The sequence below is a fragment of the Adiantum capillus-veneris genome, chromosome 30 (genome assembly GCF_014529385.1).
Source record: "Adiantum capillus-veneris isolate H3 chromosome 30, ASM1452938v2, whole genome shotgun sequence".
Lineage (NCBI taxonomy): Eukaryota > Viridiplantae > Streptophyta > Polypodiopsida > Polypodiales > Pteridaceae > Adiantum > Adiantum capillus-veneris.
The window spans coordinates 61,303,472-61,364,419 of NC_140960.1; the positions used below are offsets into that span (position 1 = coordinate 61,303,472).

The 60,948-nt window shown below is 41.7% G+C and overlaps 1 protein-coding gene across 1 annotated transcript; it reads left to right on the plus strand.

Moving 5' to 3' along the window:
- Positions 1-37,982: 37,982 nt before the first annotated feature.
- Positions 37,983-39,512, plus strand: LOC147418058 (uncharacterized). Its single transcript, XM_086507317.1, has one exon. The coding sequence runs from the start codon at positions 38,253-38,255 to the stop codon at positions 38,904-38,906; it is 654 nt and encodes a 217-aa protein (XP_086363443.1). The 5' UTR covers positions 37,983-38,252; the 3' UTR covers positions 38,907-39,512.
- Positions 39,513-60,948: the final 21,436 nt, after the last annotated feature.

Genomic DNA, 60,948 nt, shown 5'->3' on the forward strand with positions numbered 1-60,948 from the left:
ACTCATTCGAAGTCATTTGGACTTCATAGTTCAATTTTGACACTTTGTAGCCTTTGAGTTGTTTCCTGTTGTTTGAGAGCTTTCCTTGACTATTTTCTAGAAACCATCTAGGTACATTGCGTATAGACCTCGTCTATACGCCGCCCATGGAGTTAGCATCCAATTATGGCATGTGGTAAAAACCTAGATTATTTATTTGGGAACCCCTCCCAACTAGTCATCTGATGATATGTAAGTGTTCTATTATCTAGGACCATGCTACAGTTCAAGTCTCGTCCAATTCGGTTGAGATGACAGGCCTCTATGGTTATTTTTGTGTCATAAGAGTTTGTGCACAGCTAGGATTCTAGGGTTTTTTCCTTAGCCTAGACTTGCTACCCGATCGTATAGAAACGTTCTTTGATAAGTTTAGAACTTACCCCTCATATCTCATGTGAGATGGCACTGAAAATGGGCAATTGTGGACTCTGAAAATCGCGTGTGAAGAAGGTAGATAGGTCTCTCCTCCAAGAGTGACTAGTGGAAATGAGGTGATTTTGGGCTACCTTGGATATTTATACTCGGACTCCGTTAGCTAGGTCATGAAATCTTGTCGTGAAATCTATGTTAGACTCAAAAATTTATAATCGGATTCCGTTAGCTCATTCAGCAAGAATTTGCAAAAGCAAGCCTTGGCAGCCTAATTTAGGCTTCCCGCTTCCATTTGTTGTTTTGATTGAAATTTTTTGTCCTTGTTCGCCTTTTCTTTTGATCATCAACATATCTCCAGTTTCTCCATCAAAGCTTATTTTTTATTTATTATTAACTTTTGACATGTTTATTGAAAAAATCAAAGAAAATAATAAAATATACTAAAAAAGAAAATTAAAAAATCAATAATTAAGAAAATCCATTGAAGAACGGTACTTTATTACTTTTTGGTGGATTTCTCCACTTTTAAGCTCCAATATCAAGAAAAAGTGATAAAAATAAGCAAAAATGACTATTTTTTGGTGTATTTTTTTATAGTATTTACACTTTTTACACTCATTAGGGAGATGTTATCAGTTAAAGTTTCCCTGGAGATGATTTTTTAAGGGTATTATTAGATAATTTTGTAAAAAATCACATGTTAACATCCAACTTTTTCCTCTCTCTTCAAGCATTGCCCTTAATTACTAAAGTTCCCTTCCACCCCTCCTAGATGGCGTACACGGAGAGGACTTTGTGCATGGGTTGAACAATTGTATCTATGCATAGCCATGGTTGTCTCTTCCATGCTTTGAAGATCAGTGCAATTCAAACCAGTATGATGTGAAAGAGTTGGGTCTTGAGTATTTAACTCAAGGGTTTCTGTGGTCGAGGTTTCCTATTGATATTTTCCAAAGAGAAAATCTTGTAGTTTGTGTGCTCTTTGCCTGAATGTACCGTTAGGATGCTTTGGCACATTGATTTCCTGAGCTGTCGATATCAATGATGCAGTTGCTGGTCTTTCACTTGCCACTAGTATCTTTGTTTTTCATTGATGAACTATTGTGGTTGAGTGTTTTGATACTTAACTTTCCACTGCTTCATCGGCTTTACAGTTTGTGCAGAAGATAAATGCTCCTTTTTCCTCCAAACCCATCTTGTGTTAGGTTCCCTTCTTGAAGATGTTTTTCTTTGAGTTGTTAGTTTTGGACCTTTCTTTGGTATGGTAGATGAGTTCTTAGGCACCCAAATTTGAGATGGCTTGTCCTTGAGTTGTGATCTTGATACCTAAATTTTCCTCACTCCTTGCATACTACTTGTAGCATTTTCTTGTCTAGATGTCCATTAGATTGATGAATCCCTTGTTTGTTCTATGGGTGACCTCTTTTCCATTCCTATTTTCTCGGTGAAATTGGAACGATGAGTTGTCCTCCTTTAGGTGATAGCTTGAGTTGATTGGTTTCCCAATCTGGTACTTTGTGGAACTTGTGAAAGGATCTTTGTGTTATAACAACGAATATCAAAAGTAGACCAGATGTAGCCAACAAACGCATGGAAGTGTGGAAGAAGCTCAACAATTTTTTGAAATTTTTGAGACAACAAGTTAGCTCTGCTACTTATGCAGATGACTTTAAAAAGACAATAAAGCTTTTAATAACTGCTATTACAGATGCTTGGGGAGCAAAAGACATCACATATTACTTGGTGAGTATTCAATTACTTTCTAAACTCTGGATAGTATTTTACTTTGCATCCTATTGAGTTCAACTAACTTTTTTTTTATTTTTAGCATATTCTGTACCTGCAAGGACCATATTTTGCAAAACAAGGACCCCTTGCAACATGGAATACTCAGGGAATGGAAAAATCTCACTATCAAGCGAGGACATCTTTTTTCAAATGTACGAGAAAGGGAGGTGGACAAAGAAGGAGCAATGCACTAAAGGAATTATTCAATTGGTTCTATAGGAGGCAGTTACAACGGATGAGATCAAACAACCATGCTGCTCAGCCACAGATGGAGATTAATGCTTCACTTTGAAACTTTGTATTGAATCTTTCTAAAGAGATCCAAATTCAAAAAAGATATTTTGGTGCAAAAAATTGTCAAATATACATCAGTTTTTGATTTTTTTTATATCTCTAGGCATGTCACCCTTATATCTAAAAAAAATTCTTCTTTTATAGCCCCCAAGAAGGTTGAAATTTGTCTCCTCAGCTGCTGCTGCATAGCTAGAGTAGCAAAGAAAGTATCCTGCTCTTGAAGCATTCAATCCTGCATCATATCCAAACATTCGAAGTGCTACTTCTCTCTCAAGTAGCATGATCTTGTTTGCATTGATTTTAAGGGGAGTGTACCCTAAAAACCGTGACAATATCTTTAGTGCAAACATTGGCAACTCAGGATCTTCAGAATACTGTATGTGGAAAGCACAGAAGGTGGAACTATCCAATGCAGGCATGTAGTGCATGAGAGAGGAGGCATCCCTTCTTGAAGAGCCCTCTATTGCTTTCCCTCTCGAGCCTTTAGCTCTCCCAAGAAAATTGTCTTTGTTAAAGAGTTCAATCTGCAAAACAAGACAATGTGTAATTAAAACAAACTTGAAAAAAAGAAAGATTTCAGTAGGGAGATCACCTTTTGAAACTCATCTTCAGCAATGACTTTTTCTTGAAGGAGATTGCATGATCCGTTCATCTCTCTTATGTCAACTTCCTTTCCAATTTTTTCCAGCTTAAAGTCTCTGCCAAAAGATTGGATGCCAAGCTCAACAAGCCTCTTCTCAAAATCCTCATCTTTGAGGGAAGGTTTTTCCTCTTCCACTCTTCTCATGCATAGAGCAAGTGCATCAGGAGCAGGCAAAAAAAATTTATTGGATGTATGAAGATCAAGTGCCAAAAACTCCTCTTTTGACTCTTCTTCTGTGTCAATAAAATCTTTGGCCACCTTAGAAGATTCAGAAATGGTTGCAATACAGTAGTCCTCCCTCATATTAAGCAGACACAAGATATGATGGAGAGGGATATACTCTTTCCCATTGATAAAGAAGTAGGGAAGGTTTGGAATAGTAAGGTAAGCTTCAGATACCTCTACCTCATTTGTTGGCTCATCAATGATAGTACTAGCTCTAAATTGAGCCACATCAAAATTTGCACTCTCCTGCTCCTCAGCTGCAACATCAACTTCCTCCTCTTCTAGAATTTCACTTTTCTCAAGCTGCAAAACTGTGGAAACATTTTTATTTGTTGCCTCATCTGTATCTTTCACTTCATCAGCTTTGCCTTGCATGTCAACTTTAAGGAACAAAAAGAAAAGAAAAGCAACTTCTTTTGGAACGAGGTTACAAGGTTTAAATGTGATTGACAAGAAATGGTAGGTGGACAAACAAAGGAAGTCTTCTTGGAAAATCTTCCAAACCTCCTTGTTACTTTGCTCTTCTCAATTATTCGGTTAGATGAAAATAAGTCTTGCCATCTAAAACCAAACACTTGCCTTCAACTTCCTCTTCACACTCTTTGAATTCTTCTACCAAGAAGTCCTTCAAATGGTCTAACAAAGTTGCAAGATCAAACACAGGGTTGAATATTTCATATGCTTTGGTGTACACCTCCATGTCCCCACCATCCATCACAGCCACCAATAGTTTCTCACTTGGACTCTCCTCCAAAATCTCCTCCCGGCCTTCATTCATGGTAGAGGAAAAGTTGACAGGTGAAGCTAGGTACAAGGTCGGGAAATACACCCAAAGAGATATAGAGCGAGGAGGGAAAGGGCTAAACTGAGAACAGAGCGCCCGACATTGGGTCTCAGAACCTCACTAGCACGAAGCGATAGGGGTGGGTTCCAAGACTAGCAACTTGCTCGTATCACGTCGTGTCGGTGCCAATGAGAGGCTGACCCCAACGTTTGCAAATGAATACCAGTGCCAATGACAAACCCGAACCACGCGATATGCGCTGGACCCCGGTTGTGCAACTACCTTCCTACGCGTCGTGTGGGACGAAGACACACCAAAGAGAACAAGAACCCCAAACGACACGATAGAGGACGGACCACCGATGTGCAGATGCAAACAGGCGCATCGTGCGGGACGAGAGGATTAGTACACAAAAACTAGTTATAACTCACGTCGTATGGGATAAGTAAACATGCAACATTAATACCATTCGAGACCAAGATTTATATAGGATCCGAAATATGACCGTTATTGACACGTGTCAGCCATGCATACGTGCCACATGGCCTGCGTACAACGGTCGTCGTACGGACGGTCGTATGTATATAAAGCCTTGTCACGTGCTCATTCTTTGATTTCTCCCATACTCCACATTTGCGTCGTGTCATCCTCAACTACTCGCACTTCGACTCATCCGCACTTTTGACTCTTCCGCGTAGTGCGTAAACGTCCACTAAGCCAATCCAAGCTTCTTCTCAAACGACGCGACCCGGATGTGTCCAAGCATATGGGTGCACCTTCTATTGCTTTGTCAAGGTCTTATTTCTTGAAAAAGTCTAAGCATCCCATACGATGCGATACGGGCTTGTTGCAAAGTCTAGGTGAGCCTCTTATCGCGTCGTGCAGGTGTTTTTGCTCGGCTTACTAAAAATTTCGAGAGCTCGCATATGACGCGATACGGTGATATTTTAGGGTGTGGGTGTGCCCTCTATCACGTCGTACAGGACGTTTTCTAAGTTTTCTTTGGAGGTTCCGGTGCTCACATACGATGCGATAAAGACATATTCCAGAGCATGGGTCACCCTTCTATCGCGTCGTGTTGGTGTCACCCTTCTATCTCTCCCCAATGCCATTCTCTTCACTTACGGCGCGATAGGTACATCTTGCAGGTTGTGGGTGACACGTCTATTGCGTGGTGCTGTGTTTTTTTACCCGAATGGCGAGGACTAAGCAGATTGCAAGGAAGGTCTACCAAGCCCCAACTAATCCAAAAATAGATGTTGAGAAAGATGCAGAGAAAGCACCCCCTCCACTACCTCGTCAAAGGCCCAATGCTCGGAAAAGATTGAATTATCAGGTGAAATTCCTAAGAGAAATAACAAAAGCACAAAAGTCTACTTGTCTATACTGATTCCAAAGCTCTCTTTCATGAGATTTTTCAAAGAGATATCAGATAGACTTGTAAGCATGATGAATATCAAAACTTTTGTCTCAATAAGGTGGCAATCTCAAGCTGTGGTGTGCCTTCAGGAAGCTGCTGAGGATTTTCTCATAGACTTTATGAATGATAGCTACATTGCAGCTGCATTTTCTCACAGGGTCACACTTATGAGCAAAGATTTTGTGCTTGTGTCAAGGCTAAGGTACAAGTTTGATAAGGCTCTTGAGCTCATTCCTAGTGAGGATCTTAGAGCCTTCCAAATTTTAAACATCCCTCCTTCCAGGCAGCAGAAAGATTCTGGGGTTGTCATTGAGGATGTTACACATGAGTACGAGACAAGAAAGGCCCAGGATATCAAAGCAGGAAAGGAAGTTGAGAGGGAGCAAGACATGATATCAGAGGATGCTATCCATAAAGAGCAAGCTGAAATTTTAAGAGCATCCAACTCTCTTCTTTATGAGAAAGTCACAGGCCAAATGGTGGTGGATGTCTCCTTGTTTGGAGATACTGAGGCGTATTTGGACATATTCCCTCAAGACACAAGTATGCTTGTAAATCCCAACATTGAGATTGGTGACACTGTGCTCTATATCTGTCTCAGGTATGTGTTGCTCCTTTGCTAATTATTAGTGCATGTGCAAGGCAGACAGGCACAAGGGACTCATTCGGGGTTGTGTTTTCTTTTTTAGGTGTCTTATGAGGGATCTTCCAGAGGCTCTAGCTATGCAAATTTCCATACTTGACCCTCTAGTGACATAGTGCCTTTTTAACAAGCAAGGAACCCTTTCAAGTTTTTTTGATGATTTTAACATGCTGACCTACAATTACATATTATACCCCTATGTTGAAGGGTAATTCTTAACTCCTTACATGTTATTTTTAACATTTTGTGGTATTCTTAGCTGATTGTTTTTTATTTTGTAGAGGACATTGGAGTCTTATTATCTTCAATCTTTTGGAGAAAGATATTATATTTATGAATTCATTGTCAAGTATCCATGGGAAAAGTAAACTGTAAGTATGAAGCATAATCTATGCTTGATGATGGCCCATTGTTTTCTATTAGTAGCTTTTTGATTCAATGTCTTCTTGCAGTGTTTCCAAACTTATTGTTGGTCACCTGAGTACCACAAATAAGGATTACAATATAGACGCTTTCAAGTACTACAATCAAAAAGTGCCTTTATAGACAGACTCCACATCTTGTGGATGGAGGGTGCTTGCAAATGCATGGAGATATCTTGAGTCAAGGTGCCGGATGACTACACTCACTGTAAGTGTGGCTCATGTATTTATTTTGATGTTTTATGTATGTATGTACTCATGTCCTTTACTTCCTTTTTCTATTTTTTTTCAGCTGCATGACTATCCAGAGTCTTGGGTCACGTGGGTGAGAGAGAAGGATGTTTCTATGGTTTTGGAAAGATCAATAAATCCAAATGATCAAAAATCTCCTTTGCCACCAAATAAAGGTAGAGCCACTAAAGGTTTGGATGCAAAGAAAATGGATCGAAAGAAGAAAAGTCATGCAAAGAAGATCCATACAAAGAAAAAGGATCACAAGAAGAGTCCTGCCAAGGGGAAGAGTACCACGAAGAAGAAGATCCCTACTGTAACATTTAATGGCCTAAAATCTTATGTGTAGCGGAAATTAGCATGAACATAGTGAGCATTTCATTAGAGTTGATTCCTAATGAGAATTACAAGAGTGCTTGGGTGGAGAGAGCAACAAAAAGCATAACACCTAGTTAGATAGCATCGACAATACTTTCAAAAGAGAGAGCAATTAAACTATTGACAACAGTTGAGGACCGGATTTGCATGGAGCCGGTCCCCCCTCCAAAAGGCTTTGTATTATGGTTTCTCCCATCAAGAGAGACATTGTACAATACAATTCTTTGTGTTCCTTCAAGACTAGCTAGTGCAATGAAGATGGAAGCTTCATACACCAAGCAAAACACTTAATCAAACACAACTTGAATTATCCCCGTTCTCAGACCCAAGACCTCACACACCTTCGAAGATGGTGAGAGCTAGCAGGGTATGAGAGTAGATTGAGAGGAAAAAGAAGCATCTTACGAGAAAGAAGTACATCTCCTCACATAATCACTCATATTAGCATAGCTTAGCTTAGTAATTAGCTTGGTAGAGAAGATGAGCATGCATTGAAGCTTGGCTCTTGGTTGGATTTGCATCCACATGCCAAGAGAGTGTTGATGTAGGCTTCTATCTCACAAGCTTGGAGTAGGTGATGAGCTCTCCATTAAAGCTTGGGAGGAGATAGAGTATTTTCCCTTCACACATGGTCCAGTGTGAGAATGTGAGAGTGAATGCCAAGCAAAAATCAGCCCCCCCTCTCTCTTGGGCGAGCCCTAGCTGCTAAGTTAGGCTGGCTTTTTCCTCATTGGACCTCCCCAGGTCAAGCCAATAGGAATTAAGCAGCATAAGTGATAGCCTTCTGACATGTGTCCCCCTTTCCCCTTTTGTGAGAGCTTTAGATAATTAAATAATTAAACTAAACTCTCATTGGACCCCTTTGCCTCCTGGCCAATAGGAATCAGGCAAGCCATGGGGCTCCTGAATGCTCATTGGACCCCTTGGGAGACTGCCCAATAGTCTTCTAGGACACTTAATTCTTATTGGTTTCTTTTATTAAATGTTTTTAAATTAATTAAACTAGATTTACTCTAGCCTAATTCTCATTGGTCCACTTCAAGGGTCTTCCAATAGGAATTGGGCATACCTTGTGGGCATCTGGCCTAGGGAGCTGACATGTGTCCCTCATTCCCTTTGTGTAAAGGGAGCTTGTGTGTGTGTGTGTGGTTTTCTCTCTCATCCCCTAGCTTTGGGGCTCGCCCCCTCCCTTGTAGGGATGCAGAAAGACTTTTTGGGCACACACACTAAGCATCCAATTTTCCCTAAGGTTGACCTTTGGACACAACCTTTGAATTTTGGAACCTTAGCATTTTGGAAGTCTTAATGGGCTGAACCTTAGGGTCTTTTTAGCCCGTTGTTTACCATGGCTCTTTTGCAGATGGCCCCCCCTTTGGATCCCTATTTTCCCTCCTTTGGATCCCTACTGTGGCCGGTCTGCTAACTTAACCAATATTCTAGCTTTTTCTCCCTTGGCACTTCCCCACATTAAATGATCAGTTTAATATGAGAAAATCATTTAGGAGAATTAGATATTGATTATTATGACATTACCTCTCTCTTGAAATCATAGTCGTCCTCGACTATGGTGTAGAGAAGATAAAGCATATACATGAGTCCTTTTCTTAGCGGGTAGAGGATCCCTATGTTACCCTACGACATCATTCCATAATGGATGACTAGTCCATTTGGCGCTTGAGAGCCTGAGGCTGCCGCAAGCATGTCTGCACATTAGTCCTATCAGTCTTCCATAGTAGAGTGACAAGCTCTACTTGGTGTTTGGGAGACGTCGTCTCCACAAACTTGATCTAAGCATGCATACTACTTTATTTTTGTGCACAAATAAAGAAAAAGAGAGTCTTATAAGACAAAAAAAAAATTTTGTTCATTTTTTAACATTTTGTACATTTGCTTACTCTTGGGAAACATTGTAAGCATTGACAAGGTTTAGGTTATCCTTTAATTGTATGCCTTGCATCCATCTAGCATCTTCAAAAGGATAATTCTTAAACTTAATAAGATATCGTCGGATAGTCTTACCACCTCTTAATACCTTGTCTTCATGTCGGAGAATGGACTCGGGCTGCAGCACCTCCTCGTGGTCCTCGATCTCCGGCGGGTCTTCAATAGTTGGTTCTTGAGGTGGCTCTCCTTTGTAAGGCTTTAAGAGGCTCACATGAAAAGCATTGTGTATGAGCCAATGATTGGGCAACTTAAGTTGATAGGCCATCTCATTGATTGGCCTAAGAATCTGGAAGGGACCATAGTACCTTTTTGCTAGTTTAGCATAGTACTTTTGGTGGCCCGTAGGATTCTTGCCCGTCGTGTGCCTTAAGCGAGCCTTGGGAAACTTTAACAAGACCCAATCGTTTTCTTTAAAGGCTTGGGCTCTTCTGTGCTTGTCAGCAGCAGCCTTTTGCCTTTGTTGTGAGATAGAGATAGCATCCTTAATCTTTTGGAAAGATTCTTGTAGGTCTCGGCTATACTCATCTGCAGCGAAGATCTTCCCATGTACCTTAAGTAGCAAGGGACTTTTTGATCTTCCCTCAATTACCTCGAAAGGTGCTTTTCCTGTAGAAGTATGTACAGTGTTATTGTAAGCATACTCTACTAGGGGTAAGTACTTCTCCCATTGGGATCTTTGATCTACTTCCGTTACATAGGCTTTTAGTAGATCGAGAATAGTTAGGTTAGCTATTTCACTTTGGCCATCAGTTTGTGGATGATAGGCCGAAGAGAAGTTTAGCCTTGTTCCTAAATTCTCAAAGAGACCCTTCCAGAAATTACTGGTCATTCTAGGATCTCTATCCGACACTATGGACATTGGCAAGCCATGGTACTTGAAAATTTGCGAAATGAAGAGGGTTGCCATTTGATGGGCTTTGATAGTCTTTTTGACAGGTATAAAATGAGCTTGTTTACTGAACCTGTCTACTATCGTCCATATTCCCGTATTCCCATGGATAGACTTAGGCAATCCAAAGATAAAATCCATGGATATGCTCTCCCATGGTGAATTAGGGATTGGCAAGGGTTGAAGCAATCCAAGTTGCTTCCCTCTATCAAATTTTGTCTTTTGACATACCACACATTTGGAAACATACTCATGTATGTTCACTTTCATGGTAGGCCAATAGAAATATGTTTCAATTCCCTTTAGGGTAGACTGAATCCCTCTATGCCCCGCATATGGGGGAGCATGAGATTCATACATTACTTTCTCACGTAGTGAGTTAGTAACGCATAGTCTATTGCCATAGAGAAGATAACTATCTTGTAAAGTAAATGGTTCTTCTTTCTTCCCTAATGCAAGGGCTGAAATCACATCTCTAAAATCGGGATCAATAGCATACTCATCTATCATTAAAGATAGATCATTGTGAGTTGCTATGGAAACCGCATTCACTCTCGGTCGTCTTGAGAGTGCATCGGCTACTTGATTATGCTTGCCAGCAATGTGAGCAATATGAAAATGAAATTGCGAAAGGAAATTTGCCCACCTCATTTGTTTGTCAGAGAGCTTGGTCTGCGTCATGAAGTACTTAAGACTTTGGTGATCCGTTCGCAGAATAAAAGGAGTCCCCAATAAATAGTGCTTCCATGAGTCTAAGGCATGTAGAACTGCAAGGAGTTCTTTTTCGTATATGCCTAGAGCTTGCTCAACAGGGTCGAGTCTTCGACTCTCATAGCCTATGGCGTGCCCTTCTTGGAGCAAAACAGCCCCAAGGCAATCACCACAAGCATCACATTGGACCTCAAATGGTTTTGAGAGATCCGGTAGTGTAAGCACAGGTTGAGAGATAAGCTTTTCTTTAAGCTTTTCGAAAGCATTGTTCTCCTTAGCAGACCACGTATACCTAACATTTTTCTTTGTTAGGTCATGTAATGGTCCCGCAATTTGTGAGAACTTTTCTATGAAGCGTCTATAGTATGCACACATACCTATAAAGCTTCTTAGTTCATGAAGATTCCTTGGTTTAGGCCATCCTTTTATTACCTCTAACTTGGATGGATCCATTTGGATTCCATCTTGAGAGATAATGTGACCTAAATATTGAATCTCTTGCAAGAAAAATTCACTTTTCTTTCGATTAACATAAAGTTTATTCTCTCTTAAAACTTGAAATATTACCTGGAGGTGTTGCTTATGTTCCTCTAATGAATTAGAGTAGATGATAATATCATCAAAGAACACTCCAGTGAAGGTTCGATGAGGTCTGAACAGCTTCTCCATCAAGCGGTTAAATGTGGCTGGTGCATTAGTCAAGCCAAAAGGCATGACAATGTATTCGTAAAGACCAAATGTAGTACGAAATGCGGTCTTTACAATGTCTTGATCAACTATCCTTATTTGATGATAGCCACTTTTTAGGTCAATCCTACTGAAGTAGGTCGATCCTTGTAGCTTATCAAATAGGTCTTCTACCCGTGGAACGGGAAACCTATTCTTGATAGTGATCCTATTTAGTGCTCTATAGTCGACACACATACGATATGTGCCGTCTTTCTTTTGCACTAATAGCACAGGTGAGCAAAATGGAGATGAGCTAGGCCTAACCATGCCCTTCTCAATTAACTCATGCACTTGCCGCATAATCTCCTCTTGTTGAGCTTGAGAAACTCTATAAGGAGGTTTGTTAGGCGGTGAACTTCCTGGAAGAAGTTCAATTGCATGGTCGTCATTACCTCGTTTAGGAGGTAGCTCACAAGGGATGTCGTCAATAAAGACATCTTGAAACCCCTTGAGAAAATTGGATAACTCTAATTCCTTTTGGTTGCTTTTATTTTCTTTTGCTAAAGCATTAGGTTCATTTTGAGAATCTTTAACAAAAATCATGTACACGGAAATAGAGCTCTTTATTGACTTGTTGAAAGCTGGTGTATGTACAATGGGGATGGTGTTACCCATCTCCCTAGCATCTATATACATGTCCTTTTCCCTAAACTTAAAGGAGATTCTCCTTTCAGGAAATTTAACATGGGCAGCCAAACGGTCAAACCATGGTGCCCCTAGGATTACATCCTCATGCTTGAGAGGAGAGATAAAGAAATCCTCTTTGTCCACATAGCCTTGGACATGAAGCCTCAATTTCCCGATTAAGGGAGTGACTGAAGCTTCTTGCCCCTTCAAGGCACTGTCTGCGGGTAGGATATCTCCCATCTCGTAGGATTGTATGCCTAGCTTGGTGGCTAACTCCATAGATATGAAATTGTGAGTAGAACCAGGGTCAAAGAGAATAAAAGCATCATGTTCTCTTACCTTTCCCCAAGCATGGCATAGAGGAGATCCTTTGTGGTGAGTTTGGTGAATCTCCTCCTCTTGGATTTCAACCAAAGAAGCTCTAGGAGGATCTTGGCGGTTGTTCTTTTGGGGACAAGCGCGGTACGCATGCCCTTGTTCGCCGCACTTGAAACACCGGTTATCTTTACGATAACGCTCAAGCTCTTCAGGAGAGAGTTTATTCTTTCCTTTGTAAACTCCCTTCTCTTTAGCTTTGTTGGAATTGCCCTTAGGAGACTTTTGGACATTGTCCTTCCCCTTAGGCTCATTGGTACCTTTGTTTTCCGGGGGCTTATTATTTCTTTTACCCCCCGTTTGGAAATTGATTCGCGAGGCCACCATAGTATGGTGTATTACCGCTGATATGGTACGTGGCCTTTGGGAGTTGACATACTCCGCCATTTCTTCGGTTAAGCCCGCACAAAATTGTTGCTTTTGCTCTCCAAAATCCAACTTTTTGAAGACAGTGGCTTTGAGTTGTAGGTCCCAAAACTTGTCTACATATTTGTGGATGGATTCATTGGGAGAGAGCTTTAAGCTTCGCCATTCGGTGAGTACTTTGTCTTTGGCATCGGTGGCCAAAAACTGCTTCATAATGGAAGCTCTTAAAGCCTTCCATGTTCGTGGAGCTTCACCGTTGGCTCGTAGGCTAGACCACCATTGTCTGGCGGACTTTTGAAAGTGCATAGCTACATGGCGTAGCTTAGAGGACTCCGTGAAGCCCTCATCTCCAAACGCCGCATCGAATTGCTGGATAAAGGCCAAAACTTTGTCTGTAGCACCGAAGGTGCCATCATAGGTAAGGAAAGAGATGCTCTTCCCTCCCTCTTTGAATTTCTTCAGCTTGGACGACCTCTTCCATGCGGCATAGGATTTCCTATGGCCTCTTCTTTTTGATGGTTCAAAAGTTGCACCATCACTTTCTTCAGAAGATGAAGAATTTGAAGAAGGTGGAGAAGAGGGTGACCTCTTTCTCGCCTTTTTCTTGTCTTGATCTTTGTCGTCTTCACCATAGCTTTCATAAGAGGAAGAGGATAAAGAAGATGGAGAAGAGGGTGTCCTCTTTCTCGCCTTTTTCTTCTCTTGCTTTTTTTCATCCCTCTTTGAATTATGGCGTGGAGAAGAGTGTGATGGTCTTCTCCGCTTTGGTGGTGATGGAGAGCGTTTAGCCCGCCGTCTTCGTGGAGCCATCTCCGCCGAGGTGGCGGGAGACTCGCTTCTTTCTCGTTCCTTCGGTGGAGGCTCTTGAGTTCTCCTTTGGGAAGGAGATGCATCATCAAGAAGTAAGTTCTTGAGCCCTTCATATGGATTCTCTTCTTCTTCCCGAATCGGAGAGAGACCTCTTTTGGTAGTCTCACAAGGAGGCTTCCTAGGTGTTCTCTCGTCATGGTGATGAGCTTGGAGAATCCCGTGAGCACGGAGCTGCCGTTGCACTTCACTTTGGAGAGATGGATTGCCCATGGCTTGTTGAAGCCTAGAAACAAGATAATTAACAAGCATTGAAGCATCATTAGTAGCTTGCTCATGAGCAAAATCAAAGTTATCAACATTAATTTCACTCTCTTTAATATTGTCAGCCATTCTAACAATTTTTAGGTGTAAACTTTTTAGGTGTACTTTGGCACTTCAAGCCCTAGTTGCTACTCCTCTTTACCCCTTTAGAAAAAGCACTCAAGCTACTGTACCCGCGGCTCGAATACCATTAATTGCAAGGAATAGAAGAGAGGGTCTTTCGACACCAAAACAGCACCGGCTCCTGTCAAGCTTCTAATAGCTCAATAGTGGTTAAGCCGTAGGCAAGCCCCGTAGGACTCCACTATTAAGACCATAGCTCTCGACGGTGATGCCCCGTTAACTGCACAAAGGCAGGCGCACTGCAAGGCTGAAAAATCCCTATTCTACTTACTCACAGGCAATTAATAATACCAACCATTTGTAGCTAGCTTGAGGACCTCCCTTCTTGAGCAAGAAAAGAGAAACCTTGAGCTCTGATACCAATGTAACATGTAATGGCCTAAAATCTTATGTGTAGCGGAAATTAGCATGAACATAGTGAGCATTTCATTAGAGTTGATTCCTAATTAGAATTACAAGAGTGCTTGGGTGGAGAGAGCAACAAAAAGAATAACACCTAGTTAGATAGCATCGACAATACTTTCAAAAGAGAGAGCAATTAAACTATTGACAACAGTTGAGGACCGGATTTGCATGGAGCCGGTCCCCCCTCCAAAAGGCTTTGTATTATGGTTTCTCCCATCAAGAGAGACATTGTACAATACAATTCTTTGTGTTCCTTCAAGACTAGCTAGTGCAATGAAGATGGAAGCTTCATACACCAAGCAAAACACTTAATCAAACACAACTTGAATTATCCCCGTTCTCAGACCCAAGACCTCACACACCTTCGAAGATGGTGAGAGCTAGCAGGGTATGAAAGTAGATTGAGAGGAAAAAGAAGTATCTTACGAGAAAGAAGTACATCTCCTCACATAATCACTCATATTAGCATAGCTTAGCTTAGTAATTAGCTTGGTAGAGAAGATGAGCATGCATTGAAGCTTGGCTCTTGGTTGGATTTGCATCCACATGCCAAGAGAGTGTTGATGTAGGCTTCTATCTCACAAGCTTGGAGTAGGTGATGAGCTCTCCATTAAAGCTTGGGAGGAGATAGAGTATTTTCCCTTCACACATGGTCCAGTGTGAGAATGTGAGAGTGAATGCCAAGCAAAAATCAGCCCCCCCTCTCTCTTGGGCGAGCCCTAGCTGCTAAGTTAGGCTGGCTTTTTCCTCATTGGACCTCCCCAGGTCAAGCCAATAGGAATTAAGCAGCATAAGTGATAGCCTTCTGACATGTGTCCCCCTTTCCCCTTTTGTGAGAGCTTTAGATAATTAAATAATTAAACTAAACTCTCATTGGACCCCTTTGCCTCCTGGCCAATAGGAATCAGGCAAGCCATGGGGCTCCTGAATGCTCATTGGACCCCTTGGGAGACTGCCCAATAGTCTTCTAGGACACTTAATTCTTATTGGTTTCTTTTATTAAATGTTTTTAAATTAATTAAACTAGATTTACTCTAGCCTAATTCTCATTGGTCCACTTCAAGGGTCTTCCAATAGGAATTGGGCATACCTTGTGGGCATCTGGCCTAGGGAGCTGACATGTGTCCCTCATTCCCTTTGTGTAAAGGGAGCTTGTGTGTGTGTGTGTGGTTTTCTCTCTCATCCCCTAGCTTTGGGGCTCGCCCCCTCCCTTGTAGGGATGCAGAAAGACTTTTTGGGCACACACACTAAGCATCCAATTTTCCCTAAGGTTGACCTTTGGACACAACCTTTGAATTTTGGAACCTTAGCATTTTGGAAGTCTTAATGGGCTGAACCTTAGGGTCTTTTTAGCCCGTTGTTTACCATGGCTCTTTTGCAGATGGCCCCCCCTTTGGATCCCTATTTTCCCTCCTTTGGATCCCTACTGTGGCCGGTCTGCTAACTTAACCAATATTCTAGCTTTTTCTCCCTTGGCACTTCCCCACATTAAATGATCAGTTTAATATGAGAAAATCATTTAGGAGAATTAGATATTGATTATTATGACACCTACCAAGGGGAAGAGTCCTACCAAAAAGAAGATCCTTGCCAAGGGGAAGAGTCCCACCAACAAGACTGCCAAGGGGAAGAGTCCCACTAAGAGCCTTGCAAAAAAAAGAGCAGATACAAAGGGCCATCCATTCCACTCACCATTGAAATTCAAGGTTCAAAAGTGTCGTACACTTAATAACAGTAAGGGGGAGGCACCTAGCTCACCTTTCAAGCTACCATTCATGTTGCCAAAGAAGGTTGCCAAATCACCCAAGCCAGCCAGTCCTCAGGAGTCCAAAGCACCAACCCTTGCCAAGTCACCCATGCCAAGCCCTAAGGGGCCCAAAGCACCAACCCTTGCCAAGTCACCACCACCACCCACTCCTGAACTTTCACCCCGTTCTGAACACAAAAGGAAAAGGGTCTCTGAGGATGCAAAATCCTCTCAGGAAAAAAGAAAAGTGGAACTTCATGATTGATTAGTCCACAAAAGCTATGTACACTTTTGTTCATTTTGTCCATATGAACATATATATATACCCTTTGGTGATTCATAATTTTTTACTTCAAATACTTAATACCAATTGTTGATTCTTAAATGTGTATCATGATGTCTTGTAAGTTTAAAACAACATAAGTAATGTTCATAATAAGGTAGAGAAAAGATAAATATATTTGCAAAATGATTACAATATTGAACTTGTTTTTTCAAGTCCTTGCAAGTGGCTCAAATACAACTCTTTTTGGGGGAAGGCATGTGATGCAAGAGGTTGAATTATCCATCCTTGTGCTCACCACAATTTCATCCACTTTGAATCTATACTCGAGTGATGTTTCATCAAGAAACTCAAGAGATTCTCTAACATCATTTAGTCTCCAATTTGTTGTTACTATTAGGCTTCTATACTCGGTGTGTGGATGGACTGTGACCTTTAGTTCAAACTCTGGACAATTTTCTCGGAGTCGAGAGGAACCCAACTACCTAATTTGCTTCTCCATCTCCTATATTCGTAGCCTAGAACTAATGATTGATGACATAGTTGATATGAGATAGACATAGAATTTGGGTTTACTCTACAACTAATATTGTCACCAATATGGAAAGTTTCTTTGGTTCTCTATCCGTCTCCAATAACATTATCCAGTTCAGTCATAGAAAGTCTTCTATTAAGCCACATCGTCTTTGTCCTCTGCAAATCCATTGTTTTGAAACATGCCACAAAGACATGCATAGGCAAGAACCATTGAACTTAAATCGTTCTTGATATCCTGCCCGGAGACATAGCTTTAAGGATGTCTTCTTTGATCGTGGATTTGAAGCTTGATATAGTACATGCATCAGGAGCTTCCCAGTCAAGTGAACTTATGGTGGGAACGGGTAACTGATGTAGTTCTCCATATGCACCTTCTCGTGATGGAACTTTGTATTCTGCAAAATAGACAAACAAATCCATTGTTTTGTAAAAGGAAGGTGGCTTGTCAGCATACATAGCATCTGCAATCCCTTTATGCATTGCTTTGAACATCCCACTTAGACTCTCCACAGGTTGCCATTCCACAGCTGTTGAAGGAAATATATCTAGAATGGAATCAAAAAATGAGAAAAACAATGGGATAATGAAAAAAATTCACTGTATCAAATAGTTCTTTTTGTAATTACAGTAAGAATGCAGTGTGGGATGTTCTTCCCAGTCTAACACCATATCCTTGGCCATGTACACATGTTGAACCTTAGCTAGCCAGCCATTGTCGGTCACTTTGAAAGCAAGAACAGGATCTTTCCAATGGTTTTTTACTTTATCGCGTTTAGTTCTCTTCACTCTGTGTACACCTTTGCATGAAGGAAGCATTCTTACCCAGTCATTCACACGAAAAGAGATGGGCTTCCAAAGACCATCCTCTCTAACATTATGAAAGTCACAAGAAGTTATGTTATGTGAAGGGCGACGTGCAAAAGACGCCATGGAAACTCAAAGATTAGAGAAGAAGAAAGAAAGTATAGACGGAAAGACTTAAAACCTCTCACAAACTAGAGAGCGAGAAATGTATACGTTTGAAAAAAGTAGGTGATTTGTCATTAATGCCCTTGTTTTGAGAGCCTTCTGACATAGATTTCGTATCTTTTGACAATGCTTTTGTGAAATGTGAAATAGAATAAAAGACGAGACTTCATTACTTTGAGCCGCAAATTTAATGAGCTCTCTCGCCGAAAGCACCCAAATATAGAAGTTTCAGCCTTATGATCAAGACATTTAGCGATTCTCCATCAGAATATGACCACCAAAACCCACAATAGAGGAGACAAGAGTGCCATAATTTTGTATACGTGTCAAATAACTATTGGACTATTCCTTAATTCTTAGATTAACAAACAACCCTTTTTGAGTCGTTTTTGGCCCTAATGAAAATAACGGCAGACCCTCAACCATCCACACGCCATACAAAAAGCCGTGACAGTCATCTCTCTCTCTCTCTCTGAATCTTTCTCTCTCTCTCTCTCTCTCTCTCTCTCTCTCTCTCTCTCTCTCTCTCTCTCTCTCTCTCTCTCTCTCTCTCTCTCTCTCTCTCTCTCTCCCCCATGCCGATCACAGTTTAATTGCCCCTCTCTCTTATACACACAGGTGCCGCCTACTAGAGCTGCAATGCGTCTACCACTGCATGGTGATTTTTTTATTTTTTATTTCATGGCAAGTCGTACATGCGTGTGGCTTCTTGCATGGCGGCTGGTGAGCTTGCGACCTACATCTAAACTTCAGTGCTTCTCTCACACACACAGGCGGGCCTTTCAGCTTTGCAGTCCGACTCACTACCTCTCTCTCTTTCCCTGCCCCTTGTTACAACAGTACACGTGCAGTACAGTAGCCCTTGGCCACCTACCAAAAACCCACTCACCTCCCTATGTTGTAGGCATGACCAGTAGCCTACCTACCCTCCGACGATGGGTGGTTTATAGGTGCAAAGCGGAGTCCACACGGTAGTTGTGAGGGGCATAGCTCAGTAACCACTTTTTGGCAATTCTCCAGCCACTGGCATCTACTGAACTGAGTGCCTGGAGCATGCAGCTGCAACCTCTCACTCGCCCCCTCGTCTACTGTGTGCCTTAAGACCATACTTCTTCAACATCAAAATCACGAGAAGAGGGACGCCACCTCCCAGACCTTGCCAGGTTTTCCCATGGTATCACAAAAAATGCTATCAGCCTTCATGTCAAGGGAAACTCCTCGCTCCTGTACAGCTGCATATAAATCATGTGCTCCTTGACGATTGCCCAAATCTCTAAGAGAAGAAGGAGCAATGCAGAAAGATGTCAGGGCATGAGGGACAAGGTCTGCTTTCGTCTTGCTGTATATGTTCATGACCTCATCATATAGTTTCTCTTTGTAGTAGGCTAGCATTAGACCATTGACAGCAGTAGTAGAATCCTCATCTGCAGTACCCTTGGCCATTCTGTTGAACCATCTCTTCACAAGATCAAACATGCGGCCCTTGGTAAGCTCTTTCATGACCTTGACAAAGGTAGCACTCTAAAGAGTTATACCCTGTTACACAACCTCATCATACAACTCCTCCATCGCTTGCCATTTTTTAGCACTGATGTAGTTTTGAACAGCTACAAACGAAGACCTCGTCCTTCAAAATAAAGCCTGGTTGCGCTTTGCTCCATGTGTAGAGGGCATACCTAGGCATTGAATTAGATCATTAAAGATTGTATCAATATGGTCTCGTAGGCTTTTTTGAAGACAAGTAATTTAACAATTCATTTCATTTCGCTCTCTTTTCCTAGCACGCTTACCTATAGAGGTGGACATTAACGACGCTCTTCCGTGCTTGCTACAATATTTTATCCGACATACGCCCGTTGCCGACCATTCTCACGCATTGACGATGATGATACCGATTTTCATTACAATATTAGCCTCTACGTTTTATGCTTTCAATTGTACTTCATTTTGTTTTTATTTGTACCCAGGCATCGAAATAGATACACAACGATTGTATCAGTTGTTCTCACACGTAATTTTACATTTTTAAGACGGTTAATATAACATTTATTTTCTTGTCTCTCTCTTTTCCCTCCGTAACCAAACTGCGGGCCCTACCTTTGTATTCAATTGTCCACAACCTCGCAAGTCAATGATTTTTTGTTTTTTATTTTGACACCAACACACACACACTCACTTGTCAATTCAAATGTTATACGCCCACACACACATATCGAGAGTGTCTCGTTAATGCACACATCCGAATCTCCACTTCATGGGTCCTTCTTCTTTTCATCAAGCTAATTTGACACTGACTTTGCCATAATTTTGAATGACAGGGCTATACCTCATATGATCTACATTATCTGACTTTAAGAGCATTGTTTAACTTAGTTTATGTAATTTGTACAAAGTGAAAACTCTCATGCTACCTACAACAAGTTTAAACGAGAAGCTTAAGTATGTGGTTTTTCCAGGCCTTCTCTTGAATCTTGATGCACAAAAAACCTAGCTAGATTAGCTTACATAATTTTATGTCTAACTGGAAATGCCTATCGTAAATGGAGACTTCTAGGAAAGAGCCGCTACGGTCACATTAATTTTGCGTTGTTTTTTTTTTCTATCTACTGTTTATGATATGGCCTTACATGATGACTACACATTGCTCAATGTCCTTTAAACAATTAAAACAAATAAAAATTTTAAAAAAAATATTCATAATAAAAAAATAATTTTCTTAAAAAAATAAAAAGAAATCCATCATCTTAGAAACAATAGTTTGTAATATCATGAGGATTGGTTCATTTAGTAGATGTCTGTAAGTACTTAGTGTAATTTTGAGTATTACATTGAGCTATACACTCAAATCGGATCCGGTTCCTACATTTTTTGTTTGTGACTCTACTTTATCTATGCTATTAAGTTAGAATTACAAAGCTTTTCATCTCGCTAAGTTGTCCCACATTTCAATTTTTGCAAGGCTATGGATAACTTTTTATTTGTGTTCCAGTTTAGTTTATTTTTAACTTTGTGACTATTGAGTCCAAGTGCGAACACTATACATTCTAGCTGTCTACTCATATTAAATCAAATTCTAAATAGGACAAATATTATTTTATTTCATGGCCAATCATTAACACAAAATTAACACATTTTGAATTTGTTAACTATACTTTGGTGTAAGTTTGATAGTTACAACTTTCTCCCACTTGTACCTCTCTCCCCACTCACAAACCGTATATATATATATTCAATTGCAATACATCATCCAAGTACGTACATCCATTACCTCTCGCCTTTCTTTTTTCGTGTTATCTTTTTAGCTATGATCCCAACCATTTCTCATATTGTGGCTTGCACTTTGAACTAAATTGAATCGCTATTGAGAGCATTTGACATGATTAAGTTATGATCATACTCACACAAATTGAGGTACTTTTAATAATTCCAGAACTTTGTATGTACTTTGATATACTCCAAAGTGGTGTCAAACAGATAATAATTATTTTTTTTCCTTTTATGTCTTGTCTGGTCCATTGGTCACCTGGACACAGATTCGTTGATTTAAGCAGTGTGTCAATGCTCATCTAGTGCAGATTCACCGATTTAGGTAGCACAACAATAAACTACATATTCACGCTTTTTGAACTTATATCAAATACAGATTCGCAGATTTAGGCAACATTAGTGCAGATTCTCCGATTTAGGCAACAACGATCACAAAATCATGTTACAGTTGACTGGCCACCACTGTAACTGGTATGATTTTGTTACCCGGGTGTAGAAAATGAAAGATATTTTGGATTTAGATTTGGAATTGGATTTGACATTGGTATATGATGACTTTCTGTCACGACAATATTTATGAAAGTGAACTTGAGATTGATGACAACTGATTTATACAATGATGAGTGTGACCAATGATATCCTGATTCATCAGAGTTTGACATATACTGCTTATTCTAGTGGCATGGGACACTAGAATAAGTAGTATGTGGATGACAACAGGCATAAGCAATGTTGTTTATTTTTGTTGTTTTTACTATATGTTAGTTTTGACATAGATTTCTAATCACTGTTTTTGACAAGTATCATTTGCAAAGATTTTTTATCTTTGCAACTGTGGACAGTTGCTTTCCAATGGAGAGGTATGTTATAGAATTGATATTTTATTATTTATTGCAGCTGATAGGTGGAAAAGACTAGACTGAGCTATGCCTATGCAAATGGAAATATATATATTGTACATTTTATTATTCAAGTGCTCTTTATGAGCTTTGGCCATTTATGACCGGTTGACCGGTTTGTAATCACTTTGACCATTTAAGAAATCTATAAATAAAATACGTGCAAGAGGAAAATGGTCACACTTGCACGGGGGGAGATTGCACCCAGTGTCTGTGTATTCTCTTCTCTCTCTCCTCTCTCCTCTCTCCTCTCTCGCCGTGCCGACGTAGCACTCCACTCTAGTAGGTGCGCTTGCGCGTGCACTATTGCGGTGTCTCGCTCTTGCTCTCTGTCTATTCGTTTACGGCTTCGATTCTGTGGTACGAGATCTGCTAGGTATGTCGATTAGTCCGTTTTCTGGTTTGCAGTGTGCTATTTCGAGTATTATGCACGGCAGTCAGGCTTCCGCCGACTGTAGCAAAGGACTCTATTGGCTCCCACTCTACAAAATCGGATGCGAATACATTTGAAAACATGAGCAAGCAATGAAAACCTTATAGACATAAAAACACATATATAGCAGAATTACAAAATATACAATCTAAAAACTTGACAGAGGAGTGAAATTACAGTTTGCAGGAAACCTCGATGGAGCCAGTGCTGTCTCTAGCTTCAGTTGTGAAGCAACATACACATGTTGCAACTTTGCAAGTCGCTTGCCTTCATGGGTTTGCTTGAACTCCATGATCCCTCCCTTCCAATGGTGCGCTCGAGAAGCCATGTGTCTCCTAGAGACCTCGTATGCACCTCTTGAGCTGGGCTGCATTGTCACCCACATCAATCTTTTGAACTCCATCCTCACCCAACATCCACTGTCGTCTTGTACATTGCTGCATGAAATGGAGTCAATGACACTCCTAGGTCTTCGAGTACCTGATGATGCCGTGGGGAATAGTGGCACAACCTGCAGGCAAACACTTATGATTAGACATTGCACATCCATGTTCTCAGCTGTATAGAGCAAGATTCGTGATGGTACACAAAGAAGAAGGATGCCACTTACTACTGTACTGCTCCACCTGCTTGTTGGCTTAATGGGAAAGATAATGTTGCAAATCTTGAGAGGAAAGTAGATCCTCTCTAGAGAGCACAATGGAGAAGAAGCAGGAAACCTGTTGAGGAAAGAAAGAGGGATGATCTAGCAGAAGGATATGCTACATATCTTCAGCTTTAGGTAGAGGTGTTTAGTGAGGCTCATGGGAGAAATGGAGAACTTCACCTTGAGGAGAATCCAACAAGCTTGAGGAGAATACAGTAAGCTTGAGGAGGGAAAGGAGGTTCAAACTTTTGCTGCAGAGTTTTTGGGAGGGAAAACTAAAAGGAAAGAAAGAGAAGCAATTACTCTTGCAAGGTGAAGCAAAGAGAAGTGAGAGATGGTACAAGAGAGAGAGAGAGAGAGAGAGAGAGAGAGAGAGAGAGAGAAAGAGAGAGAGAGAGAGAGAGAGAGAGAGGGAGAGAGAGAGAGATGTTGAGATGTAGAGAGAAAGAGAGAGAGACGAGACAAGATACACACCATATACGCTCTCAAAGACTGATTCATATTGAGGACAAGATACAAATATATAGGTGAGACCAAGTTGAGTAGAGTGAGCCATATATAGCTCCAACACCCCCACTCAAACAAAGGTCTCTAGCTTTGGATGAAAAAACCCTTGGGAAGTTCAAGGGAAAAACCCAAGCCCCTATACAATGTGAAAATATGAACCAGCGATGATGATGTGAAAGTGAATTGTGTATCTATGTACAAATATTCAAGTGACTTAGAGATCACAATGTGCAAATGTGGAGTGTGCATAGTGCATGGTACCTAAAAGATTACAATGTCATATGTACAAAGCTATTACAATAGCAAAGAAGCTAATCTAGAAAGAGTGAGGTCGAAGAAACTCCAAGCTCCAAGCGCAAGAGGATGAAACGTGAGTCGTTGAGGCCTTTGGTCAAAATGTCTGCAATCATCTGGTCACTTGGACAATGTTCAACCATAATGGTTCCTTTGCGTACTTCATACCTGACATAATGATAATGGACAGCAATGTGCTTTGACTTATTATATTGAACATAGTCTTTTGCAAGACTAATAGCACTTTGGTTGTCACACCACTGTTGAGAGAGAAGGAGAGAGCACAGAAGTAGAACCCCAAAAGTGTGTAGAATACACACATGAGATGATGTATATATAGAGGGGACCTGGGTGCCATATATAGAGAAGCCATATATTGAGTAGCTTCACATATAAGCTCAACACCCCCGCTCAAATAAGGGTCCCTAACTGTGGATGAAAAAACCCTTGGGGGATCAAGGGAAAAACCCACAGCTCTATATACACCCACCGTTATATTATAAAAATCATTAAATATACAAATGTTTACGAGGAGCTACATCACTTCTTTTACAATGAATGTTTTATGAGGAGTTACATTACTCCTATCCTATCAAATACAATAATGAATACAAAGGTTCAATAAAGAGGTATAAAAGCTATCGATTAGCTTGTAATCAAAAGTGTCTCCGTGAATCTGCTGTGTAGCTTGTCATCAATATCGCATCACCAAACATGTCTTCATGTTGTCATCAATATGGCATCACCAAACATATCTTCATAAATCTTTTATTGTCACCAAGTTTGTCTTCATAAAATCAATTCTTTGATCAATCCTACATAGATCATAGACTCCAAAAAGAACATGTCATGAAAATTATTAGCATCGTTAATGAAATAATTACGTTCACAATGCCATAAGAGATGGTTCGCGACGCCACTCTTTTGATGACATATATACGCACGACAACATATGGTACATAAAGTATAAACGTAAAAGTACAAAATGTGTGATTACGTGATACAAATGATATGTGTATATACTACATAAAACAACATTTATCAATGTAGTGATCAATGAATACCATCAAAGTATTAACAAAATATCATCATTATATCAATAAAAATGAATAAATGACCATGGTATCAACGAAAAGCATCATGATATCACCGAGAATAATCATTGTATCAACGAAACAACATCATGGCATCACCGAGAATAACCATGGTATCAACGAAACATCATCATGGCATCACCGAGAATAACCATGGTATCAACAAAACAACATCATGGTATCACCGAGAATAACCATGGTATCAACAAAACATCATCATGGTATCAACAAAAATCACCATGGAATCAACGAAACAACATCATGGCATCACTGAGAATAACCATGGTATCAACGAAGCATCATCATGGCATCACCGAGAATAACCATGGTATCAATGAAATATCATCATGGCACCACCGAGAATAACCATGGTATCAATGACATATCATCATGGTATCAACGAAAATCACCATGACCAAAGTATTAACAAAACATCATCATGGTACCATCAAAATCACTATGGTATCAATGAGAAATTATCAATAAAACGACGTAAACTATATCTCTAAAAGAATAATTATACGAGAATCAATGAACGAGTATATCATATAACAAAAGATCATGTACCAACAGTAGCTCGATAGAATTTGGACGATCATCAACGGCTCGACTGAATCGGAACGATCTGTAACTGGCTTCTGCAGCAAAATTACGTCAGTAACAAATATATGATTGATGAAGAAAAATATAATTGAGAAATTTTCAATTATGAGAAAAATCAAAAGCAAAAAGTAAAATTTTGATTTTCAAACATATTCGCAGTCCGAGACGATAACCCAAAATCGGTGCAGAATTTAGAGAAACTTTCTTCTGCAAAGTTATAGACCACATCGATTCCGGTCTCCCACAGCGGGTAGCTTCTTCTGCAAAGTTGTAGAACACATCGATTCCGGTCTCTCACGCGGGAGTTTCTGCAAAATCGTTTTCAATAAGTAGAAAAATAAAAAACAAAAAGCGGAAGTTGCTTTTCAGGTATGTACGCAGTTCGCGAACGATAACTCAAAATCGGTGCAGAATTTGAAAACACTTCTTTCTGCAAAGTTGTAGAACACATCGATTCCGGTCTCTCTAGCGGGTAGTTTCTGCAAAATCGTTTCCAATTAGCAGAAAAATCAAAAACAAAAAGCAAAAGTTGCTTTTCAAGTATGTACGCAGTCCGCGAACGATAACTCAAAATCGGTGCAGAATTTGAAAACACTTCCTTCTGCAAAGTTATAGACCACATCGATTCTGGTCTCTTACGCGGGTAGTTTCTGCAAAATCGTTTTCAATTAGCAGAAAAATCAAAAACAAAAAGCGACAGTTGCTTTTCAGGTATGTACGCAGTCCACGAACGATAACTCAAAATCGGTGCAGAATTTGAAAACACTTCCTTTTGCAAAGTTGTAGAACACATCGATTCCGGTTTAGGGTGGGTAGTTTCTGCAAAATCCTTTCCAATTAGCAGAAAAAGCAAAAACAAAATGCGGAAGCTGTTTTTCAGGTATGTACGCAGTCCGCGAACGATAACTCAAAATCGGTGTAGAATTTGAAAAAACTTCCTTCTGCAAAGTTGTAGACCACATCGATTCCGATCCCTTTAGCGGGTAGTTTCTGCAAAATCGATTTTGATCAGGAGAAAAATCAAAAACAAAAACGTACTGCTCTGATACCATGTTGAGAGAGAAGGAGAGAGCAATAGAAGGAAGTGTTTTCAAATTCTGCACCGATTTTGAGTTATTGTTCGCGGACTGCGTACATACATAAAAAGAAATTTCCGTTTTTTGTTTTTTATTTTTCTACTTATTGAAAACGATTTTGCAGAAACTACCCGCGTGAGAGACCGGAATCGATGTGTTCTACAACTTTGCAGAAGAAACTACCCACTATGGGGATTGGAATCGATGTGGTCTATAACTTTGCAGAAGAAAGTTTCTCTAAATTCTGCACCGATTTTGGGTTATCGTCTCGGACTGCGAATATGTTTGAAAATCAAAATTTTACTTTTTGCTTTCGATTTTTCTCATAATTGAAAACTTCTCAATTATATTTTTCTTCATCAATCATATATTTGTTACTGACGTAACTTTGCTGCAGAAGCCAGTTACACATCGTTCCGATTCAGTCGAGCCGTTGATGATCGTCCAAATTCTATCGAGCTACTATTGGTACCTGATCTTTTGTTATATGATATACTCGTTCATTGATTCTCGTATAATTATTCTTTTAGAGATATAGTTTACGTCGTTTTATTGATAATTTCTCATTGATACCATAGTGATTTTGATGGTACCATGATGATGTTTTGTTAATACTTTGGTCATGGTGATTTTCGTTGATACCATGATGATATGTCATTGATACCATGGTTATTCTCGGTGGTGCCATGATGATATTTCATTGATACCATGGTTATTCTCAGTGATGCCATGATGATGCTTCGTTGATACCATGGTTATTCTCGGTGATGCCATGATGTTGTTTCGTTGATTCCATGGTGATTTTTGTTGATACCATGATGATGTTTTGTTGATACCATGGTTATTCTCGATGATACCATGATGTTGTTTCGTTGATACCATGGTTATTCTCGGTGATGCCATGATGATGTTTCGTTGATACCATGGTTATTCTCGGTGATGCCATGATGTTGTTTCGTTGATACAATGATTATTCTCGGTGATATCATGATGCTTTTCGTTGATACCATGGTCATTTATTCATTTTTATTGATATAATGATGATATTTTGTTAATACTTTGATGGTATTCATTGATCACTACATTGATAAATGTTGTTTTATGTAGTATATACACATATCATTTGTATCACGTAATCACACATTTTGTACTTTTACGTTTATACTTTATGTACCATATGTTGTCGTGCGTATATATGTCGTCAAAAGAGTGGCATCGCGAACCATCTCTTATGGGATTGTGAACGTAATTATTTCATTAACGATGCTAATAATTTTCATGACATGTTCTTTTTGGAGTCTATGATCTATGTAGGATTGATCAAAGAATTGATTTTATGAAGATAAACTTGGTGACAATAAAAGATTTATGAAGATATGTTTGGTGATGCCATATTGATGACAACATGAAGACATGTTTGGTGATGCGATATTGATGACAAGCTACACAGCAGACTCACTGAGACACTTTTGATTACAAGCTAATCGATAGCTTTTATACCTCTTTATTGAACCTTTGTATTCATTATTGTATTTGATAGGATAGGAGTAATGTAACTCCTCATAAAACATTCATTGTAAAAGGAGTGATGTAGCTCCTCGTAAACATTTGTATATTTAATGATTTTTATAATATAACGGTGGGTGTATATAGAGCTGTGGGTTTTTCCCTTGATCCCCCAAGGGTTTTTTCATCCACAGTTAGGGACCCTTATTTGAGCGGGGGTGTTGAGCTTATATGTGAAGCTACTCAATATATGGCTTCTCTATATATGGCACCCAGGTCCCCTCTATATATACATCATCTCATGTGTGTATTCTACACACTTTTGGGGTTCTACTTCTGTGCTCTCTCCTTCTCTCTCAACAACCGCAAGGGTGTGCTAGAAAGAGGAGAGTGACCAATATCAACCAGAATCCAAATCAACTCACGAGCTGCAAGTGATGCCACAACATATTCTGACTCAGTCGTAGAAACTACAACACAACGTTGTTTCTTGCTGGTCCAAGAAACAAGACAACCATTTATAAAGAAGCAATTTCCACTAGTAGATCGCATAGATAAATGTGACCTTGCCCAGTCTGCATCTGTGTAACCCAAAAGAGAAAGAGATTGCATAGAATCCGATGTGAGTTGTCGTCGATAGACTAAACCAAAATCTGTAGTGCCTTTCAAGTATTTCAACACACGCTTTGCAGCAGACCAATGCTTAAGAGAAGGACATGCAAGATGTTTTCCAAGATAATTAGCAGCAAACAGAATATCAGGATGAGTGTTCATGCCAACAAACTGAAGACATCCAATCAAGTTAGCATAAGGTCGATTTGTGACAAGTTGACCGCCATTGTCAGAAGTGTTCTTCGTAGAGCTCGCAAGACAAGGTGTGTTGGCTGAATGTGCAGATTCCATACCAAATTTTTGAATAGTATCTGCAATAAACTTTGACTGTCGAAGGAATAAAATACCTTTTGTACGGTTCCGTTCGATTTGAATGCCAAGACACGAGTGAATCTCTCCAAGATCCACCATATCAAATGCAGAAGACAATAACTTTTTTACTTGCTAAAGAAATCCCAAATCATTGGAAACAAGGATGGTATCATCCACATAAAGAGCAAGAATCACAAAACTGCTACCTTGGCGTTTTATGTATAAGTTGGGGTCGGACGAGCAAGAGATGAATCCTTTAGAGGTGAGAAAAAGATCAAATTTTGTATACCAGGCTCGCGAAGCTTGTTTGAGACCATATAGTGCCTTATGGAGTTGAGCAACAAGGTCTTCTTTACCTGGAATAACAAACCCTTCTGGTTGTTCCATATAAATTTCCTCTTCCAAGTCACCATTAAGAAAATCAGTTCGGACATCCATTTGATAAGCTTCTAAATCAAATTGAACAGCAAATGCCAATAAAACTCGAACACTTGTAATGCGAACAACTGGTGAAAAAGTCTCTTGATAATCAACACCATCTACTTGGGAGTAACCTTTTGCAACTAAACGCGCCTTGAACTTGTCAAAAGATCCATCTGCTTTTACTTTTGTCTTATACACCCACTTACATTTAATAGCTGTACGACTAGGAGGTAATTCAATTAGTATCCATGTACCTTTAGAGATAAGAGAATTGTACTCTGCTTCCATAGCCTCTTGCCATTGATCCTTTTGTGGTGAAGAGATAGCTTCATCATAAGTAATGGGATCTTCGGAATTAGAAAAAGCATTATCAGCAATATCATCATTATAAACATGACATGAGCCATGTTCAAAATCAATAGGCAGATCAACAAAAATATCAATATCATCATTGGCAACATTCGGAATGGATGGTTGTGAAGAGGAAAGTTGATCTATAGGAAGAGTTTCATCTTGTGAAAGAAATGGAAAATCCTGAAGCAATGATTTAGTATCATCAGAATCATCCATGGACCATGAGCCTCCCATAAGCTGTTCGTTAAAAGTAGCATCACGATTCACAATTACTTTCTTGGAGGAAGGGTCATAGAATTTGTAGCCTTTGGAAGTGTCAGAATATCCAATAAAAATAACTTTAAGACCAGGAGCATCAAGCTTTGTTCGTGTTTCTTTGGGAACATGAATATAAGCAATACATCCAAAGGTTCGAAAATGAGATACAGAAGGAATGTCACCTGTCCATGCTGCAATGGGTATCTTACCAGAGGGTGCAGTAGTAGGAAGATGATTCTGAATAAATATTGCTGTCAAAGTAGCTTTAGCCCAGAAAACACGAGATAAGCCAGAATGAATCAGCATATATACATCTTACAGCATTGAGAATAGTGCGATTCTTTCGTTCAGCAACACCGTTCTGTTGAGGCGAATATGGAATAGTGTGTTCATGATGAATTCCACTGTCAGCACAGTAACTCACAAACTCTCGAGAAACATATTCCCCTCCATTGTCACTATGAAGCTTCTTAAGGCGACGACCAGTTTGAAGTTCCGCAGCCTTGTGGAATTGTTTGAAAACAGATAAGGCTTTAGATTTTTGTCTAAGTAGAAATACAGTCGTATACCTTGAGAAATCATCAATGAAAGTAATGAAGTAGCGATATTGTGATCTCGAAGAAGGTAGAGGTCCACATATATCAGTATGAAGAAGATCCAATATGTCATGAGAATGAGTTGTATTTGAAAGAGGAAAGGGTTTTCGATTGTGTTTCCCAAGAGCACAAAATTCACAAATTCCCAGATGGGGATGGGCTTTAAGATCCATGCCATGAACAAGATCACGACGTTGAAGATCAAGGAGTTTTGAGAAATCAGCATGAACAAAACGGTGATGCCATACTTTGCAATCATGATCACCTGGAGCAGTGACAACATTTGCTACAGCATCGTTGAGAGAGAGTTCAAATAAATTACCATTTTGAGGAGCAGTGGCTATAGTCTGTCCATCTTTCTCAAATCGGCATTTGGTATGATCAAATCCAACAAACAGACCAAGATCAATAAGTCTAGCAACTGAAAGAAGATTACGTTGAAGATCTGGTACATGTAATACTCCTCGCAAAATTCGAGTGGAAGAAGATAAGGTACCAAGATATAAGTCTCCAATACCCTTTACTTGACAAGTAGTATCATCAGCAAGATAAACAACACGTTGAACTGGCAGTGGATGATAGTTATGGAGCCACTTAGACTGATATGTCATATTTCCTGTAGCACCAGAATCGACAATAAAAAGTGATCCATCGCGTACATGAAGTATTCTGTCTGGAGCAACTGAACATAGGACGCAGCTTGTTTCTGGTACAATGTTGTTTCGATGTTCAGTAGCATATGCTCTATTGTGATCTGTGTCGAATCGACGCTTATAGCACATATGAGTGGGATGATCAGATCGTCCACAATATTCACAAGAAGAAGAAGAAGAGTCTCTAGATAAACGTGGTTGTTTTGTGGTAATATTGTGTTCTTCATCATATTGACGTGCCCAACAATCATCTTCAGTATGGCCATTTCTGTTGCAGTAAGAACATTGCTTATTAGGAAATTTGAGACGAGAGAAAATATTACCGCGACGGCCACCTCTGTGGTTTCCTCGTTGAAATGGACGCCTTCGAGCATAAAAAGCCCGTTCCATCTGTTGTGACTCAGTCTCCTCTTGTGAAATCATAGTTGTATCATGACCAGCATTACGACGTTCTTGACGTTGAGAGTATTCAATTAAAGACATGCAGGCTTGGTCGAAATCAAGACCATCTTTATTAGAGAGAATAGTAACAATGTTATCATAAGAAGAGTCCTTCACCGTATCAAGGAGAAGTGTAATCAGTTGCTTTTGTGGAACAGGATCACCGGCAACAGCAAGTTGATTAATAATAGATTTTAAAGATTCAATATGTCCCGTCATGGCAGTACCAACTTCATATTGTAACTTGTTAAGAAACCCTCTCAAATAAAGTATTTCTGTGGCAGATTTCTTGTGAAAGTTTGCAATAAGGTACTTCCATACGTCGTGGGAAGTAGGAAGTTCATACATATCAAGCAAAAGGGAATCAGTAAGAGCAGAAAGAATATACCAACGAGCTGCTTTATCACGTCGTTGCCAATCCGTATAGGCAACATTCCAATCTTCAAATATAAGTCCTTCAGTGAGAAGCACGTTATCATTATCCGTATCAACAGGCTGAGGCGGACAAATACGATTTCCAAGAACAACATCGGAGAGTTCATCGCCTTCAAGAATTAACAACATCTTTGCTTTCCAGCTTGGAAAACCTTGACCTTGGAAAGGAGGAACAGAACGCTGGCCAGAAGGAAAGCCGTTGACGAGAATATTCATAGCCATATCTTGTTGCGAGAAGATGTATAAGATAAGATCGCAGAATTTGCACACCATATATGGTGAAGGCCGCAATTGAGAATGAGAGAGATATGAGGACTGCGTTCTGTCAACGATAAACGTAAGAAGGATGCTCAAGGAACGTCCAAAGATGTGAGAGACGTCACCCAAAAAAGGCAGGGTAAAGGAGAGTTAATAATAAAAGAGTCCTCAAAGTAGAGTGGCATGAGACGCAAGATTGACGGCCACAATACGAATAGCAAAAAGCTAAATCTTCTCGAAAAAGTTAACGCCAAAATAATAAAAACGATCGTGGACGCTTCACGAAGAAGTAGGACGAAGAAAGCTGCGTCAAGCTCAATTGCAGTAAAAATAGCATAACTTTCTGCTACGAACTCTGATTGACGCAAACCTAGAACTCAAATCGAAGAGCTCGAGGAGATGAACAAGTTTTGGATAAAAAGTTCCATTGCACTTTTCCCGTTTCTCCAAATTTTGAGCAGAATAGCAAGAAAAATTGAGATGAAGTTCAGGGTGTCATCAACAAGAAAACGTAATCAACGATTAGATTGATTAGCAATAAACGCCACACAAAACACTAATCATATTCTTCTTAACACAAAACAACCACAGTTAACAAGAATCAATGCTCAAAAATAAAATTTGTAGCAATTTTTTGAATCTTACATGCAAATCACATACACATACTGTTTTGTCACCATGAATTGAATCGGCGCGTGATCGTTACTGCTCTGATACCAAGTTGAGATGTAGAGAGAAAGAGAGAGAGACGAGACAAGATACACACCATATACGCTCCCAAAGACTGATTCATATTGAGGACAAGATACAAATATATAGGTGAGACCAAGTTGAGTAAAGTGAGCCATATATAGCTCCAACAAGAGAGCGAAGGAATGACCAGCACACGTTTTTGGAGGGACCCCGTTTTAGGAGAGAGAGGGGGAGAAATTGATAGCCACTAGAGAGAGAAAGGATTGGTTTTTACTCAACTATTTAGAGGAAAGTTCAGTTTTTTGAATTTATAAAAGATTTTCTCTTTATATTTCAAACAAGAGAACAAGTTTGACCACTTACTTTTAGGCCCTGCCATACCCACCTTTTCAGTCTACATGGCATCCACCCATTTGCCCCTTCCATAATCTCCTTTTTAATCTCATGGCAAATAAAGAATCCCCCTTAGACCCCATTCCCTTCCTAATGTCTTTGAAGCTTTTTGGTAAAAGGAGGGGGGCCTTGTGGGAAACCCATATGGACCCAACCCTAGACTTATCTATTTTGAATTATTCTCGTGTGCCTAGATATGTACTAAATGATCTCTCTATAGGAAGAGGATCCAACAAACTTGACCACTTAATAAGGCAAGTGTAAGTGTAATCTAAGATCCACTTGTGCTCCCCAAGAATAGTAGTGGAATCTTGAGCCCACAACCACACACCCAAATTTAGGAGTCAAAGTGCTATCCAATGCACCACATGTGGGTCCTTGTATGCAGGAAGCCAAATCAAGTGGTTTGAACCTTTGTTTTAGTAGGGCTTCCTAGATACATACTCTCCAAGTTCAGACATGTGACTAGCGGGTTACATAGACTCAAACCTAAACCTTGCTGGCTCTATAGAAAGCTATAGTAGAGGCCTATGCACATCAAGCTTTAATCAAATGGAATGCTAAATTTAACTAATCCACAACTAGCAGAGAATTCCAAGGGAGAGATAGCTTTGGACTAAGGAAAAGCCTAATTTGTTAATGCAAAATTGGACCAAATATGCTAACCATCCAACCAATGTCACAATTGAGGTGTGATTTGGTGATTTGGTCAAAAATCTTATTAATCAGCTTTTGAGGTTTGAGAAGGATTTAAATGAATGCCTAGCTGATCATGCATGCTCCTAAGCAAACTCATTTACTAATCAATGGCAAAACTACCAAGGAGAGTAGTGTCTCAACAAGAGTCAATGAACTTGCTCTCACTTAGCACATTGAAAAAGGATTAGTGAGGTACCTAATTCTAATTATGAGATTAGGGATTAGGAGATTAGTAAGAGAAATAATCACCATCATACTCTGATACCGCTTTGGATAGTGCAATGACGCATTCATAAGTAAAACTACACATGAAAGATACTCACAAAAACTAGAAAAATGATTAGAATGAGCTAACAAGAACTCACTATGTGCGTACAGGATGGCTAAATAATATGGGAGTCTCATAACAATGATAGTTTAAGTTCTTTTGCATAATAAGCTCATCAAAAGCAAGCATTAAACATTTAATGTCTATAGAGCAATGGGAGGAGAAGTTGCCAATATGTATTTGGATTATACGTTGTATAATTATTTTAGGGCTCATGGTATAAATCTTATGAATTCACCAATTTTCCAAGCAACCAATCTTGCAACTTAGCTCATTGCATGTGTATCAAAAGAATAATAAGGAGGGCACCAATGAGTCTTGAGGTGCAAAAATCAAGACAAAAATAGAGAAAGAGAGAGAGAGAGAGAGAGAGAGAGAGAGAGAGACACTTCTATGTTGGATCAATGGCACCCATCTTTGCTTTTGCCTAAGAGAAGATTTATTTTTCCTCTCCCTAAGAGCAAGTGTTCAAAGTGGACAATTCAGAGGAATAAGGGGTAGGGAATGGTCCTACACAAACCATTCCCTGGAATAAACGCGACCAGCTGGCGATCGGAGGGGAGCCAAGAGCCAGGCCTAGGAGCGTTTATCCGAGGGAATGGTCAATGCATGATGATTTTCGACCATCAAGGGTCGGGGGGTGAGGGGCTAGATTCCAACAATGGCTACTGTCACAAATTCTACGCGTTGAGTTGTCGATAGAAGGGGACATTTCCAGTACTGCTGGTGTGGCTTGAGATCACTCGCCTGTAGATTGTTTGTGCCCACTGCCATTCTGCATGCTATCACAAATTCTGCGTGTTGAGTTGTCGATAGGAAGGGACATTCCCTATGTTGATGTGGCTTGGGATCACTCGCCTGAAGACTGTTTGTGCCCACTGCCATTCTGCATGCTAGGTTGGTAGCCATGCAACATCTATTGGCGAGTATTCTGGCCAGGGATATTCAACAATGAACGAAGGGCCTAGATTGCGCGTCCCCCCACCCCCCCAACCTTGAAAGGAGTAGATGGAGCCTGATCCTTGAGGGGAGGTAAATGGGGATTTTTGGGGAGGGGGTATTCCTGTCGAGTTTTCTTTCTTCGATTGCCATTAGATTTGAGGGGTTCCAACTTGGGCCCCTTGGTGAAACTCTTTTCTTACTTGTAAGTAACCAAATTAGGGCCTTGTTTCTGGAGCATGTCAATCGAGTGCCATCTCAAAACTAGACCACGACAGTTGAAAGCCCACCATTGCTTGTAGCTTGAAAAATATAAGGCTCATGCGCTTCAACTTCTGAACATTGGAAGCATACTTCCCATGCCAAACTTACTAGGTACTGCAATAGTCGATACCATATTGTCATTAGCCCCTAAAACCTCTCTTGACTATTCATGCATACACCCTTATGTCGCCGCTAGCTTTAGGGATGTCTCGCCACATGTTCCAAAATGAGGATATCGTGAGATTTTGAGTATTTCCTTTTTTCTTATTGGCACTAGTACGGCGGCGGCCTCTCTCTCCCCCCCTCTCCCTCTTTATCGCGTGCAAAGGGGCTTTTTTTAGTTTTGGACTTTAGCCTTCAGTGTAAAGGGCCCCCTTCCGCCATATTATGTTAGTAGATGAAGCTTTCTAATTAAGTAATAAATAGAGGTCCCATTGCCTCAACACTATTTGGCATGGGATATTGAATGATGTACAAGCGGTGGGATCAAAGTCACTGAAATGAAACACGTCTTTCACGAAGCTCGAACGTCATTCGATTTGTCCTTTTCTCCTTCTTCTTGTCCATGTTTATTTTTTGGTCGTGTTTACTTTTTTTGTTATTTGAACTCACTTTATCAGAGAGTGGCTTGGCCTTGGAGACAAATAATTCCATGCGCATCGTTGGAGAGTCGAGCTGCCAAACGTGAGGCCTTGAGTTCAAGCCTCCGACAGCGGCGTCCTGGACCAACACACTGAACTTTTTTTTCTAGCCATCTGCCCTTGAGATTCGTTGATCCCAATGCCCTAGGTTATTAAAACCCATGTTAGATAGTATTGTAGGTCCCCTTGGTCATACCTTGACACTAAGTTACACCTATATTTAATGCCCGAGGGAGGGGGGGGGGGGGGGGGGGGGGGGGGGGGGGGGAGATAATGAGATCAACGGTTAGGACTGGGGGGCAAAATCTCGAGACACACTAAACCTGGCCAGCGGGAAAAATGAGGCGCGCCGCCAAAAAAGCGAGGCGCATTAAACTTGGGCAACGAGAAAAATGAGGCACGGCGAGGAGATTTAAATCCGTGACCTCGCAGTCCGAGTTTAGAGTCACATAGTCTAACCACCTCACTCGTGCATGCATTGTGTAGTCACAGCCATTTTTACAACATTATATTATAAGTTAACATGTATTGCCCAGGCTGTCCAGGTTTAGTGCGTGTCCAGGTTTAATTTTTGATTTGATATTTATGACTGCGATCTTCTTGATTCTGTGTGAACTTCTCTGCCTTTGATCCCATTGCCTCCCCCTCTAAATATAGGTGTTAGAGCTAGGTCACACCCAGGGGGAGTGGGGCGAGTAGGAGGAGGACGTTTACCATTTTTAAAAATTCAAAAAATGTTTGCACGAAACCCGAACGCTGCCAATAATCCTACTATCACTTTGAAAAAGGGGGACTTAAGTGAAGTTTACGGGAGAGCTCCTTCCTCCTTCATCGTAGCATTACAGGACCCAATGACAGCAAGGCATGCGCGCTCGTGTTTTCTGCACTCATCTTCTTTGCACTGAAACGAAATTGGGTGCAACCTTGTGCATCCCCCTCCCCCCACTGGCACGGGTGCAACCCGGCTCTTACTTAGAGCTGAGGTTGGTCATATGGGGTACATATTTTGCATGGCCTTTTCACAATGGCGAAAACAAATGCTATGATAAGACTGATGAGGTCGTGGTTAGCTTTTTATATGTGAAAGGTATGTAGATTCTAAGGCCTTAAAAATCTCGCATACTTATCAGAGTGGTGGAAGCTCTTACATGATAGAAAGGGATTTTGTTTTAGTTGGAATCACAAGATACCCTTTGCCTTTTCCTTTAGCACCTCTGAAAGAGAAAGAGAGGAACTTTCCTGCAAGGAAGAGAGGAGGGTGGGGTTCTCGCTTTATATATGCCGATGAATAAGCCCCTCACAGCAAGATGGGATTCAGGGGCATCCTTGGCTTGAATCCAACTGTATCTTAGTTATCTGTGTATAGAGAGAGAGAGAGAGAGAGAGAGAGAGAGAGAGAGAGAGAGAGAGAGCTGGTTTGTCCCCAACCCAATTCATCTATATGTAAGAGGAAGGGAAACTGCAACTGTGTTTCTCTTGTGTGTGTGTGTCTGTGCGTGTGTGTGTGTGTGTGCGGGCGAACGTGCTTCTCTCTCATCTTTCAAGCTGTAGCCATGTATGGAAGCCCGCTCCTACCAATCCTCACCTCTTCTAAGAAAGCGTCCTCCTCGGATCAGCAGGCTGCAGAGCTTCTCGCTGTGGATGACCTTCTTGACAACCCGTGGCACTATGATTGCGTTGTCAGCCCCAGACTGATAAGCTCTGATTTAGCCCCTAAATCACCAGTTTTTCTCTCTAAGCGCTCTGCGCCGGCAGCCTACAGTCGCCCATTATCACCACCTCTCTCTGGCCGTAAGCCATCAGCCAATCCCCCATTAACACCGCCTCCTCTCTCTAAATCATCAGCCAATCGCCGGCCACTATCACCGCTTTCTCTCGCTAGATCACCAACCAATTACCCATCTTCGACTCTCTCTAAGCCGGCCGCCTGCAACCCATCATCGTCGTCTTCTTCATCAATACCTATCAACAGAATATTGATTACGCAGGCAAGCTCTAATTACGTCAGCTTGGCAAGCTTCATCAATAACGGCGATAAATCCAGCTACGGAAGCTCGACTGCAGCAACCTTAGATTTCTCGAGTAAGCGAAGCAGCAAGTCAATCACGCCTGTGTTATCCAAGTGTAGAGAGAGAGAAGCAAAAACCCACATCCGTGGCGACCCCTCTCGCATTAGATCATACAGTGGATGCTTAGCAGTCGATTAATCTGCAGTTCACCGGATGCAGACGGTTAATCGTAGATCGGCTCTTGTTTGCAAGCCGGTAACCGGTTAATCACGTAGCAACTGGCTGTTGGGAGTACTGCAGCCTGCCCACGAGACCAACCGGTGAGGCACCTAGCTGGAGGTTGTCATCATCATCTCGATGAGTCTCACCGACAGGAGGCGGTCAACTGAGGCAGACCGTGAGGGATCGCACCGGCTACAGCAAGGCTGGTGTTGGTGGGGCTGTCTAAAAGTCAAGGTGGTGGGTTTTAGTGAAGAGGAAAGCCATCCACCTCATTTACTCATGTTCAATACGAGTTCTACTTTTTCATGTTTGCATGCCGCTAGGATTTGAACTCAGTACCATAGTTGGCCAAGAGAGTTGAAATCCCTTTTGACTCCTTTGTCCCTTCATTAGTCGTGTACTTCGCTAGCTATAGCCCTTGATTTAGTGGGCAAAAGTTTACATGTAATATTCTCAATTAGCTTAAACATAGAAATACCTTGCTTTGGCCCTTGTGCCCTAGCTTCCTTCTTTGATCAAAGCTAATTTGTATTCTTGTAGAGGTTACACATGATTCACGACTCCTTCTAAATCTTTCTCTTACTTGATTGTCGATAGCAAACTTCTTATAGAATCTTGAATGGCTCTACCTTATGGTAGAAATTTGTTTGTATATTTCTTCTGGTTCTTGTTCAATTAAAGTACACGTTGGCATAAACGGGGTAATTTGTAGAAAAGAGAGATGTCACAATCATTTATTGCATGGTAAGTCTAATGTAATGACATTTTGTCTCTGAATGCATCCACTTTTGTTACAATGTTGGAATGTGCGCTCTCTCTCTCTCTCTCTCTCTCTCTCTCTCTCTCTCTCTCAGATAGAGGAGGACCCGAGAGCTTGAGCTTTTCTACGCACGCACGCACACACACACACACACACACACAAACACAATATTGTCAAATTTTGACCTCATGATACATCTATGCATGCATGCTGCATACAGATCACTATGCACTATGCCAACTAGCTGCAAGCAGTTTGGAATTCTATAGTACCTTTTTTCAATACCTTTTTATCATTTTTTTGGTATTCAGACATTGTATCAGATTCACTGCAATGTAACATTTAGGTATCATGGGTCATTTTGGCCTTTGAAGACGTTGATATAACACTTCTCTCAACTCGAAATATAATCTGGGTTGGTAGAAGATGCCCAGGGCTAAAAAAATAAATTGTGAAGAAAATAAGGGCATACTTCAAATGCTCTTGATTGTTATTGGGACAAAATGGGAAGATATTACCGATATTCAAACTAAAGCTTGTATAAATTTCTTGGCTCTGTTCAAGGCAAGTTCAAAAACTTATTGGAATTAAATCGAACTACGCGATTGACGTTGAAGATACCCATGCTTTGCATTGAAGACATCGCATGAGATCATCTAAGGGAGGTCGCTGATCCATAAATATGGCGGTGTGTTATTGCATCCCAACTTAGGTGTGATGACTTCTCATACTGCGAAGTTCAAAGGGGAGGGCGGTTCTAGATTTCCTACCAAAACTAAGAGTCACCAGATCTGACTGTGAGATGGGACCACTAGTAGCAGACGGGGAGATGCCAAATATAGATAGCCACTGGAATCTTTTTTAACAGGTGAGTCCTCTTGAAGAGACTTACTTAGCTTGTTACTATTGTTCTTTTCACTTCGTGTGAGCTATGCGTATTGATCTGCTCTGAGTGGGGATATGGTACGCCAAAAAAACAAGTTGGTTGTTATAGAACATGCTTCTGCAACTTCTCAATAGGTATATACGTGTAAAAAACACACTAGGTCTGGTGATGGCAATTAACATTTGTCTATCTAGATTATGTGGGTTTGATAACTTAGGTGGTTTTGTTATACTGGGGATGAAAAGTTGCTTATTGTTGGTTCAAAGCGAATGCTGAAAATGTTTTTTTTGGGGCTTCGTTAAGTTCCAAGCAAATGAGGCTTATCTAACATATTAAGGGCTGACTGCAGTCTGCCAGCCTAGGAGAGGTGATGGTATTATGGACTTGTCGCTCACATACGACATGAGGTGATTACGAGTGAAGGGTACACTCACCTATGTATGACTTCTCGCACTTTTATGTTCTCTTGAGATTTCCTGTACTAAACCCAAACTGGTTATGGGTGTGTGGCTATATATCTACTCAATGTGCATGGTGATGCACCTACTTTTTTTTTCTAGGCTAGAGCTTACATGATTATTGGTGAATCAAGTCTTTACGTTGTCAGCAGTATGGGATTCATCTTTGTCAAAAATAGGAACCTAATGTTTGGCCGGTCTATTAGTAGGGCTGACATATCATCTCATTCTAATTACCACTTGAAATACACTGCATATGGTTCACAAGAGGTTTGAAATGTGATTTGTGATATAAGTTCAAACAGCTATCTGTCTAAAGTTGAGGGTTTGATAATGGATGTGTTTTCGCTATGATTTGTTATGAAAATCTGCTTACTGTGGATCAAAAAGATGTTGGATATGGTGATGATGGGCTTCAATATTTGCTCACAAAGAACTTAAAGTGATTGCAAGTGAAGGGTACACTCACCCTTATACAATTTTTTGTCTCTTGAGATTGCATGAACCCCGGGGGGTTCACTATGTGTAAAACTACCATATCACGTGCGTTCAAGACATGTTTGTAAAACCCCTTATCTGTGAATTTTGTTAAGAATATGATGTACTCTTTTCTTTTAAAATCTGTAAGGTTTTTTCAAATTTGAAAAAATAATGCCCTTGTGTATATATATTTCTATAAGTTTCAAGAACTTTAAATACCCTTCTCTTGAACTCACATGATAGGTCACATTTTTATTAGGTGACCTCCCGGGGGCATATGCATGAACTAACTCATAACAGGTTGTATGTGCTTAACTACTCAATTAAGCTATACAGGTACAAGTGGTGACTATGAGATTTTTCAATATTTGAGTACCACTACAAGAGGTTGTGTGCTCTTGTGACGCTGTTAGCGACGGAAATACATTGGGTTTTTATAACCATTGACGTCGCTAAAACCGTCGCTAATAGCGTCGCTACGAGAGCGTCGCTATATAGAGACATTCATAGCGACGCTCATAGCAACGCTACAGAGCCATAAATAGCGACGGTTATAGCGACGCCCGAGAGAAATTTTTTTGGTGACAGGGCATTGAATTCCCTGCCACCCATCAACCATATTGTACTTGATTCACTTTTTAAAAAAAGTGCAAGGGTAGATAATAGACCCAAAATAGTCACCCACAAGACGCATTGTTTGCAAAATTGACAATTGTACACATCATAGGCAAAATGAATTGATTGGCAAATGTAATAATGACAATTGTACAACATCATAGGCATAAAGAATTGATTGGCAAAAGGAACTGCGGTGACAAATGTAATAATACACATGGTTCAAAAAGACGTATAAAATCCGTCTCATGATACATAAGCTATGAGAAACCCTAGACTAATGCTATCTAGCTACGGCTAAACTGACGTCGTCTAGTCAGACGTCTCATCGCGTCCAAGCGGCGTATCTGTCGGATTCTGCAAAAAAAGACAATAAGACAGCTTTCAGTAAGTATAAACATAAAACGACATTTATAAAACAATACAAAAAATAAAAAAGAGTAAACCCTAATACTAACCATGCCGCCGCGAGAACTGAGAATGTCCATCAAGGCGTTTAAGCCCTTCCTGCCTGCGTACTCGCGCTCGTACGGTGTGGGATCACGTCCTGTCATCGACCACTGTCAAAACATACAAAGATTTCACTATGTTAGAATTAAAAAACTCATAAACCCTAAACTATCGAACATAAAGAGCAATGCGAAAACACTTACAAAATCGGCCTCAAATGATGCCCATCCTCCGCTCGCCAAGTGGTGCGAGCTCCCTGCCTCTACTCGCACTCTGGCTGCATCCTTTTGTTGCTTCCACTTGTCGGGATTCTCGCGCGCGTCTTTCTTCGCATTCTTCCAATCTTCTTTGGCTAGCCAATCTGGCCTGTTCCACCCATGCTTGATTGCTTTTTACACTTCAGAATGCTTGTGTTTGCAGTATTCGCGCATTCGAATCTTCATTAGGTCTTCATTGAAGCGCTGATCCCGTGTTGGAACGGGAAACTCATCATGAAGTATGTTGATGACTCTGGCTTTTAAATCACTTGGTACTTCACTCCATTTGTTTAGTATGTAGTGTCTAAACAGCTGAGAGCAAAGACCACGCATGCGCGAGATCACCTTCTTGCCGTCATCATCCATGATGATGCCGCCGCTGAAGTCGACGGAGTAAGGCAAGCCCTCTGGCCGGTGACGCGTGAACCTGGGTGTCCCGGCAGGGGTCTCTAGCGGCGTGTCGATGGGGGTACCGATGTCAGGTGTCTCCACCGGCGTCTGGGCCCCGAAGCGAGGAGTGTCGAGTGGGGTGGCTCTTGGCGGAGTAAGTAGAGGTGTGTAGCTGCTAGGAACAGTCAGCCGCGCGAAACCTGGCATAGATGGCGATGCTATGGCTGGTGTGGGGGCGGGCAATGAAGGGGAGGGTAAAGAGCCTCGTCGAACACGAGGCGGTGTGGAGGCATCGGCGGCGGAATCCCCACAACAACCGCCACCGCCACCACTAGAGCGCCGATGTCTAGACGAGTGTGAAGATCGTCTCGTCGACACCGAAGCTTCGGAGCGCGCCGAATGCTCCGAAAGAGAGAGAGATGTGGATGGAGTAGGAACGCGCGATGATGCGCCAGAGCGATGACGCTCCACGTACCACTGTCTCTGTTGCGGTGACAAAGAAGAAAGAAGCTCCTCATCATCCATACCTGCATTAAACACACGAATATTTAAACTTAATATTGAATGAATAGAGTAGACAATGACGCAAAGACCATTAAATACAATGACGTAATGACGCATATAAATACAATGTTGCAATGAATTGAGTGATAGAAGAGGCAAGTCGAAAACTCAGAATTTTCAATCAAAAGATGTGAGCGCGAGTAGAAAAGAGCGTTATACACCATGGAAGGTACTTAGAGAGCCAGAGCTTTTACAACACGGAGCAAAATTGTTCAAATACAATATTTGTGGCTTTAAGAGATCTCTCTCTCATCCTCGCATAACTCAGCATAACTTCCTATATCTATATAGAGCTCTCCGTTTAAACACATATCCTCTGTTTCATTTTGTAGCTCCTCTGCATGCACCCCATATAGAGTAGTAGCATCTTGATGCTCGTCTGGCACCACCGCAGCGCCTTCTGATTGAGCATCTTCTCTGATCTCCTCCATTGATGCCGTTGTGATTGGCACATGGTAGCCTTCATACGTCCTTGCACTACGAGGGGCTACCTCTATGACGTACCACCAGTTTGATGTAGACTTTGTAGGATGAAATATTACCTACCAGAGCCACATAACTTACATGAGAGCTTTCAAGCACATAACTTGTAAAAGAGGGATGTTAACTATTTACATACTTACTTGTTCACAATGCTCGGGTAGTACGAAAGTGTCTCTTAGGTCAGTCCATTTCTTAGTAGAATCCACCTCAAGAAAACCAGACTCTCCTCTACGCACAGTAGCGTTGCGACCCTCCATGATTATCGGTGGTCGTCTTCCCTGTCTCCACTCGATTCGTGCCCTTTGTCGCTCTTGCTTTGCATCCTCATATTGGGAAATCCACTTTTGCATCACTGGATTGTGAAGCATGCAAAATCGGTTGATTTTAGCCTCTAGATCTTCCGTCATCTTCTTCTCAACACCGAGATTGCACATGACAATCCCAGATATGCGCTCATCATCTATGGTTCGCCATAGCGTGTCCCGGGCTTTATCAAATCCGTCTAGCCACTCTCCAATGTACACTAGGGACTCTGATACCAACCAACCTTCTGCCATGCTACCCTCCGGACGTGCCTTTTGACGCACATATCCCTTAAGCGTTTTCATGAAACGTTCTAAGAAGAACATCCATCTCGAATGAACTGTGCCAGCTATTTCCACCTCATCAACTATGTGAACAAGAAGATGCACGTGAATGGTTAGCATGGTAGTAGAAAAATGTTTCTCAAACATGCACACAAGCTCCGCAGCATTTAGTTTGGCGAATGGTATGGAGTCTACGTTGATCTCCTTTTGTGAGATCCATTGCACCAGCTTTGCAAGTTTGTAGATTGTGTTACGGATGTCGAGAGACAAACATCCCTCAATGGAAACTGGTAAAATAAACTGTAAAGTATGTGAAGCAATGATATTAAAGTCCACATTTTATGCAATGATATTAAAGTCCACTATGAACGTACCTGACACATTTTATGCCAATCGTGTGACTTCAAACCGGTAAGCTTTCCTTCTTTAATAAAACACGTTCGGAGCGAGTGCATTACGCCAGTGGGGCACTACAAGAGGTTGTGTGCTCTTGTGACGCTGTTAGCGAAGGAAATACACTGGGTTTTTATAACCCCCGGCGTCGCTAAAACCGTCGCTACGAGCGTCGCTATGAGCATCGCTATAGGCGTCGCTATATGCGTCGCTATATAGCGACGCTCATAGCGACGCCCAAAGCGACGCATATAGCGACGTTTACACAGAAGACTATAGCGATGCTCATAGCGACGCTACAGAGCCATAAATAGCGACGCCCGAGAGATTTTTTTTTTTGGTGGTAGGGCATTGAATGCCCTGCCACCCATCAACCATATTGTACTTGATTCACTTTTTAAAAAAAGTGCAAGGGTAGATAATAGACCCAAAATAGTCACCCACAAGACGCATTGTTTGAAAAATTGACAATTGTACACATCATAGGCAAAATGAATTGATTGGCAAATGTAATAATGACAATTGTACAACATCATAGGCATAAAGAATTGATTGGCAAAAGGAACTGCGGTGACAAATGTAATAATATACATGGTTCAAAAAGACGTATAAAATCCGTCTCATGATACATAAGCTATGAGAAACCCTAAACTAATGCTATCTAGCTACGGCTAAACTGACGTCGTCTAGTCAAACGTCTCATCGAGTCCAAGCGGCGTATCTGTCGGATTCTGCAAAAAAAGACAATAAGACAGCTTTCAGTAAGTATAAACATATAACAACATTTATAAAACAATACAAAAAATAAAAAAGAGTAAACCCTAATACTAACCATGCCGCCGCGAGAACTGAGAATGTCCATCAAGGCGTTTAAGCCCTTCTTGCCTGCGTACTCGCGCTCGTACGGTGTGGGATCACGTCCTGTCATCGACCACTGTCAAAACATACAAAGATTTCATTATGTTAGAATTAAAAAACTCATAAACCCTAAACTATCGAACATAAAGAGCAATGTGAAAACACTTACAAAATCGGCCTCAAATGATGCCCATCCACCGCTCCCCAAGTGGTGCGAGCTCCCTGCCTCTACTCGCGCTGTGGCTGCATCCTTTTGTTGCTTCCACTTGTCGGGATTCTCGCGCGCTGCTTTCTTCGCATTCTTCCAATCTTCTTTGGCCAGCCAATCTGGCCTGTTCCACCCATTCTTGATTGCTTTTTGCACTTCGGAACGCTTGTGTTTGCAGTATTCGCGCATTCGAATCTTCATCAGGTCTTCATTGAAGCGCTGATTCCGTGTTGGAACGGGAAACTCATCATGAAGGATGCTGATGACTCTGTTTTTTAAATCACTTGGTACTTCACTCCATTTGTTTAGTATGTAGTGTCTAAACAGCTGAGAGCAAAGACCACGCATGCGCGAGATCACCTTCTTCCCGTCATCATCCATGATGATGCCACTGCTGATGTCGACGGAGTAAGGCAAGCCCTCTGGCCGGTGACGCGTGAACTTGGGTGTCCCGGCAGGGGTCTCTAGCGGCGTGTCGATGGGGGTACGGACGTCAGGTGTCTCCACCGGCGTCTGGGCCCCGAAGCGAGGAGTGTCGAGTGGGGTGGCTCCTGGCGGAGTAGGTAGAGGTGTGTAGCTTCTAGGAACAGTCATCCGTGAAAAACCTGGCGTAGATGGCGATGCTGTGGCTGGTGTGGGGGCGGGCAAAGAAGGGGAGGGTAAAGAGCTTCGTCGAACACGAGGCGGTGTGGAGGCATCGGTGGCGGAATCCCCACAACAACCGCCACCGCCACCACTAGAGCGCCGGTGTCTAGACGAGTGTGAAGCTCGTCTCGTCGACGCCGAAGCTTCGGAGCGCGCCGAATGCTCCGAAAGAGAGGGATATGCGGATGGAGTTCCACCCTAAAATGTCGACCTTTACACCATGCTGCTGTGTATGACTTATACTACAACGAACAAAGATTATGAGTGGCCGTTCAAACGTTTATAAATAAAGTCACTTGCTAGTCGTACATTGCAAACTTACCTTGGTCGCGCAACCCCGAGAGTACTCCCACTCTTCTTCAGTCACTTCGTCACCGCATTGTTGTGCGCTTTTCAATTGGTTGTGCAACCATCTTAAGCTCATGAAGGTTGGTAGGCTCTCCAGAACCGCTGGATAGTGCATCGGTGGTCGTCTTCCCCGTCTCCACTCGATTCGTGCCCTTTGTCGCTCTTGCTTTGCATCCTCATATTGTGAAATCCACTTTTGCATCACTGGATTGTGAAGCATGCAAAATCCGTTGATTTCAGCCTCTAGAACTTCCGTCATCTTCTTCTCAACACCGAGATTGCACATGACAATCCCAGATATGCGCTCATCATCTATGGTTCGCCATAGCGTGTCCCGGGATTTATCAAATCCGTCTAGCCACTCTCCAATGTACACTAGGGACTCTGATACCAACCAACCTTCTGCCATGCTACCCTCCGGACGTGCCTTTTGACGCACATATCCCTTAAGCATTTTCATGAAACGTTCTAAGAAGAACATCCATCTCGAATGAACTGTGCCAGCTATTTCCACCTCATCAACTATGTGAACAAGAAGATGCACCTGAATGGTTAGCATTGTAGTAGGAAAATGTTTCTCAAACATGCACACAAGCTCCGCAGCATTTAGTTTGGCGAATGGTATGGAGTCTACGTTGATCTCCTTTTGTGAGATCCATTGCACCAGCTTTGCAAGTTTGTAGATTGTGTTACGGATGTCGAGAGACAAACATCCCTCAATGGCAACCGGTAAAATAAACTGTAAAGTATGTGAAGCAATGATATTAAATTCCACATTTTATGCAATGATATTAAAGTCCACTATGAACGTACCTGACACATTTTATGCCAATCGTGTGACTTCAAACCGGTAAGCTTTCCTTCTTTAGTAAAACACGTTCGGAGCGAGTGCATTACGCCAGTGGGGGTCCGCAAAGATCGAATGGTCTCTTTTACTTTGCGTTCTTGGGCTCCTGTGAAAATCCATGGTGCTTTAGGGAGTTTTATCGATCCATCAGACGCTGTTTACGGCCAATATTTCTCCATACGATCCACATTTCTAAGGTCAACTCTGGCTCCCAAACTATCTTTCTTGCCGGTCAAATGGTCCCATAGTAGATTACCCACATTCTTGAATATGTGCATTGGATCGAGCAAGTGATTGATCATGAGTCGGGGCCAGTATGGTAACTCGTACCATAGAGATAGTCTCTTCATCCCTGGAGGCAATCCGTCATCGCACATCTCCTTCTGCTCTAACCATGCATGTGCAGACATCCTTGGTGGCTCTCTTCCCAAAAAGCCGTCGCGTAACACATGATTCTCTGGAAGATACGCTTGATGACCTTCGTAGATTTGCTTCTTCAGTGAGGGTGCCCTACCTGCATTCAGTCTAGGTCCACATGTGACACATGCTCTGTATCCGCTTGTTTGAAGCCCTGCATGTATACACATGATAATAGATCAACTATGGGAAAAAACAAGATTTACAGTGTCTAAGTGAGGAGTGTCAATAGATCACCTGAGCATTCTGTTAGCCCGGGATAGTCATGCATGGTCCACATTAGAATGCGTCTGATCAAAGCATTGCTTCGTCCTGTGTGTCGGCTCATATCCACCACCTCTATGCCAATCCAAAATTGTTGTAGCTCTTCCAATAGTGGACGAAGATACACATCCATATTCTCCACTTTATATCGCCCTGGCACAATCAAGCTTAGCCATAGGTGCCCCTTCTTCGTAGTCAACCACGGGGGAATGTTGTAGTTGACGATGACAACGGGCCATACACTGTAAGATGTTGATCTTTGACCAAATGGATTTACGCCATCCATAGCCAGGCCTAAGCGCAAATTTCGAGCTTCCCTGGCAAAATCCGACCATGTTCCATCTATATGTTTCCACGCTACGCAATCTGCAGGAATTCGTAGCACACCATCCGAAGATTTATTCTCCTCATGCCATGATGCTAGGGCGGCCATGGACTTACATTCGAAGAAATGCTTGATGCAAGGAAGCAGAGGGAAATGTCGCAAAACCTTTTGTGGAATTTTTGTCCCGTGGAGATCTACTCGATATCTTTCGGAATCACATTTCGGACACTTCTCCATGTCTATGTATTCCCCTCTGAAAAGAATGCAGTCATTAGGACAAGCGTGGATAGAATTGTAATCCATCCCCAAGTTTCGCAAAATCTTTCTTGCTTCATCTCGAGAATCTGGCATCACATTGTCAGCTGGTAGTATGTGCTCTTTCAGCAATCTACACAACATAAAAATATGATACAGTCGTGTAAAAATCTATCAGATCATTATACATTTAGAGTTCTATTAAAGTAAACTAATTGTAATAGATCACCTGAAAAGCGCTGTGACGCTAGTGTCACTCCATCCAAACTTTGCCTGCATGTTGAGAAGAACCAGGAGTGCTTTCAATCTAGACATACGTGCTCCATTATACAATGGCGTATCGGCTTCACTTTTCATATCATCATAGATAAGCCTTTCTAAATCCATGATCGTCTCGATCATTTCATCAATCTCGGGCTCAAACATTGCCTCGTTGGGAATGTGCTCTGCATGATCATCCCCCGAGCTTTCAGAGGCTACATCTTGTGGCCTCACATATGCTGCTTGACGAAAGCGCCTGCGAACACGTCTATTGGGTTGCAAGATTGCTGCTTGTTGGCCAGTGTCAGAGTCCGACGAGTTATAATTGGCATCAACTCGATCTATAATAGATGGATCGAACTCGCCAAATTCGCGAACGTGCTGCAAAGAAACACGTCTTGTCCGTCGTACAGCATGCTTGCATTGATTACAAGGACATAAGACCCTCGTTGAGAGATAGGTGTTTCGGTTGGACGGTCCCACATCCTCGTCGCTACTCATAATGAGGATAAAAAACTTATAAACTGGACAACAAATTTAATATTCTATTGGCATTCTTCGTCTTATCTCTCTCTCTCTCTCTCTCTCTCTCTCTCTCTCTCTCTCTCTCTCTCTCTCTCTCTCTCTTTACCTCACATTCTCTAGTCATGTCCAATCCCCGCACACCTCGGTCTAGAGGTGCACGGAGATCAGAACCACCGGGTTATAATCTCGTCTTTATTGGTCAATACCTATATTTGTGGGTACAAGAAATATACACACCCACGTCTACATGATACTGCATGTAGTGAACAAAACCCCTTTGCCTCTTCTCTAGCTGTAGCACTTCACAGCATCTTAACATCTTTTCACAGTAGATCTTTTCACTGTTCGTCTAACTCTAAACCCTAAACCGTAAGTAATTCTTGCGTGGACTCGATCTAACCTAAATAAGCGTAAATCTAAATAAACGTAAATCTAACTAAAAATAAAGCTAAATCTAATTTAACGTAAGTCTAATGACTAGAGGTTGTCTAGATGGTCATTGTGTCGGGGATGTAGTGACTCTTGCCGCCCTGAAGATCCACCTTCTTCCCTATCTTCTGAAGACATTTCACCAGTACTTTTGGATCGACGGAGCCCACCATGAGTGAAGGCAGCAATACCCTATATTCCATTGAGGGCTTTCTTCACCCGCTTCATGCAGGCATCGCAGTCTATGGAGACCTAAATCTAATCTAATATAACGTAAATCTAAATCTAGCTTAAATAAACGCAAATCTAGTTAAAAATAAACCTAAATCTAATTTAATGTAAGTCTACATATAACCTAATCTTTAACGTCTTTTAAGATAGTTTCCTACGACGTTATAACTCTCTTCTACTTGTGTGTGTGCGCGTGTGTGGATGTGTGTGCCAATAAAAAGAGATAAATGGTATAACCTTTCTATCACCCATGCCAAGTATGATAGATTGATTATGCCATTTCCCTCTTGAATAATAGGTCTTGAGTTCAACTCCTCGTCGGCTAGATCTTTAGGTCTTTTAATTTTAATTAGTTTCCTACGACGTTAAATTAGTTTCTCTCTCTTTCTCTCTCAATGTGTGTGCGTTTTTTTGGATCGTATGCATGTTTTCTGTCTCTTTTCCTCTCTCAATGTGTGCGTTTTTTGTTTATGCATGTTCTCTCTCTCTTTTCCTCTCTCAATGCGTGCGTTTTTTGTTTATGCATGCTCTCTCTCGCTTTTTCTCTCTCAATGTGTGTGTGCATTCTTTGTTTATGTATGTGTGTGTGCGTTTTTGTTTTTGTTTGTACTCTCTCTCTCTCTCTCTCTCTCTCTCTCAAAAACACTATGTGTGTGTGTGAGAGAGAGAGAGAGGGAGAGAGAAAGAGGGGAAGGGAACATGAGAATGAGGAGAGGGAAGGAGCATACCTGGCTCTCCTTCCTCTCCTCGTGTGTGTGTGTGTGTGTGTGTGTGTGTGGAGAAGAAAAAGAGACAGAGAGAGAGAGAGAGAGAGAGAGAGAGAGCGTTACCTGCTCCTTGCTTGAGGGCGCCGAAAAACTCAGATCTGAGATCTGAGTTTTTGGGCGGGCTCGGTTATTTTTTTACCCCAGCCGGCGTCGCTATGAGCGTCGCAAATTTCTTTGTAAATTTGCGACGCTCATAGCGACGCTTATAGCGACGGTCATAGCGACGCCGGGAAATTTTTTTTTGAGCGTCGCTGTGTGAGCGTCGCTAATATGAATAGCCTCTTGTAGTGGGGGTCCGCAAAGATCGAATGGTCTCTTTTACTTTGCGTTCTTGGGCTCCTGTGAAAATCCATAGTGCTTTAGGGAGTTTTATCGATCCATCAGACGTTGTTTGCGGCCAATATTGCATACGATCCACATTTCTAAGGTCAACTCTGGCTCCCAAAGTATCTTTCTTGCCGGTCAGATGGTCCCATAGTAGATTACCCACATTCTAGAATATGTGCACTGGATCGAGCAAGTGATTGATCATGAGTCGGGGCCAGTATGGTAACTCGTACCATAGAGATAGTCTCTTCATCCCTGGAGGCAATCCGTCATCGCACATCTCCTTCTTCTCTAACCATGCTTGTGCAGACATCCTTGGTGGCTCTCTTCCCAAAAAGCCATCGCGTAACACATGTTTCTCTGGAAGATACGCTTGATGACCTTAGTAGATTTTCTTCTTCAGTGAGAGCGCCCTACGTGCATTCAGTCTAGGTCCACATGTGACACATGCTCTGTATCCGCTTGTTTGAAGCCCTGCATGTATACACATGATAATAGATCAACTATGGGAAAAAACAAGATTTACAGTGTCTGAGTGAGGAGTGTCAATAGATCACCTGAGCATTCTGTTAGCCCGGGATAGTCATGCATGGTCCACATTAGAACGCCTCTGATCAAAGCATTCCGTCGTCTTGTGTGTCGGCTCATATCCACCACCTCTATACCAATCCACAATTGTTGTAGCTCTTCCAATAGTGGACGAAGATACACATCCATATTCTCCACTTTATATCGCCCTGGCACAATCAAGCTTAGCCATATGTGCCCCTTCTTCGTAGTCAACCACAGGGGAATGTTGTAGTTGACGATTACAACGGGCCATACATTGTAAGATGTTGATCTTTGACCAAATGGATTTACGCCATCCATAGCCAGGCCTAAGTGCAAATTTCGAGGTTCCCTGGCAAAATCCGACCATGTTTCATCTATATGTTTTCAGGCTACGCAGTCTGCAGGAATTCGTAGCACACCATCCGAAGATTTATGCTCCTCATGCCATGATGCTAGGGCGGCCATGGACTTACATTCAAAGAAATGCTTGATGCGAGGAAGCAGAGGAAAATGTCGCAAAACCTTTTGTGGAATTTTTGTCCCGTGGAGATCTACTCGATATCTTTCGGAATCACATTTCGGACTCTTCTCCATGTCTATGTATTCCCCTCTGAAAAGAATGCAGTCATTAGGACAAGCGTGGATAGAATTGTAATCCATCCCCAAGTTTCGCAAAATCTTTCTGGCTTCATCTCGGGAATCTGGCATCACATTGTCAGCTGGTAGTATATGCTCTTTAAGCAATCTACACAACATAAAAATACGATACAGTTGTGTAAAAATCTATCAGATCATTATACATTTAGAGTTTTATTAGAGTAAACTAATTGTAATAGATCACCTGAAAAGCGCTGTGACGCTAGTGTCACTCCATCCAAACATTGCCTGCATGTTGAGAAGAACCAGGAGTGCTTTCAATCTAGACATACGTGCTCCATTATACAATGGAGTATCGGCTTCACTTTTCATATCATCATAGATAAGCCTTTCTGAATCCATGATCGTCTCGATCATTTCATCAATCTCGGGCTCAAACATTGCCTCGTTGGGAATGTGCTCTGCATGATCATCCCCCGAGCTGTCAGAGGCTACATCTTGTGGCCTCACATATGCTGCTTGACGAAAGCGCCTGCGAACACGTCTATTGGGTTGCAAAATTGCTGCTTGTTGGCCAGCGTCAGAGTCCGACGAGTTATAATTGGCAACAACTCGATCTATAATAGATGGATCGAACTCGCCAAATTCGCGAACGTGCTGCAAAGAAACACGTCTTGTCCGTCGCATAGCATGCTTACATTGATTACAAGGACATAAGACCCTCGTTGAGAGATAGGTGTTTCGGTTGGACGGTCCCACATCCTCGTCACTACTCATAATGAGGATAAAAACCTTATAACCTGGACAACAAATTTAATATTCTATCGGCATTCTTCGTCTTATCTCTCTCTCTCTCTCTCTCTCTCTCTCTCTCTCTCTCTCTCTCTCTCTCTACCTCACATTCTCTAGTCATGTCCAATCCCCGCACACCTCGGTCTAGAGGTGCACGGAGATCAGAACCACCGGGTTATAATCTCGTCTTTTTTGGTCAATACCTATATTTGTGGGTACAAGAAATCTACAGACCCACGTCTATATGATACTGCATGTAGTGGACAAAACTCTTTGCCTCTTCTCTAGCTGTAGCACTTCACATCATCTTAACATCTTTTCACAGTAGATCTTTTCACTGTTCGTCTAACTCTAAACCCTAAACCGTAAGTAATTCTTGCGTGGACTCGATCTAATATAAATAAGCGTAAATCTAAATAAACGTAAATCTAACTAAAAATAAACCTAAGTCTAATTTAACGTAAGTCTACATCTAACCTAATCTTTAACGTCTTTTGGGATAGTTTCCTACGACGTTAAAACTCTCTTCTTCTTGTGTGTGTGTGTGTGTGTGTGTGTGTGTGGGTGGGTAAACCTAAATAAACGTAAGTCTAATCTAATATAACATAAATCTAAATCTAACGTAAATTATGTTATATTAAAAACAAAGAACTAAACTAACAGGGATTATAAGAACCCTAAAACTGATTTAACACATAATTTTTCACATAACTCGGCAAGAGTTGGCATTCTCATCACTAAAGATGTGAGAGTTAACTTCCGGCGGTGACGCTGCCTCATCTCCATCCACATCTGACGACAGCAATTGGCCCTTTAGACCGTTCTTGCTCTTGTTACTAACTTTGAAGTTGCTGTTGAATGACTAGAGGTTGTCTAGATGGTCATTGTGTCGGGGTTGTAATGACTCTTGCCGCCCTGAAGATCCACCTTCTTCCCTATCTTCTGAAGACATTTCATCAGTACTTTTGGATCGACGGAGCCCACCATGAGTGAAGGCAGCAATACCCTATATTCCATTGAGGGCTTTCTTCACCCGCTTCATGCAGGCATCGCAGTCTATGGAGACCTAAATCTAATCTAATATAACGTAAATCTAAATCTAGCGTAAATAAACGTAAATCTAATTAAAAATAAACCTAAATCTAATCTAATTTAACTTAAATAAACCTAAATCTAATTTAACGTAAGTCTACATCTAACCTAATCTTTAACGTCTTTTAGGATAGTTTCCTACGACGTTATAACTCTCTTCTTCTTGTGTGTGTGCGCGTGTGTGGATGTGTGTGCCAATAAAAAGAGATAAATGGTATAACCTTTCTATCACCCATGCCAAGTATGATAGATTGGTTATGCCATTTCCCTCTTGAATAATAGGTCTTGAGTTCAACTCCTCGTCGGCTAGATCTTTAGGTCTTTTAATTTTAATTAGTTTCCTACGACGTTAAATTAGTTTCTCTCTCTTTCTCTCTCAATGTGTGTGCGTTTTTTTTGTTTATGCATGTTTTCTCTCTCTTTTCCTCTCTCAATGTGTGCGTTTTTTGTTTATGCATGTTCTCTCTCTCTTTTCCTCTCTCAATGTGTGCGTTTTTTGTTTATGCATGCTCTCTCTCTCTCTTTTCCTCTCTCAATGTGTGTGTGCATTCTTTATTTATGTATGTGTGTGTGCGTTTTTGTTTATGTTTGTACTCTTTCTCTCTCTCTCTCTCTCTCTCTCTCTCAAAAACACTATGTGTGTGTGTGTGTGAGAGAGAGAGAGAGGGAGAGAAAAAGAGGGGAAGGTATTAACCCTCACGGCTCACGGACACCCCATCACCTACGACGGACGTGTATTATGTATTTGGTAGAGTCAGGTACCGGGCTTGTCGGACCAATGGGAAAAGGGTAAGAGTGATCGCCGATGAGAGGCGCACTCTAACTGGGACATTCAAGGGATTAGTTGGCTAAGCATGGGCGCCCAAGTGTGAATGGGGTGAACTCATATAAAAGCCAACTAAACCTAATTTTTACTCATTCTCTCATTTGTGCAATAGAAGAGTGCTCTTGCTCTATCTCCATCTCCATCTTCTTCTTCTTCACCTCCTTGTGTGTGTGTGTGTGTGTGAGAGAGAGAGAGGGAGAGTGTGTGTGCGATCGAGCATTACGAAGGCACGACGGCGGCGAGGCGGTTGAGCGCGGCACAACTGCAGCTTCTTCTTCATCGCGGCGAGGAATCCACCACGAAGGCGAGCGTAGAGCGGTGAGTGACACACCCTTTGCTCTCTTGAGCTTGCTAGTTTAGGCTTGTTGTGTGCTTGGAGCCATTTGTGGCTCGCACACGGTGTATCGGCAAGTCCCTTGCTTCGACAGTGTGGCAAGGAGCGCACATTTTTGGCGCCGCTGCCGGGGATATGCCCTACACTAAGTTCGGTTAGCACTTTACGCTTTCTTGTGGTGTAATCTCTATCATAGGAAAGGCAGGGAATGAGTGTGTGTAGTTGTGTGGAGATTTTTGTTTTTTGCGTTTTCTACGTTTTCTGGTTTGCACTGCACAGTTAGCATTTCTTGCGTTTTTGCATTTTCTGCATTTTTTGGTTCTGTCAAGTTTCAATTTCTGCATTTTCTGCGTTTAATTTTCTGTCAAGTTCTAATTTCTGCAATTTTTTGCGCTTTTTCAATTTTCTGCAATTTCTGCATTTCTGCATTTTCAATTTCTGCGTTTTCAATTTCTGTATTTTCTGCATAAAAGAAAAAAAAACTAAAATAAAATTTTAAAAATAAATCGGAAAATAAAAACGCGAGTGAGCGGGCGGTTAAATTTTTCGAAAATAAAAACCGTGAGTTTTAAAACGGACGGGTTGGTTTGTATAAAAGATAGATCAGGATCGGGATCATTTCCCCAAGCCCAAGCCCTAGCCCAGGCCCAGGCCTCAGTCTTATGATATACAGTAGATTCACTTTTATATATATACCCTACTCCCTCAAGAGGGAATGAGAGCATGTGGGACAAGTCCTCCACTCTCCTCCCTTCTCTTCCCACTTGCACCCTTAGACTTTCTAGTTTGGGCCTAGTTCCCTACTGAAAATTGACAGTTTTAGGGATTCCGAGGGTATAGAGTGACCAAACGGAGGGCTGTAAAGCTCAGCACGACCCTCTGACCGAGACGCTCGTTTTGAGCTATCATACGCTCTATTCTATAGTCGGGTCAGAAAAAAAGGACCAAAAAGTCAAATTAAGGAAAGAGTTGGGTTGCAAAACACCCAAAAATACTAGGTGAGCAGCCTTCACGGGCACTCACTGACACTTCTAAGGGATCAAGTCATATGAACCTACGCTCTGGGCGGGTGCTAGAACACGAGCATATTGAGGGTGCCTCTGTTCATACGGACACCCATTACCCATCCACGATAGGCTCTAGACCCTCAGCAGGGACACAAGGTAGCACCACCCAAGACCCTAAAATAGCCGCTAGTGATTCCTCCTCTGACTCAGAAATCATGGAAGCATACCCTACCCAAAACACTGAGAGAGAAGGCCATCCACCTCCCGAAGCTCCACAGCCTAGTACTAGTATGTTTAGCCGTTTCATGGAAACATTAGGTAGAGCTACTAGCTCGGAACCTGATGCAAATGAAGCACACGAAGGGGGTGGGGAAGTGGAATCTCCTTTCACATCGCACGTGGACCCCACACCCCCAAAGAGTGTCCATGTGGATATCCTGCCAACTTCTTACCAAGAAGGCCCTGTTGAGCTGCCTCCTTCAGAAGTTCCCTCTAGAGTACCGTTGGTGACAAGTAAAACCACAGGGAGCAACATTGCTTCTACCTCACAAGAAACCGTTAACACGTCGACTCTAGAAGGATTGTTCATTAATGATCATTGGACATACGACCTCCACATTGAGGTGTTGACGGATCTACACTCTGGCCACGCCTACCATGTAGGATGGATAGAGATTGTACAATCCACCTCTAGTGCCACGAGCATCGAAGATCAACAGAAAATGATCTGTAATTTTATCCATGGCATTATTCAATCAGAAAGGCAAAACTGAGGGGTAAATATACTCTCAACTGGCCCCATGAGATTTCTGGATACGAGCAAGGCTCAACAGCCTACTCTATCACAAATGGAGACTCCTCTAATGAGCCCCATGGACCCATCTTACGTCATTTCACCTGGGGTCTCTATGCAATCTGAGCCTCCGAGCGACGACTTTAGCTTCCCTAACTTGGCTCAACCCTCTATTAAGGAAAACACAGTGCTCACTCCAGGGATAAGCCTGACAGAGAATGTACCGATGACATCTACGGTTAGCGCAGTGCCACTACCTAGTGTCGTAGTACCTAATATGGGGCCTCGACCGTATGTGCCTCTAGCCCCTTATGCACACATGGCCCCCACACCTCCAATTGTACCACTTGTTTATGCTCCTCGAGTGCCGCTCCCTAGCCCTTATCCGAGTGGACCTATGCCCGGTTATGTTCCATATCCTGCATCATCCACACATATGCCAAGACCGGTACCCATCCCTCTCCCACATATGATTCCAAGAGTACCTCCACCGGCCCTGCCTCCTCACATAGGTGACTTGGCAGCGTTTGCTCAAACCATAGGTCGATCTATCGCGGAAAATATGCGTCACGCATCTGATAGAGAGCCTAGAAGTAAGGCAGTACAAATTGCCAAACTCACGCAAAAATTCAATGGGGATGAAGATGCTAGAAAACACATTGAAGTGTTTGAACAAGTATGTGATTCCTTAGGGGAACGCAACGAACTACATAAGTGCAATGCCTTAAGCTTGACATTAAGTGGGAAGGCTGGAGATTGGTATAGGACCCTAAGGGTGGACGAGAAAACAATCTACCCTACCCTTCGAAGGTTGTTTCTAAAGGAGTACATATGAGAAGGTGTGCTTTGGGGTGTAGCATCTCAGTTACAGAAGGCCGAACGTAAGGAAGGAAGAGGTCGCAGAATACGGGAAATTCAAAGCCAAGTTCCAAAACAAACATAGGAACAGGAGATGACCCCGTGTATATGAATGACCTCGAGGATGATTCAGATTCAATCGAGACAATGGAGACTAGAACCAATACCACAAAGGGAAAGACCGACAAAGAAAACCGTAACATGGAACCAAATGAAAACCGAATAAGAGAAAACCATAAAGAGCCTCTGAAAACACCACAAGTGTTTCCAAATCCAATCCAAGACCCCCAAGATAAACCGCAGGGGCAAAAAGGGAAGAATCGTAAAAAGAAGATTGGGACGTATCGAAACCCAGTAGACGAGATTGAGCAGGTGAAACATCTAAGAGGTTTAGTGGAGGAGACTCAAAGGAAACTAGAACCAGAACCCATGCATGTCAGAATTCATGACACAATGTTTCCCACGCAAGTTCATCCACCCCACATGAACCATAGACCGTTAGCCATATCTAGTATCATCCAAGAAGGGAGTGAGGACGGGACATCAGAAAGTGAGCATACACCTTTCTTGTTGGAAAGGATGTTTAACGAAGGAATACCTGATCCCATTGAGGAATATGAGATTCCATCCTCACCAATTCCTAGTCAAGGACCTACACCCTGCAAAACGCCAATGAATGTTGCCAAACTAGTGGACTTCATGTCTTCTGAGGTCCGAACCACGATCATAGCAAAGCTGTATGGAGATCCTGAGTTATTCCTTGCACTTCGAGCATTCCTTAACGGAGAGCTACGAACGGGATTACCGCAGTTTGCACAACCAAATAGGCCTGACTCGATTATGATTGATGAGGAAAATCATGTGCAATCACTTGACTTAGATGGACACGAGTCTATGATTGAGGTACCCATTAACGAGTTAGGGTAGTATTTTGAAGGCGACGAGTCTAATGCGACCCTACCCATCACTACCAAGGGATTAACTATAAAGGGAATTCTTGATGGTGGTGCGGGAGTTAGCATCATTACAAAAGATTGTTGGGAATCCATGGGAAAACCTCGCCTCAGTGTTACTAACATTGTGGTAAAGATGGCAAATGGTACCATAGCCAAACCTATGGGGATGCTCAAGGATCTTAAGATCAAAGTTCTAGGACACAAGGTACGACATACGTTCATTGTAATGGATTTCTCTATACACCTTATGTCATATGAAATGATTTTAGGACGACCATTCATGAGGGAAGCACAAATGGTTCATGATTGGTCTAAAAACCATGTCTATTTGCAATTCCAAGAATCTGTCCTTAGAGTGGATTTGGTGACTGGTAAGGTACACCCCTTAGGGAGTAAAACCATTATTGATCATCGCTCTGACACCACTGTTCACTCGGCCCCACTACAATATTGTTACACTTGTAAGAAGGATACAGACATTGGCCAAGATTCTCCTTATATGGATATCCTACCTGGGATGACTGAGTCGGACAATGTGGATTGGGTCCACCTAGCATCAACCATAGACACTTGGGGAAATAGGGGGACGACCTAGGTAACACCTGAGGGGGATGAAATGCCTGTACCCTTAAATATGCTACAAGCAATGCATATCGCTTCCGACAAGACTCATCCTAATGTAACGAAGAAAACATACAAGTGGGTCCCTAAAGCTTCTTTAGTGACCATAGCTAGTGCAAAAAAACAGAAGCCTTGTAAGAAACGTACCACTCGCTCCAAGAAAAGTAAGAAAATGTTGCGATGGATCCCTAAACGACTATTGGAAGCCCAAGGCTACTATCAAGGAAATGATCAAATCTGGGTGCCAAAACGTAGATTGTGCTCTTACCTATCACCTGACCCAAGTGAGCCCAATCCCGTAGCTCCAAAACGAATCAATGATCGTGGAAAGAAAAAAATTACAGAATGCTACACACCCGCTCCCGAGCTAGTTTGGGTACCAAAGAAAGAATGATTTGTTCCACCTAGCTCAGGAAGGGGGGAGTCCCATGAAGCTTCTAGCTCCTCATGTAATACATCCATAGAGGTAAAAGCTTCTACACAGCCTCCATCTATAGTAGTGGACCTACATGAAGCTACAAAAGAATCCACACCTCCCAGTGTTCAAGAATCACCTGATG

Coding starts and splice junctions, on each gene's coding strand:
- LOC147418058 (XM_086507317.1), top strand. CDS start 38,253: ATGTATGGAAGCCCGCTCCTACCAATCCTCACCTCTTCTAAGAAAGCG.